The sequence below is a fragment of the Ictalurus furcatus genome, chromosome 12 (assembly GCF_023375685.1).
Source record: "Ictalurus furcatus strain D&B chromosome 12, Billie_1.0, whole genome shotgun sequence".
NCBI lineage: Eukaryota > Metazoa > Chordata > Actinopteri > Siluriformes > Ictaluridae > Ictalurus > Ictalurus furcatus.
In genome coordinates, this window is record NC_071266.1 from 18,084,774 (window position 1) to 18,145,721 (window position 60,948).

Below are 60,948 nucleotides of genomic sequence, written 5' to 3' on the forward strand. Positions count from 1 at the left end.
CAGAATCACATTAACCAGCTTACAAAGATCCAAATACAGGGTTCGTACAAGGTGCTTGAAGTGCTTGAATTTGGCTTTTTGAAAAGTACTGGAAAACCTTGAAAATAGACATTTTTTTGTCTAGTGGTGCTTAAAAAGTGCTTGAATTATAAAAAGTCAATAAATTTGAAATTGCTAAAAAAAAAAAAACTATAAAGTGTTTATTTTCAATAGAACATGAATACAATCCTTTCACTCAATATATGACACCCCGATGCAACCCCTTCCCCTCCTCCCACTATTTGCTTACACAGTTTGACAGAGACAGCACTGGTCCACTTTTCAGACACCTTTATCGACTTTTAGGGCAAACCTTATCTACTTTCCATAGAGGAGAGTTGCCAGTACTGCCCCATGAGTGTGAGGTCCTGCTTTCCTGCCACAGGTACGCCTCTCTGTGCAGCTACTCTGTTCAGTGAGTGGCAGGGTGAGAGAGAGAGAGAGAGAGAGAGAGAGAGAGAGAGAGAGAGAGAGAGAGAGAGTGAGAGTGTGAGTGCAGCACATTCAGTGTGAGGGAAAAAATAAGAAAGGCATTCTGTCATTCTCTCTGAATAAGTATTGTAAATGTAAATATACATGTAAATATAGCTGACATCCAGTGTTGGGGAGTAGCTAACTAAAAGTAGCAACGCTACTAACTTAACTACATTTTTCACTAGCGTGACAGTAGCTCAGCTTTTCCAGTAATTAGTTATTTTTTCAAATGAGTAGCTATGTAGCAACTAATCGTTCCTTTTTTTGTCCAGTTATAACGGTGCTCTTCATTGCATACTGCATCTGCGGTACCTGCTTGCTTCAAACTAATTAAGAGACCCATTTTAGCTCATGTGGACATTGTAGCTCATGATGGACATGTAAAACGGCCAACCACAGTTTGTTATGTGATGCATGGTGCGGGTAAATGATAATACCATAATAAATTAACACTGGAGTTAATTATCTGATATAGAGAATATTACTGGTAACAACAAAGGTTGTTAATAGGCAACACAACACAATGTTTACATTTACTTAAAATAAAATATTTCAATACGTTTATCAGTGCATGCCGAGGGATTTATTTTATGTTCTGAATACAACAGTCTTACTGTATTCCTCAGCATCTTGTTTAAGAGAACAGCAAGAGAAAAAGTTCCTGTCTTAACTTATTTCTTGTTTATGATTATTTCCATAATGAATTAATTAATCAATAGTAAACAAAAATGATTATGATGATAATTATAAATACTACTACTACTACTACTACTACTACTACTAATAATAATAATAATAATAATAATAATAACAATAATTATAATAATAATAATTATTATTATTATTATTATTATTATTATTATTATTATTATTACTGTTGTTGTTGCATGTATTATTATTATTGGCCTATCGGAAGTAAAGATTGTTATCCTTATTATGTATGATGGAGTGGGAGATGGCAACTGATTCTGATAATGAGAAAACCAATTACCTATGGCCTTCATATGGCCTAGTTCATGTGCCTTAAGGAATCAAATAATGAATGTTACACATTTATATTTAATCTTTGCAAACCAAAGATTAAAATACTTTGTCCAGTACTTAGATTATAATACGACGTCCAACAGTTCAAGTACAAATTTAAGGACACATATAGAAATGAAGGTGATTGTCATGTTAAATTAACATGTTAAGTAGCCTAATGTGCACATTATAAATTCATAATTCTTCTGAATTATTTTTAAATTGTGTTTAATTTCTGTATGCAGAATTATGGCATGGGAACAGTCTCAGACAAGTTCATAACTTTATTAATATAGCATGGCATCAACATCTTTGGCAGTAATGTTCAGTTCAGCCACAATGTAACATGTTTGAATTCTGGTCCCCAGTGCAGGCACTGTGTCCTGACCAATGCAGTTTGTTCACAATGCATGGTTGAAGGGTTAAGGGGTTAAGAAAACCTTCCCTTTAGTTGCATACAGCTGTCAGATCTCTTGCGATGACATGACAGCATGCTGGATTTGCTCACAGGGATTGACCCATAATTTCAGGGTTTGAGTTTTGCTGTGAAACAGTAGCCCTTGTCTCTGGAATTGCAGGTCTGGTCTGATTGGTAGTGGTCATGGAAAGACTGTCAATAACATCAATAAGAGGTTGAGTTATAGTCTGTTCTGCCAGAATGGGCAGCATCTTCCATCAGTGACAGCACAGAAAAGCATACAGTCTTAGATTTGGCTAGTCATATTGAGAATGACTATAGCTCTAAGCATATTTGATTGTACATACTATTGTATCACTGACTGACAAACAATTGCGACACATAAATTACCAGCTCTTTATAATGTAGGTGCCCAGTATAATGTAGGACTAGAGAAGAACTGCCACCCTGAAGTCCATTTTATCTAAAGAGTGCCAAGCTTACCCAAAAAAGTGCCTCAATTGTCAAAAAAGTCCATAATCAGAATCAGATTCACCTTTATTGCCAAGTACCGTGGGTTTACATGTACAAGGAATTTGTCTTGGTGTACTGGTGCTTAACAATAACAGTAGAATATTAATGAGATAAACAAGAGAGGAATTATGAAAATGAGAAGCATTAAAAAAAAAAACTATAAAGCTATGTAAACTATAAGCATAAATATAAAAAAAATAAAGATTTAAAATAAAGACATTAACTGTACATTTGTGCAAGATGTGCAAAAGTTGGCCAGTGCAAATGCTCACAGTTAAAGTAAAAAGCTGCAGTATAGCAGTCTGAGTTGTGTGCGTTTATGTAACGCATATGAAACAACAATGTGGGGTTGTTTGTTAATATAATGTGTAATGTCAATGGAGGCAGATAAGAGACCATGGTGGGTGCTGAGTATTGTTAATGAGGTCAGTTGCAGATAGAAATAAACTGTTTTTGTGGTGTGAGGGAAGTACCTTAAAAAGTTTGTGTCCCGGGTGAGAGGGGTCATCTTAACTGCCCGCTTCAGTGTCCTGGAAGTGTACAGGCCATGAAGGGGTGGCAGATTGCAGCCAATCGCCTTCTCAGCAGAACGAATGACATCCTGCAGTCTGCCCTTGTCCTTGGCATTAGCAGCAGTGTACCAGATGGTGATGGAGGAGGTTAGTAGGGACTCAATGATGGAGGTGCAGAAGTGCACTGTCATTGTCTTTGGTAGGTTGAACTTCTTCAGCTGCCGCAGGAAGTACATCCTCTGGTGCGCTTTTTTAATCAGAGAGCTAATGTTCAGCTCCCACTTGAGGTCCTGGGAGATGATGGTTCCCAGGAATTGGAAGGAGTCCAAAGTATCGAATGGGGAGTCACACAAGATGATGGGGGCAGGTGGGGCTGGGTTCTTCCTGAAGTCTACCACCATCTCCACTGTTTTCACAGCTTTGAGCTCCAGGTTGTTCTGAGTGCACTAGGTCACCAGATGGTCAATCTCCCACCTGTAGGCAGATCTATCACCCTCAGAGATGAGCCCAATGAGGGTGGTGTTGTCCGCAAACTTCAGTAGTTTGACGAACTGGTGACTGGAGATGCAGCTGTTGGTGTAGAGGGAGAAGAATTGAGAAGAAAGAACACAGCCTTGGGGGGAACCAGTACTGATGGTCTGGAGTCAGAGACATGTTTTCCCAGTCTCACATGCTGCCTCATGTCAGACAGGAAGTCTATGATCCTCATGCAGGTGGAATCAGGCACACTCAGCTGGGAGAGCTTGTCCTGTAGCAGAGTCGGGATGAGTGTGTTGAAAGCAGAGCTGAAATCCTCAAACAGGATCCTGGCGTAGGTTCCTGAGGACTCCAGGTGCTGGAGAATGAAGTGGAGGGCCATGTTAACTGCGTCATCTACAGACCTGTTGGCTCTGTAGGCAAACTGCAAAGCATCCAGGAGAGGGTCTGTGATGGATTTGAGGTGGGACAGCACAAGGTGCTCAAAGGACTTCATTACCACAGATGTCAGAACAGCAGGTCTATAGTCATTAATTCCTGTGATCCTGGGTTTTTTGGGGATAGGGATGATAGTGGAGGCTTGAAGCAGGCTGGCACATGGCATATCTCCAGTGAGGTATTTGTAAACACTGGAGACAGCTGATCAGCACAGTACTTTAGGCTGGATGGAGAGACAGAGTCTGGTTCAGCTGCTTTGCGATGGTTCTGTCTCTTGAAGACACTGTTTATGTCTCTCTCCAGGATGGAGGTGGTGAAGCTGGTGGTCTGGAGATGAAGCTGATGGCTGGTGTCATGGGGGATGGTGTCAGGACTGTCCCATTGTCTTTCAAAGTGAAAGTAAAGCTCTTTGAGGTTTTTGGCCAGATACAAGTTGTTAGTAGACTGGGGGACTTTAGGTTTGCAGTTTGTGATCTGTCTGAGCCCGTTCCAGACAGAAGCAGAGTCATTGGTTGAGAACTGCTGTTGTATTTTCTCAGCGTACAGCTGTTTAGCTTCTCTCACCGCCTTGCTAAACTTGTACTTTGACACTTTAAACCTGATTCTGCCCCCACTCTTAAACATAACTTCTTTCTCCAGCCTTAGCTGTCTGAGTCTGTCTGTGAACCAGGGTTTGCCATTGTTGTAACTCACCCTGGTAACTCACCTTGGTGTGTGATGGCACATAGCTATCCTCACAGAAGCTTATGTATGATGTCACAGCCTCTGTGCACTCATCCAGACTGTTGGTAGCAGTCCTGAATATATCCCAGTCAGTACAGTGCAAGCATGCCTGAAGATCCTCCACAGCCTCCCTGGTCCAGTGCTTTGATGTCCTCACAACAGGTTTGGAGAGCTTTAATTTCACCTGTATGCAGGAATCAGATGGGCCATGACATGGTGAGAGTGTCCCAGTGCAGCTCATGGGACTACAGTGTAACAGTGATCCAGAATGTTCTCCTTTCTGGTTGGGCAGTTAATAGATTATCTGTATTTTGGAAGTTCATGTTTGAGGTTACCTTTGTTAAAGTTGCCAAGGACAATAACAAATGAGTCTGGGTATGTGCGCTCCACACACAGTATCTGGTCGGCGAGCAAACCCTGTGCCTCCTGCACACTGGCTTACGGTGGAATGTAAACACTGACCAGTATGAATGAAGTGAACTCACGTGGGGAGTAGAAGGGTTTGCAGTTTATGAAAAATTACTCAAGATCAGGAGAACAGTACTGCTGAATCACTGTCACATGACTGCACCAGCTACTATTTGTATAAAAATAAAGTCCTCGTGCCTGAAAGTTCTGTGTTGCAATCCACTCTGGAGAGTTGGAATCCTGCCAGCTGCAGCACAGAGTCCGGTATCAGTGCGCACAGCCATGTTTCAGACGGAAGATAAAGAAAAGTCTCTGTTTTTCCCCACCAGTAGCTGAAGTTCATCCAAGTGAACAGTGAACCGATGTTGGAGAGAAATATTCGGTGTACCCCTGTGTCCACATCAGCAGAGGCGCACAAGCGCACCAACATGTTTCCCCCTCCTCCAGCGTTTCACTGCATGTGCAAAGATGAGGGCAGCTTTAACCAGAATGTCCAGTAAATTCACGGATGTGTCGATGAAGGTGGGAAATAAATCCATAACCACTGTAGCCCTGATGTTCAAGAGCTCTTCTCTAGTAAATGAACTCCTGGTATCATCACAAAAGACTGTTTTAACGAACAAAACAAATGAAAACAAAGTGCACCAACACACCGAGGCAGCCATCCACGGCACCATCTTGGATTGTGTGAAGCACGCCATGTTTTCAATTATTTGTTTAGGGCCATAAGATGACTTGCTTCTATGCCCCAAATATAAAAGTAAGGGGTCTGGATATGAGTAATTTGCATTTAGTCAGCAAATTGTTTACAGCAAGCAGAACAACTAACCCCAGAGGAAGCCTGCATCTACTTTTTATGATTAAAAAAAGAAGCTAAGGCCGGCGCTCATGTTGTCCTTTAATATTTTATACCTCAGCACTCCACAAGTGAAAAGAAGTTTAATTTAGCTATGTAGGATGTTTTTTCCTTGAATAATATTTACCATATCTTGATGTGTTTCAATCATTCTTACACAAATTCAGTATTTGAATGGTATTATTGTTCATTTGCCCTTATTATCAGCACATAACACATGCACATGACATCCAAAGAATGTTAATTTTAGTTAAATAGTGGACTATATAACATACATTTGAATATATTGAGCTATATATTCAGTATATTATAATAAAACTGTCCTGTTGTACAAGAATTGTATACGTGTTCTTATTCAACCCACGTTTCTCTAGTTATTTTCCATTTGCCAGTTCTGAATTTATACCTAGATATCTGAATTTTGTATATTGATGTAACTACTACTATTTAATTTGTCAAACGAGTTAGACATTATTTTATCAGCTTTTAGACCATGGATGCCCTTTTCCGTCTTTAAGAGCAAGTCAATGAGTTATATGTCAACTGTCTCATAGTGTGTAAATCTAATTTGCTACTTAACATGTCTTGCATTGGGAAGAAAAATAGACAACATTTTAGAAATGCTTACAGAAATTTTGATAGGGTGATCCTGATCTTTTCACTATTACAACTGATATGTCAAAGAGCTTATATATGATGTATTGCATTCTTAGTATGGTGTCGTTATAACATTTTGTACATGTCTTATAGTACTTAATTTGGATGTTACAAAAGGTAAAAAGCACATACTTCATGAAGGTAGGATAAACAAAAAAAATTCCACCAAAAAAAACTGTGTTCCACTTATCATTATGGAAAGAGTCCCAACAAATTGCCTTTGCTTTTTCACATTATATGACACATATTTTTTTCCTCCTACCAATTTGTTTCCAAGAATGACTATCTACACAACTACAAAAGAGTTATGGTTCCTAAACCAGAAGGAAGAGATCACTAGACCATTATTGTAAGTAAATCAATTCTGTAAATTATCATGCTTGTTCTATCATAATGCAGCTGGGTTGAGTCTGGTGGAGGACCTTGGACTGCTAAACAAAACACATCCAGGTTGAAAGCGTGGACAAAATATTGGCTGAGGGTAAATCAAACATACTATCTTCCGGTGATAAAGTGCAAGCTTTGAGGTAACCTTTAGATGAATCATGCTTGTCTGTTTTATTTCCAGTAAGCATGTTTCATCTTCTTATATTGTGCACACAAACACTCAGCAGGGACCAATCCTGTTTTTGAGTAACATGCATTTTGTATTGTTCAATTGATTAAAGTAAGTGCATGAATGAATACATATTACAGAATTACACCAAATAGGTGTGCACATTTGGGGAAGACAGGACAAGAACCAAACAAAGGCAAATGGCAAAACAAACAAAAATACATGGCATGAAAAGCAGTGAGTGGTAGACAGGGGGAATTTATGACATACCATTTGTGATATTCATGATATATAGCACTTGCTTAAACATAAATTGAGCATGTTGTGTTCAATATGATAAAAAATATATTCAACACATTGTGGTTGACTTTGGAGCCTAAGATGTATGTGACTTTGCCTTTGTGTGGAAGTGTTCATTGAGGGTTTGCTCCACCTGTTCCAGCCAAGCACTAGAAAGATGAAAAAAGGGTTAGTCATTATAAATTTAAGCAATTATTATATGAAGAGGGAAAATGTACAATGTATCATTGTAGCTCAGGTGATAGCTCAGTAGTTAAGTCACTGGACTTCTGCCAATCTGCCACTGATGGGCCTTTGAGCAAGTCACTTAACCCTCAACTGCTCAGTTGTATAAAGGAGATAAATGTAAGTCGCTCTAGATAAGTTTCACGTCTGTCATGGATTTCCCCTCGCGCTGAGCACCAGAGCAAACAGCTTGCTCAATTGTCCGAAGCGCAATAGCACACGCCTCCGGGTTTTTCAGTGACATTGACTTTGTTTACTTTCTGTGTTTTGTTATGGTTTATGTCTTGTCTCTGTTGCCCCTGTTATGGTATTGGATGTCTCCCTCACGTGTCGTCATTATTCACAGCTTTGTGTATCTTTGATCAATGTGAAGTATTGTGAGTGTTTCTATGTCTTCTTGCCAGACCCATACTAAGCCATTTATCCTCGTTTTTGTTTCACGGTTTTGATCGTGTCCTCATTTTCGTGTTTCGATTCTTGTCTAGCCCAGTTAATGCCCGTTTGCTGATCGCCTGACTCTTTGCTTGTTTTTGACCCTGGTTTTGCCTTTCGATTTGGGTTTGTCTGCCCGTCTCTTCAATGAAAGCTTTAACTGCATTTGCATCCGTCTCTCTAAATCAATTACATGACAATAAGGGCTTCCGCCAAAATGCAATGAATAAATGTTCTAGTGTCAGTGTGTCTCATTGTAAAAATAGTGCTTTAGAGGACATTCACAAAAACGAATCTCTTTGTTTTTTTCTTGAATTAACTTATACATGATGCTTGTTTAATTCACGATGCACATGTTAAAACCATGTTATGGTATGCAGTACAGAGTATCTTGCAGTTATGTGAAACGATTCCAAAGTTAGAAAAGACCACGTCGTGTGCCCTCTGAGATTTATTGTAAAGTTTATTGTACAAATCTCTGCTGTATTTGTAGTTTGGTGAGTGGCTCTTTCAAGCAAGTAAGTTAGCCTGGAGTATAGGCTTTGCTTTAGGACCTGATTTTGAATCTTACCCTTCAGTCATGGCAAGGAAACATAATATGTTAGCACACACATTTATCATGATAACTGTTTGCTACACAAGTGCAAAAATAAAACTCGACACTTTCATCCACCTCAAATCTCCAAAGCTCCAGTAGGCCTGGTTGGTAGTCTGTACAATGATACAATGAAATACAGTCCTCATCTATGTATTACTGATGATTACCATCATATTTTTTTGCTACTCTATTCCTTAAACCTGATATGTCTATGCCACTTCTCTTCTCTGTGCTGCAGTTTTGGCTATCATTGAGTGCTTACACAAATTGCCTCTCATGTGTTTTGCATCACAGTGCATCCAGAATAAATCAACTGTAATTACATCAGGGTCTGATTTTGTTGAGATGAGGTCCACTGGTTGTGAACATTACCATCTTCACTTATGAGAATTTGTACACCCAGTCGCTCCTCCAGCATTGTTAGCATATTAGTTTGTAGTGTTCGGTCTTTCAGCATCTACAAGGTCATCTAGATAGCTAGAGGGGGGAAAAATGCCCAAGGCTTTGTGCCCAATTGCAACTTTTTAACACCATTCGGGATGTTGACATGCTTTGGTTAACTCACATCTACACAAATCCTAATGATTCGGCATCAATAACATTTTTCTTTTCTTCCTTAGGTTTGGATGCATCGTGTCCAGTAGGTTCCAAAATATACTACAGCCTTATCTCCATTGTTTATCATTTTAAAAGAACATGAGCCTGACAGGAATTGCCTTTGGTTTTCCTGGACCTGCCTTTGCTTTGTCATTTTGCCTTGATCTTGCACATGTATAAAAATAGTAGACCTTGCAGGTTGAATTCAAGGCAGTTTCTTGCTGTAAGCAGTGTAAGAGGTCACCATGATTTTAAAAAAGTAAAAATCTGCTGTTTTGCATATCATTTGGTGAAAAGCTTTATTGCCTGGTAGTGCATTGAGCTCCCTTGTGGTGTGAGAATAATAGAAATTTCCATAAATAAACATCCGAGGTAACTATCGTAACTAATATCAGAAGATCAAGATGAATGAATATCTATCTGGGGCATAAAAATGCAAAAAGAAAAAGGCAGAAGAGGAGACACAAACCCGACACACCAGCCAGAAATGATTGCTAATTAATTTGATTTAGTTAATTTGTCTGCTTTCTTGCTTCCACCTATTGATGCCATTGAAATGGAAAACGTTATGGGTAACTAGCTAGTTAGTATGTAGAGTAAGTAAGTGTTAGGCTAACATGTGTAATTTTGCTAGCTTGTTACTACTAGCTATGACAACATAGCCTATTGACTTTAAATTTTAATCACTGTTCAGATGATGAAAATGTCAATCACGTATAGTTCTTTTCAGAACTGTAGCAACTCAGACAATCACCAATGCTTTTTCTGAGTTTTCACCAAAACTAAGTAGACTAAGGGTCTATGGTCATTCAGGTGCTATACGGAAATATTTATGGCATTAAACTGTTTTTCCCACAATGAAGTAGTAATTCTGTTCATTCTTGCATATAAAATAATTTGATTAGTGTGGGTGGGGTTTGTCGCTTAGGGCCCTCAAATGTTCAGAAATGGCACTGGTTGAATTTATTGCTAGAAAAAAATTATATAATATAATTATATTAATTAATTAATATATTACATATTTAATTAATATTCTTATGTAATTAATAATTCATCCTCATTAATGAGTTGCACACTAAGATGTTTTCAGATTTGTAGTTATTCCCTCAAGCCACAACTTCTGTGTTACCTGCAAGAATGAAAACGTCACACATTAACAACTAGACGCAACACTTTGGAATAAATTACAATAGTGTTAAATGCTACAGTAAAAATATAAATGCGTTAAACGAACACACATACACAATTACAAGAAGAGGAGGGTGTAGCTAGTGAACTGTTTAAGTAAAATATTTAAGACTAAAATAATGGTGTTCTCAAACCTAAAAGCTTAATTTACAATGTGTAAATACCACAAACTGCCCTGTGAGCAAATACTAGAAGCAGAAGATAATAGGTAAAAACTACAAGCTGGCCTGAGAATGTACTGTAATATGTAGGAAACAGTGAAATCTGTAAGATGCCCTAAGAACAGAATACAAAAATTAAAAGTACCACAAGGCAGCTTGTGGTAATTTTTTATTTTTATATTCTGTTCTTATGATCAAAAGTTAAAAGTGCCACAAAGTTGAATGGTGTGCAGAGTGCAGGGATGAAGTTGCACAAACTGTAGCTAGATAACTAGCAAATATTTACGGTCTCTTGATATCAGAGGTTCCAAATGAAGCTAGCCTCCTTCTATCTGTAGGTACGTTACCTAACTAGCACACATTATCAATGCAATAACTAGCAAATAGCTAACCAGCTAAGTACACAATCAGCTAGCTAGCTAAACTATGCTACTTAGATTGTATTTCGAGATATCACACTTCTATGAACCTAATTTACCTCAACTACAGAAACGAAATTTCTAGCATTTTATTTAAGTACATATACTAGAATTTCCAACCTTGTATTAATAAAGTGCTATCTTAGCTTATCTTACATTATTTTAGTATACCAGTTTATACCTGCTAATGGTGAGTATTTCTATCGTGTAACAAAACTAATCTGATCTTGCCGAGCTTCACCAGCAATAACCACAGGTTAGGCCACTAAATGATAGTTAAATGCCTGGACTGCCAGCAATGCTGCTTCTGCATGTTGCAGTGTTATGCTTTGCTTGTTTTTTGTTTTTTTTAACTTGATGGTGGAAGTAGTTGTTAACTGCACACAAACTAAAATCTTAGTTTATTTTGCTGCTTTCCATGAGTGCTGTGTCAGTAGAAATATGCACAAAATGTGCCAACACACCATGCAATGACTCACAAATTATCTGAAAGAAAAAGCAGTGGAAGCTCCGTTCTCTCATTCCTACACACAAGCACTTTTCAGGAGTTTACACTGTATTGTCATCATTATGCAATAATATAATTAATATTTAAATTGTAGTTATGGTTTTGTACATACAGTCCATATCTTCATGGTTGTGATTACCTTGAATCCTGTTTACCTAGTTTATGTTGTGGTTTTGTCCCGTCCAGGATTGTCCTAGTGTTTTAAATTAATGCCTTGTAGAAATGATAATTCTTGTTAATGACCTTTTCTTAATTTAACTTGTACAGTGCCCTCCACTAATATTGGCACACTTGGCAAATATGAGCAAAGAAGGCTGTGAAAAATAGCCTTTATTGTTTAACTTTTTGACCTTTTGTTAAAAAATTTTTTACAAAAATACTCTGCTCTCATGGATATCAAACAACTGCAAACAATACACGCGTTTATCAAAAATATATCTTTGTTAAAAATAGTTGTGCAACAATTATTGGCACCCTTTTGGTCAATACTTTGTGCTACATCCCTTTGCCAAGATAACAGCTCTGAGTCTTCTCCTATAATGCCTGATGAGGTTGGAGAATACATGGCAAGGGATCTGAGTCCATTCCTCCATACAGAATATCTCCACATCCTTCAAATTTCGATGTCCACGCTGGTGGACTCTCCTCTTCAGTTCACCCCACCCAAGTTTTCTATGGGTTTCAATTCAGGGGATTGAGATGGCCATGGCAGGACCTTGATTTTGTGGTCAGTAAACCATTTTTGTGTTGATTTTGATGTATATTTTGGATCTTTGTCTGCTGGAAGTCCAACCACAGCCCATTTGAAGTTTTCTGGCAGAGGCAGTCAGGTTTTCATTTAATATCTGTTGATATTTGTTAGAGTCCATGATGCCATGTATCCTAACAAAATGTCCAGGTCCTCTGACAGAAAAACAGTCCCAAAGCATTAAAGGGCCACCACCATATTTAACTGTGTGCATGAGGTACATTTATATATGGCTACCCCTCTGTGTGTGCCAAAACCAAACTAAATCTATTTTGATTTCATCTGACCATAGAACCCGATCCCATTTGAAGTTCCAGTAGTGTCTGACAAACTGAAGACGCTTGAGTTTGTTTTTGGATGAGAGTAGAGGCTTTTTTCTTGAAACCCTTCAAACAACTTGTGGTGATGTAGGTGACCTCGGATTGTAGTTTTGGAGACTTTCTGACCCCAAGACGCAACTAACTTCTGCAATTTTCCAGCTGTGATCCTTGCAGATTTTTTGGCCACTCGAACCATCCTCTTCACAGTGCGTTGAGACAGTATAGACACACGTCCAATTACAGGTTGATTCATAACATTTCCAGTTGACTGGAGCTTCTTAATGATTGCCCTGATGTTGGAAATGGGCATTTTCAATGCTTGTACTATTTTCTTATAGCCACATCCATTTTGTGAAATTCAACAACCTTTTGCCGCACATCACAGCTATATTCCTTGGTTTTACCCATTGTTATGAATGACTAAAGGAATTTGGCATGTGTTACCTCATATGTGAAACAATATGTCATGGTTGAACAATTTCCTGTTCCTAGCCATCCAGGTGTACTAAAAAAAATTTCAAACATCAATGGGAATATACTTCAAATATTTTTTTTTCGTATGAATTCATTGGGGTGCCAATAATTGTTTAACAAAGATATTTTGATAAACCTGTGTTGTGTTTGCAATTGGTTGATATCCATGAGAGCAGAGTATTTTTGTGAATTTATTTAACAAAAGATCAAAATGGTAAACAATAAAGACAAATTTTTACAGCCTTCTATGCTCATATTTATCAAGGTTGCCAATATCAGTGGAGGGCACTGTATATAATTAATAAGTTGTTTGCTTCAGCCTTTTTTGTGTTCAGTTCCATGTTAATTTTAGTTCTACATTGCCTTTTTCCTATGTTTCATTTAGCAAGGCTTTGATTGTTGCTTCTTTGAATTTTACTAATGTTCATTCCTTGAAAAAAATTTTCGTTTTTGAATCCCTGTCCCTTTTATTGAATCCCTGTCAATAGAAGCTTTAATGCAATGGACCATTTACACTGTCTTACTGTTCACATTTATTCCGACTCAAAAACTATATTTAAAAAGCCTATACAGTTAGATTAGACAATGACTGGCTCATATCACAGTCATTGAAACAAACGTGGAGAGAAAAAAAAGGGCTTGTTAATAATATAGTGCAGATGTGAAACGTGGCATGGTTGTGTATTTCTGCCAGTTGAACTGGTTCTGTTGTCTTCATTAATGATGTCTTCATGCATATTTGATGTCTTGTGAAGTATACAAAAGCACTCGATCTAGACTGCTGAAATCCATCAAAACCAGATGCTGCATCAACTGGCAGTATGACAAAAACACAAATATGCCCCCTAAGCATCTGTGGTGTTTTCTGAGGGGGGGGGGGGGGGGGGGGGTTAAGCTTTGGGGTTTGGGGTTAAGCCAGTAATCATTTTGCCTGTTCACTGACCAAAACTGAAACTGACTTGGAATGCATTTCACCTACTGAAGACAAAACTTGAGACAAAATCTCCTATAAACAAACAAGAAATTAAAAATGGCTATTATACAGACCTGGCCAAAGTTCACTAGGCACTGATAAATGGGCCATTTCCCAAGGGGTCCATAACAAAGAAACTAACATTCACTAGAGAAGATATCCTAGTAATGTGTTGCAGACTTTGGGCAGCCATTGGTCATACAAAGAATTTTCACCCAAGTGATAATCATGGCTAATTATATTCATGAGGGGTATTCAATGAAACAGGCTAATAAAAGTGGGCCTTAATTGAAATAGTATTGCTTGACTTAGCGTAACAGGCCAATCAAGTACTTTTGTCTGAAATGTTCTGTTTCACTGGAAACTTTGTGTACTAGGCTAGATGCAGGTTTGTCTAAAAGCATACATTGCCATAGTAACTGGGCAGTAAGTAAGATTAGCAATCTTTGTGGAATTTAAATTAACAGAAATTATCCAGGCTTCTTGAAATTAACCTGGCATGTCAAGTTAACTCTCTTCATGAAATGCCCGTCTGGTTCCCTGAAATGGAAGCTTATCTGATATCTGTTTGTTTTCTTCAGTATAGCTATAAATCCTGCCACATTCAAGGTGATACCATGTACTTTAACATCTCACTCTTCTATGTCAAATACAGGCATTCATCCTGTCTCTTCCTTCTGTCTCTTCCTTCCTTCTGATTTGACCCAACAATCACTACCAATTGTGACTGAATAAATCACTTTGGCTGAATCAATAGTGAAGCTCCTGCCTGTCACTGAAGCTCTTTTATTTACCCTTCACTTACTGCATAATTGTGGAGAAAGTGAAAAATTGATATTAGTGGAAGTCTGCTCTTGTCTGGTACTTTTTTTTTAAGGAAAGACAGTTCTTCACATCAGGCATGCACAAAAGAGTGTATTCAGTGACTCATCCTCCCATTTGAAGCCAAAGAAAGACATGGGCGGATAAGAAAGACATTTACCACAAAGAGATATGGAAGCCACAGCAAATGCAGTTTTGAGTAAACCCATGCTACAAAATATTAACTTCCTTTTACTCAAATCTGACAAGACAGAAGTACTTCTACTAGGACCATATGCAGCTAGAAGTAAGCTTTCTGATTACATTAGTAACTCTGGATGGCCTTTCTGTTTAGTCATGTGCAGCAGTAAAAGACCTTGGTGTGATTATTGACTCCAGTCTTTCATTTGACGCTCATGTAAATAATATTACAAGGATAGTCTTCTTTCATCTCATAAATATTGCTAAGATAAGAAATATAATGTCACTACACGATGCAGAAATATTAGTTCATGCTTTCATCACCTCTAGACTAGATTACTGTAATGCCTTACTGTCTGGATGTTCCAATAAACAAACTCCATTTAGTCCAGAATGCAGCTGCTAGAGTCCTAACTAGAACCAAAAGATACGACCATATCACCCCGATCTTATCAACACTGCATTGGCTCCCAGTAAAATTTTGCATTAATGATAAAATACTACTATTGACCTATTAAGCACAAAACGGTCTCACGCCACAGTACCTGAGCAAACTTTTGGTCTTTTATGATCCGCCACGCCTACTTCGATCAAAAGGTGCAGGCTATTTGTTAGTACCTCAAATACTGAAGGCTACAGCCTCTTACAAAGCCCCACAGTTATGGAACAGCCTTCCAATTAGTGTTTGGGACTCAGAAACAGTCTCAGTGTTTAAGTCCAGGCTGAAAACATTTTGTTTAGTCAAGCTTTTTGTGAATAGTTCATTTTTTTTAGGTAGAAGAGCAGATCTAGAGGGCTCACAGGCATAGAGTGTTGTGGTGAACTGGGATGTTTGGATGCTGTCGCCCCCCACTTTCACACATTCACCCAGGTTTGTTGATGGTGGGGTGGCTGGCCACCTTGGATGTCCCAGGGAGCTCTCATGTCTGTGTTCACTTCTGGCTCACCCTTTTAGTTATGCTGTCATAGCTAGTCTTGCCAGAGTCCCTGCTTGCACTCACGCAAAGTACATTGTCCTTAACCATTACGGGGCAATAAGCATACCTCATAATCTCTCCCTCTCTCTCCCTCTCGCTTTCTGTCAAGCTACACATGATACTCCTGACATACCAGTGATCCTGACCCCTTCTGCTCTCCGGACCTGTCTGGTCCATCCTGATGCCCTATTTATGGTTGTAGTTCTCATCTATTGGAAGTCACATGCAGTTGCTGAGGATGGCCCCACATGCTGCAGCCTAAAGATCACTGAGATTGCTAAGGTACCACTTAATAACCATAAAGATGGCTTTGGACATCAATTCATGTGACCAGTTATGCTATGATGACCAGGACTACAATTGCTATTATAGCCTTTACCACAAACAGTTTTGCACTCAAGTCTCCATCAGTGAACAGTGGAGAAGTTCAACAAAACAGAGTTCATGTAAAATTTGTAATGAATTTTCCTGGTTACACAACTGCACTATTTGAGCATGTAGTATTAGCACAATTATAGAAGGGACTTATTTATAAGTATACTATCCGGAGTCACTCAGATGAGGATGGGTTCCTTTTTGAGTCAGGTTCCTCTAAAGGTTTCCTCCTCATATCGCCTCAGGGAGAGTTACCTTGCCACTATCGCCTCTGACTTGCTCATTAGGGACAAATTCATAAATTAAAAATTTATATTCTGAATTTATATGTTTCTGTAAAGCTGCTTTGGGACAATGTCCATTGTTAAAAGCACTATACAAATAAAACTGAATTGAATTGAACTGAAAATAGTTTTACTGAAAACATATACTATATCGCTAAAAGTATGTGGACACCTGACAATCACACCCATTCCCCAAACTGCTGCCACAATGTATGCTGTAGCATTACAATTTCTGTTCACTGGAATTAAAGGGCCCGATCATGTGTTTAAAATTTAATTGAACTGAATGTGCACAAAGTGCAAATTTTAAATAAATATATCATGTCTTGAATAATGATAATGATAAAGGCACATAATAAAACACTGAGTTTAAACTTTACCTTTACTTGAACCATGAAACTTTACCTTTACTTAAACTTTACTGAACCATGAACGAAGCGCAAACAAGCTTAAGATCAAAAATCTAGATAATGTAGTGCAAAAACCTATGGAATGCATTTCATACTGAGAGTCAGCCCTTGTAAACACAGTAAACTCACCATCTCCACATTGCTAATCAAAGCACAGACATGGTAATAGGGTTATGGCTGTAGTAAATGGTAAATGGTCTGCACTTATATAGCACCTGTTAACTTTAGTGGTTCTACAAAGTGCTTTAGACTGTTTCCCATTCACCCACACACAGGCTTTACACTGGCCTGCCATTGGGAGCAACTTGGGTTGTGGTCAGTGTCTTGCACAAGGACACTTCGGTATGTGGAGTCATGTGGGCCAGGAATCGAACCAACAACCCTACGATTAGTGGAGAACCTGCTCTACCACCTGAGCCACAGCCACCTCAACAGCAGGTCATATAAAGTAAACTGACAGATAGCAGCCAGGTCAGGGTGAAAATGATGGGGGATTTGGGGGTTCAGACCCCCTAATTAACATTTTTGGGTGGTCTTAAAAATTACAAAATACGTAATTTTGTTAGTTTAAAAAAATTAGTTACTAAAATATGTCGGAAAGACACATGACACCTGCTCCACATATGCAGCATGCAAATGAAAGATGTTACGACCCAGTCTAGGTTGGGCAACACAGAGTACACCAGCTTGGGATTTAAAGGAAATTATATCTTTATTAGGGAAGCCAGAAACGACAGATACCAAAAGGTTTCAATAAACGTTGTGGTATATTGTAAAAGTATGCAAGTGTATATACAACTGTACATGGAAAAAAAAAAACAGGCATGACTTCAGCATGGGCCAAGGCAAAAATAAAAAACAAAAGAATTCTTATTTTTGGAGTTTCCTTGCCCAAAGGAAAAACAACAAAAATAAAATTCACTTCCCTAACTCCTTAACGCAAAAACAGAAACCAAAAGGACCCCACTCCCTAAAGAAATGGCAGCCACACCCTACTGCCAGTGAACTAAGGGTATGTTTACACGACAATGATTTACTAATTTACTAATTGATTTCCTTTGCGTTTTTGAAACGTTTTGCATATAGACGACAACATTGTCAAAACGATCCCCATTCACATGGATCCGCGAAAACGACTAAAAAGCTGTATTATGCGTGCCAGGCCAGTAGCTGGCGATGTCACTTTGTAAAAAAAACTACGCACCTGCGAACATAAGCATTCACGTCAACGTGTCTGCCATATTGATCCGGGCAAGACTGCCCTATAAACAAATACAAGTAAACAATTTACATTTCTCAAACCATTTCAATGGTTTATGATCTACGTGGAGTCGAAAAAAGTTTTGTCTCCGGTTACTTACAATCTCGATAGTCAGACTTGGAAAATGATTCATTGCCATAAGGAATTGTGAAAACTCACGCTTGTCAAGCATAGATTCTGCGTATTTTTCTTGGTTAATAAATTCTGAGACGTCCCTAATGTAATATCATGTAATGTACATGAAATGTACAAAAAAAAAATCATTGTGGAAATGGATTTTTCTGTCTTCAACTCCATCTTTTAGCTTTTCTTGTGCTCCAGGTGAGAATTCTGTTAACAAAGCTTGTTCATTTTTAAATACTGAAAAAAAAAAATTAATAGTGCAAACAGTGAGACACTGTCAGTCAGTCTGCTCTCTATATTTTATTAGTAATAAAAGGATAAAAGATATACTCCAAAACAGACAATTACAAGATAGTTATAAGGTTTTGAATAGATGTGGGTTAATAATTTGGCTTAGGTAACAAACGCGTCTCCACCAGTCGTAGTAGCGATGTAGTAATTCTGCACTTTGCTGGAGAAGCATCAATAAACTCAAAATCTTGAGCAGCAAAAACACACAGTCCTGTTGTTTTGAAGTACTCATGCTCATGCCTATAAACAGAATAGGTAATACACGCGCGGATGGCGTGATCGTTTTCACAGATTCTCGTTTTTGTTTGTTTACACGGAGACGATAACGGCATTGTTTTCTAAAACTTGCACCTTGAAACCCGTTTTCAAAGTTTGCAATTTCAGGCCCTGAAACAGCGTTGTCGTGTAAACGAACAGCCAAACCACATAAAAAGTTTGACGTGTAAACGACCCCAAAGTGATATGATATATACACAATAGCCAAGTTGAAGGAAACTATTATTTCAAAATTAAATAATTATTTCAATATTCAAGAAAATGAAAATGCATTTTTAAAATAAATTACACTTTGCATGGCTGCCAGGGGTGTAACCTGGCCTGGGCATTAGGGCTGTAGCCCCAAAGATTTTTTCTTTAGCCCTGAATAATTCTCCACTTGGAGCAATTTGTCACTGTGTAACTGAACGTAAAGTAAAAGAAGGAAGTTGCAGGTTGCATAAAAGAACTGCGACATATTGCTGTAAACAATCCTAGCCTGTGAGTAAAGAGTAAACCACAAGAGCAAATCTGTTAGTATGGGATGGCCTTGTGCTGTTCTTTCATCCCAGCTTCAGGAGTGTCATTAAGGGCTGATCAAATGCTTATGAAGAGTAAAGAATGTCCAATTGATGGCAAGGCCTCAGTACAGACATCAAAAACATCAACAACAAAAACAAAAAAAAACAAAGAAAAGGAAATGATGAGGTGCTGATTCTTCTCAAAGGACATATCTACTCAAAGAAATAAGGCGTTGATAATTGGGCTATTGCCCACGGTTCCATGAGAAAAAAAACTAATATCTGAGAATTTGAGGGCAGGAAATCTCATATTGTGGTGGATTACTTCTTAAGGGATACTGAAATGGCAGAGCGTCACACTTCTAATAGTGAGCAGATCAAGTGTCAACTGAATGACATATTTATAAGGTGAGCAATTTCGTAGAAGCTTATTACTAATGGTGGAGCACAGATCTCAACAGCTGAGATCAAGGGATAAATGTATGTATGGATTTATTCATACCACATTAAACTCCCAGTGCCTGCAAGTGAATGGCAACATAGGATTAAACGCAAAAAGAATGCTTAACCAGGGTGATGTGTGCACAACTTTGATGTGCAACCAACCTATTATCCTATTCAGGATAATAACTCAGTGCAATTAACATTATGCTAGTTCAACATACTGTATCTAAACCATTGTTCCAATGTTGAATGGCGAGGAGGATGGACCAGCTATGAGGGAGGTTATGTTAACTAGGCCAACCTAGTAATTTAAAGCTGAATGGAGAAAGGATGGAGAACTCAAGACATGAGGGGTGTAACATAATGGCTGTATATGTGTGTGTGTGTGTGTGTGTGTGTGTGTGTGTATATATATATATATATATATATATATATATATATATATATATATATATATATATTTATATATTTATATATATATATATATATATATATATATATATATATTTATATATATATATATATATATATATATATATATATATATATATATATATATATATATATATATATATATACAAACCTGTGGGCATGGTCTAAACCAATTCTTTTTTTTATTATTACATATAAACTCTACCAGTATGCCCTGGAAACACTGGGGGGAAACACTAGCTATGTTTCTCTCCATGTATTTTAAGCGGATTTTGCGATATTGCATCAAAAATGCTTAGTGGAAACACCAAATGTGATTAAAATCTCCAAAATGTGCATAAAAAACTTATGTGCTCAATTAATAAATATTTTTTCCATAAGAAGACATGAGCATAAACTACAATAGAAACACATTTACCAAATAAATTCCTCGATGGGCATCAAAAAAGTCATGTAACTTTGCCTTGACAAATCATGTGATTGGACTGAGGTGGGGTAGGTCGCATAACTGGAATAACCAGCAGACCAATCTTGTTGGACAGCAAAATGTTGTTTTTGTCATTCTGAAATGGCTGAGCCAAAGTCTGTCATCAAAATGATTTGGTATAATCACCTCCCAGAACCGTCTCACATGATTCCGTTCCCAAATATCAGGCATCCGCCTCCGATCACAAGATAACATGAGGTTTGTGATAGCATTTAATCTATGGGTTAGAGATTTCCACTCACAGCATGCATTTCCTGTGTTTTGACATTGTCTTTGTTTACTACTTTATTCTGGTTTTGCCTAGTATATCCTGTTCACTGTTCGCCTGACCTTTGCTTGTTTTGACTATGATTGTGATACACGTTTTGGACTTGTCTGCCTGCCTCTTAATAAAGCTCTTAACTGCATTTGCATCCTGCATTTCCTTGCATACGTGACACGCAAGTAATTTATTATATTGGAAAAAAGCGCCACAGTGCACAGCAAAATCACCAGTGTTGATTTAACACCCACAGTGTTAAATTCACACCCTACAGTGTTTATATAAGTCCACTGGACTCATATACTCTGGGTGTTAATTCAACACTAGGGATTTTACTGTGTGGCTTCACCAGATGCAACAACTTCCATTTGTATTAATACTTTGTGCCAGTTTCCCCAGAAGTGATATTTTTGTTCTCTTGGAAACAAGGCTTTATTTGCAATTGTTTTATTCAATATTCCAATTTTTTGCATAAGTTAAATCTGCAACTTGGATGGAAACATAGCTACTGTCACCATGATCTGTGAATTCTGGCTCTGACAGTCTGATAGTTCCAAAACTTCAGCTACTCAATTTCATTAATTGGTACCTCAACCTGAGATGCGCACAGGACTTGTTTTTTTTTTAATCCTGCTTGCAAGATATTTTCTAACACACGTCGTTAGTTGCATCTAGTAGCCTAGTTTTTCCAATGCAAACCCTGACCAGGCAGTTACTAAGGATGGCACCATGCATTCATGTGAATGAGCATGTTCTTTCTTTGTCCCACGAGCTTCATATCTGACCTCTTGCTCACACCTGCATGAAAGTAAAATGCGCACATGCATCTCAAATGCAAACATTTATCTCAATCTCAGATACCCTGTGGTGCCTATCTAGGGTGCCTTCTATTCCTATATGTAGTTGTATTCATTTAGAACACAGTTGTTCAATCCAAATAATGTATTTGTATTTGGTTACATCCCTATCAAACATGGTAACTGAAAAATCTTCCCCAGGAAGGGGGTATGTCATCTCAGACAGAATTGGCTCTAAAAGATACAAGTGATCTACACATGCTTTGTTTATACATTTGGCAGATGTTTTTATCCAAATTGTCTTATTGAGCAAATGAAGTCTAAGCAACTTGGTTAAGGTGGAAGGTTGGAGGTGCCAGGACTTGAATGCACGACCTTCCAGTCAATAACCACTGAGCCACCACTGCCGTCATTTTCAGAGTTACTATTGAACCCAGCTGGGGGAGAAGATATCAAATCATCAATACAGGAACAGCTTATAATACAGGAGCAGCTCTGTCAGCTTAGTTGGGTTAAAATGCTATTTTGGGTTAAAATGCTATTTTGACATATTATTGTAGTCATGCCATCAGTAGAGTCATACCATAAGGCAATTATTTATATCTAATCTCTATTTGATGCTTAATAGGACAAGCAGGCTTTTTGTACTTTCTCTAAACATTGCATCATTTTTGTTGAATCATTCTGACGAGAATTGATGTTGTGTCAATACAAAAAAATATATGAAATATGGAGAAAAAAATAACTGATCCTTTTTAACCTAGGCTAAACAAAGAATGGCCATGACTGCTTATATGTATTTTATTTGTTCCACCTATACTTGTAACACTATATTTGTAACACTTTTTGTTTTATGAGTATAAATATTGTTTGCTTCTTTGTTTGTTTTTTACATTATTACAAGAAGACATGTTCCAGCATCTAATCTTAACTCTACTTAAGATATGAACGTCAATGATTGTGCAGGCCAAGGATTGAGTGAAATCACCCTCTATACATTGGCACCCTTGATCTTCGAACAAGGTCATGATGACACTTTATGATTCCACGCTGGCTGCTTGCACCTGTGGGGTGCATCATTCTATAACAAGACAAGATGTAGACTAGACCAGAGTTAGACACTAGTGCAGAGGTTTATTTACAAGTGATAATATAATAAGACATTAAAGTAAACAAATACAGGACAAGAACTAATCACAGATACTCAAATGTGAAACCTGAAACCTAATAGAGCTAATATTGTAAGTTCTAGCTAAATGGAAGCTAGTCTCTGGAATCTAAGTCAGTTAGCTAAGTTATGTTAATCAAAACAAGGTTGGATCTCTGACATATGCTTTTAGAAATGAGACAGTCTTGTACTTCAAATGCATACCTTCTTGTGTACATATTTACAAAGACTGCGTGCTTGTCATGGCAATAAATCTACACTGAATTGAGAGAGAGAGAGAGCGAGAGAGAGAGAGAGAGAGAGAGAGAGAGAGAGAGAGAGAGAGAGAGAGAGAGAGAGAGACTGAGACTATGAAAGAACCAACAAAGGTTATAGGTTAGATTTTCTAACTCCTTCCCTGCTGACTTTAATTTCAGCTACTGTGGCATTATACGATTAAGACATAAGATCAGCATTAGTTTTAGACCCTGTGGAGTTGGAAGAAATGTCAGGCAATATATGTATTTGGCAGAAACCGGGGAGCTTGTGGAACATAAATGAACATGTACTGAGGAGTACATGGAAGAAAGAAAGAGGTTATTAAAAGGAAAATGTTTGAGCCCAGGATCCAGAAAGAATGCAGTGGTAGATAAGATGCGAAAGGTGGGGAGATGAGGGCATCAAATGAAAGAGAGTGAGAGATTAGTAAAGAGAGCAGGTGAGACTCAGAGCAGGAGAGAATTCAGTGATAGGTCAAAGTATATAAAAGGTGTAAATTCACTTTATATTATGGAACTTGTTTTTGCTGCCAGTATTGCTGCTATACTTACAGTTACAGCCCATGTTATGTGTATCTATTATCCTGTGTATTTACTGTCCTGTGTATTTATTGTTTTGCACTCATCTCACACTGGTGTGTCTTTACACTTTATGTAGTCTTGTATACTGTTACGTATTGCACCATGGTCCTGAAGAAACGTCATTTCGTTCCAAAAAAACCCACTTGACTTGACTTGACTAAATTAAGAGTGACAACTTAAAGAATGTCATAGTGATAGCAACATACTGATGGTAGAAATGCAGGGTGTGGATGTGTGAGAGCAGCTAGTTTAATTGAAAAGAAACCCTGTTTGTCAAGTTGGAGATTATTAGCACCGGAACTCACTTGATCTAACTCTCAATAGGTTCAAGGTTTAAGGTTTACTGTCATTGTCAAGGACAATGAAGTTGTAGTTGCATCTCCAAGGCATACATACTGTATTTTTGTACACTGTGAAGAGTTTTGGCATGTTCTCTCCATGTTGGTGTGGGTTTTCTGTGGGTTCTCTGGTTTTTTTTCCCCCACCTCCAAAAACACGCATGTTGTTGTTTATGCTAAATTGCCCCAGGTGTGAATGGACTGGTGTGTAATTCCAAGGTGTATTCCCGACTCGCACCCAGTGCTCTTATTACTGATAGGACTAGATGCTAGTGCCTGGTTGTCATGGTGATGACCTCGGGAACAGTATTTTAAAGAGAGATGGTGAGCTTGAGTTTCTTCGAAGGGATTTGAGGTGAGGGGAGTCCATAAGGATATGACATGCTCTGCTATTTCAGAAAGTAGATAGAGGCTCATAGGAATTTGATCTAGTCAAAATTCTTTACTTGTTACCTGATAAATGTAAATGTGGCTCGACATATAATATATGTAATATATAATTTATCTGTCAATATAATTGACAGATAAATTGTATAAACACTTATTGCACTGGATGTTTGTGTGTAGGGTAAACACATGTATACATCATTTCAAAGTATTTTTTTTTATTATTATTATTTCCATTTATACACAGAGATGACAGTTTGCCTTATAACAATGCTCTTTTTAACAGGTACACGTACAGTATGCATTAAATGGCCAAAGGTTTGTGGACACCTGACCATCACATCTATGTCCTTGTTGAACATCCGATTCCAGATTTATTCCCCCTTTATTATAATAACCTCCATTCTTCAGGGAAGGCTTTCCACTAAATTTGAAGCGTGGCTGTGGGGATTTGCTCTTTCAGCTTCAAGATCATTAGTGCGGTCAAGCACTGGTGTTGAGAGAGGAGACCTGGGGCAGAGTTGGTGTTCCAGTTCATCCCTAATCTGTTCAGTGGGTTGAAGACAGGGTTCTGTGCAGGCCACTCGAGTTCTTCCACTCCAAACTTGGCACATCATGTCTTCATAGATCTCACTTTGTTTACAGGGTCATTGTTATGCTGAAACAGGTTTGGGCCTGTTAGTTCCAGTGAGGGGAAATTGTAATGCGACATAGAAAGACATTCTGTACAATTGTGTGCTTCAAACTGTGCCACAACAGTTTGGGGAAGGACCACATATGGGTCTGATTGTCAGGTGTCCACAAACATTTGGCCATATAGTGTAGGTGCAGTTTGTACATGTATAATTAGCAACATGGCAGTAAAATGGTAGTGTATGTGATGCCGCTACAAGTGTATCCAGTGTATTGTTGCTCTGATGGTCATACCAGACACATACACAGTACCGCTCAAAATTGCAGGAAATTAACTATAGAGGAAAGATGGTGGCATGGCAAAACTCACTGGAGTATTAGCAAAAACATACTTCTCTTTTGAAATCATACTGTTTTTCTCCTTTGCCTAGTGCTCCAAACAAACCTTAAAGCAACACACGCTTTCAAACACTTTCATTTATGAGGTGCACCTGGAAATTCAACGTCACTGACAGATGCACCCTCAAACCTGACTCCACTCTCCTTTGTGTGAAGCAAGCTTACTAGTGTAGCTCCCACATCACGTCTCTGCAAATGATCCATATACTTCCTATAAATGACTTTGTTCTATTCAATAAATCACCTGCTAATTTGGCATCTTGCTAAATTATCTAGTAGCAAGAGTCTTAAAAGGAGTGTTCACTGTTAATGCAATATTCATTCATGTTTAATTATGATTCTGTTTATTCAACATTATCAAAGCACACTGTAGTAGAAAATACCAGAGGACATTTATGAAGAACATGGTTAAGTACAATACAATAAACTAATGGGTCATAAATGTGTTTTAAGCTGATTAGTATTATAGATCTTTACTTCCAACAGACCCAAAATGTTGGTCAGCTTATAACATTTTTTAAATTAATAACACAGCTGTGCGGAAATGTTTTGCCATAGGACCTCCACTGTGTGCTTTGATTTCATCCTCTGATGCAATTTCCTTTTTTATTATGGATAGGTCCCCCTTTTTTTTGCGATCCATACCAGTTCAATCTTGTATTACCTCTCTCTTCAAAATCCAAATATGATCAATGTTTCAGACCAAGCATGTCTTAAAATGCTTGCAAGCACTTTTCTACCTCTTTCATAGTGAACAATAATTTAAACTGATTGAGTGGATAGATTTAATGCCACTTTTTAATACCTTTATTTAATTTAGAGTTTGTATTAAAAGCAAGTCGCTCTTGGTAACCTTTGGTAACAAATTATGTACTGTATGTGATCAATTAATTTTGAATAGAATATTATTCACTGCTGCAATTATGTTTCTTCCTCGTTTGGTATTACAAACCTGTTTAACCTTGTAAGGTTTTGCATTTTCGTGATCAGCATGCTGACACAGAGAACACATGAAGCAATACTTGAAGTCAAGTTCTTTATTCACATGACTGGTCAGAGTCTACATCTCCAAGCTTGTGTTTTAAAGACTAACACACCATTTATAGTCATCACAAATGTACATGCAAATGATGTGTTCAGCCAGGCGTTGAAAAAGCCTCTTCAATGTCTGGGATACTGCAGGACAGTTAGATTTCCAACCTATAGTATGTATAACATACATCTTTTATTATTTCATACTATACAGAATATGAGATCCAGTGAATCCCCAGTTATATGATGTTTACATAACAGTTATTCATAGATATCTTACATCAATACCCTTCAACACCCACTCCACACTCCACTCCCTCTGAGTTCTAATTCCATGTGATTTGGACTCATTTTCTCTGCCACTTTTATATTTATCGGTTTTCATCCACCCTTCATGTTGTCTGCATCACCTCTGTCTAGTTATTGCATAAAGTATGTATTCACATATTTCTGCATTTTGGTTCCCTTGTCCTGCATGCTTATGATTCCTTTTTATTTTCTTAAGTGTAATGTAATAAGAATAAGAATATGTATATGGTACTTTTCATTTTGAGTTCAAAGTCTCAAAGTGCTTTAAATACAAAAGTTTAAATACAACATAATGTCGGTTACTGGGTGGTGCAACAGAAAAGATTAAAAGAAGTTCAAATCCTGATGATGTTACAGTGATCCATGGAGCACAAAATTGGTCATGCTCTCTGGGTGGAAGGGATGACATTACTCTTTCTCTCTCTCTGTGACACTAGCCAATCATGTGAAACTGTGAGTTTGTGTATGTGGAAGAGGGCAGATAACGCTTTCCTCCAAGTGTGTTAAGCCGCCCTGTGACGCAGCATGAGCAGCAGTTTGAAAAGATGTGGTAGTTGCTTCATGTGTCTCGGATGAAGCATATGTTAGCCTTCACCCTTCTTGGCTGGTAGTGATCGTATGACAGCGGAGAGCTGGCTGGGGGTTGGGAATTTGCAGCTGACCAAGCAAGGCAAAAAAAATTGGATTAATGACATAAAACTCTAATGAATTAAATGGTAGTTTCTGAAATTTTTTTTGAAAAAGTCTAAAAATAGGCCAAGTTAAAGAAGCATGTTTTTAATTTGGAATGAAAAACAGCTGCTGAGCTAGCTATGGAACACTATTCTAGAGTTTAGAGGTGATGTAAGTAGATCGTCTTCCACCAGTTGAGCTGTGAATGATCCTCTGGACCAGCTTGCTTATAAACAACACAAATGCTATTTGCTATATTGCCAGGCTGAGACGATGGAGTAAACTAAATACTTGAAAATTATAGAATGGCTTTTTGTGAGATTATGCAGGAGTCTATTTCCTTGAAATTACTTCCCTGAAAGAAAATTAAAACCACATGAAAACATATGCAGGTGATATTTCATTTCAGAATAATACTAGAGAGACACTGACACTAGCAAAGATTCATCATCTGCAAGCTACTGCAGTCTTCTCATTCCCCAGTTATTACCTCGTAACAGATTCTACTAAATTTGCTTCAGCTCTCTTGCCATGCTGAACAGGCACAAGGTATGGTACATTAAGACTTTAACTGATGTATAGAAAAGAAGCTGTCAAATCTAAAAAGAGGTGAGAAAATCCCGTTGTTGTTTTTAAAAAAAAAAAAAAAAAAAAATTACAATACCACCGTTCTGCATATTTCACCAATGGAAACGGGATACAGCGTGGTACATCGAGATTATTTTGGTAGTAAAAGCAATTTTACATAAAGAGATATTTAAGGAATGAATCATTTTCAGGTGAGCCCTGAGCTGCTTGAGGCTGATAGAATGAGCTGATAGCTGTTATGGTGGCTGACACCAAAGGTTTGAAGAGGTAAGGTGTTGCTGATGGAGACTCTTGTTCACAATGGTATCTACAGAATCAAGGTGGATCTCAAGTGCTCCCTGCTGGCCAAAATATGTAGCAGTGTTGCCATTTTTACAAGTTACAGAAAATAGACTGACCTTGTTAACCTATGCATCTTTATTGACTTCTCTCTGTACTTTTAAATATTCTCTATCAGCAATGACTTTTTTTTTTCAACAGACCTGTTGCTAAGCAACAAAAGAACAAAATGTTTTACAAGTAAACATTGGAACACACGGGTAAATCTGCAAATAATCTCCTCTAATAAACATCAAAGCATGTTATCCTCTCCTAGATGAAGGCTTTATCAAATTCCGTGTTTCACATAATAATTTTGAATTTAAATGGTCCACTTATGTAGTGCTTTTATCCAAAGCGCTTTACACTGTGTCTCATTCACCCATTCACACACACACACCAATGGTAGCAGAGCTGCCATGCAAGGCACTAGCTTGCCATCGGGAGCAACTTAGGGTTCAGTGTCTTGCCCAATGACACTTCGGCACGTGGAGTCACATTGGCCAGGAATCAAACCACCAACCCTACAATTAATGGATTAGTGGACAACCCGCTCAACCACCTGAGCCACAGCCGCCCAATTTAAACATCAGTATTTAAACATGGCCAAATTTCCCTCCATAGCAATTTTAAAAGTCAAGCCAGTAGTTATGAATATATCTGCTTTGTACATACAGTAAGCTTTAATTACATTTAAAATCATTACTCAAACATCTGCAACATGTGATAAATTTCATTATGCTATATCTCTTGCATAAGTATTTACCCCCCTTGAATGTTACAGCCTGGAAGTGGAATGAATTCCTGTGATTATTATTATGTCATTTACAAGGAAAAACTAACAGCAGACATTTGTGGCTTGCAGAAGTATTTATGATGTTCAGGAGACCAGAATATCAGAATTATTGGATTGCCAGAGGATGCTGAGAAATGGAGTCCTGCAGTGCTAATACCTTTTTCTTCAGAGCAAAGCATTTTGAGTCGCCAGTATTAGTGGATCAGGCCCATTGATTACTGGCACCTAAGCCAGTAACAAGTGCACAGCCACGTCCCTTCATGGTAAGGTTTCACTATTACTACACAAGGGAGTGCATCTTCAGGTTGGCAGTCTCCTCTCAGCTCCAGTGGGGTGAAAAATTCAATTTCCCCAATCTCAGAGAGACAGTGAGAACACAGCACATAGAATTCGACATGGTTTGGCAGAGATGCAGGAAGCTGGTATGGCTTTTTTTCCCAGCACATTTTCCAATCACAGTGAATGGGACAAAACCGATTTTTGAGAAATGTATTGTTTATCCCTGTTTTTTATTAAATGAAAGAGTGAACATTACCAAGTAGCAACAGTAAAAGACAGAATTACCCAAAATTCCCCTTGTTAAAGGAATTCCATCCAAACAGGGCTGAAGCCCTATACTTGGTCGAGGCTCTTTATGTACGAATTACTGCATCAGAGCGGCGTGACATGGAGGCATGCAGCCTGTGGCACTGCTGAGGTGTTATGGAAGCCCAGGTTACTTTGATAGCGGCCTTCAGCTCGTCTGTATTGTTGGGTCTGGTATCTTTCATGGATTCTCTATGGGTTCAGGTCAGGCGAGTTGGTTAGCCAATCAAGCACAGTAATACCATGCTCAGCAAAGCAGTTACTAGTAGTTTTGGCACTGTGGACAGGTGCCAAGTCCTGCTGGAAAAGAAAATCAGCATCTCCATAAAGCTTGTCAGCAGATGGAAGCATGAAGTTCTCTAAAATCTCCTGGTAGACTCTGCATTGACTCTCGACTTGAGAAAACACAGTGGACCAACACCAGCAGATGACATGGCACCCCAAATCATCACTGACTGTGGAAACTTCACACTGGACTTCAAGCAACTTGAATTCTAGAGCAAAGATTCCTTCAAAATAATGAAATTAAATGTTTCTATATTTTAAAAAAATACCATAAAGAGCAGTAAATGAACAAAATCAATATTTGCATGAGCAAGTTTGCCTCACTCCTCCCGGGTAGGAGGTTTGGATTTGTTTGCATGTTCTCCCTGTGCTTCGGGGGTTTCCTCCAGGTACTCTGGTTTCCTTCCCCAGTCCAAAGACATGGCATCTCTAAATTGTCCATAGTGTGAGCATGTGTGTGATTGTGCCCTGCAATGAGTTGAAACCCTGTCCAGGGTGTCCCCTGCCTTGTACCCCGAGTCCCCTGGGATAGGCTCCAGGCTCCCCCATGACCCTGTGTAGGATAAGCGGTAGAGAAAATTGATGTGAGAATACAGAGCTTACTGAAGTAACAACTTGTGCTTGGGTGGTTTTAATATGCACTCTAGCTGGCTAGTACCCTTTTTTTTCTTTCCCTCTCCCCCTTCCTCCTTTTTTCTATTTGGCTTACTATATCTTTCTTAAGTAGGCTCTTAAGTAGGCTAGAGTGACAGTTTATAGCACTTATCCATCATTCATGCAGTATTTTCTTTGGATGGTGGATGCAGACTGGCACTCCGGGCTGAAAAATGTGTATGAAATGGTTTCATTATGGTCCCATACTCCTTTCCATGACTTTAGATATCCCACCTGTAGCCACAGAGACTTTCTCTCCTCTATTTTCAGCTGAATAAACAGGCTGCTTGGGAGGAGGTGTAAAACTATGAAAACATTAAATTAAAAAGTGGTTGTATGAGCGCTAAGTTAACATGGAAGGTTACATATGTATGGCTATGGCAGTTTCCTTCAGAGCCAGGAACTCCTTGCTGAGTACCAGTTGAACTGTCGAAGTACCAATTGATTTGTTGTCACCTTGTGATTGTGACCATAAACCTATGTGGGTAGCTTATAAAAGGTCCCCCACTATGTATGCTTATCCTATGGTTATTCTCTTCAATACAACAGTTGAAATGTGGGAATGTATTCTTCACATCCATGATCATAACCAGGGGAACCATAACGGGGGTGAACATTGGGAAGATTCTAAGGGCCCTGGTCAGACACCCAATAATTTCCAGTATGATTTTGGTATTTAAATGGTCTCTTTGCACAATAATCTATTAAGAAGCGTACTATAATGAATGCACACAGACTGTGCCAAGTGCATGTGTGTGTCCCCTTAAGACGTTTGCGGATTATTCAGAAATGCGGCACTTCACAGTTGTGAGTCATTACATGCATCGAGCTTCAAAAAGGATGGAAAAGCACCAAGCGACAATAAAACTAGTCCAGTGTTGTATATATTCAAGCTTTCCGAAGCCTTGCAACAGCTTTCTGTGAAAAATCGATCGAAATTTAATGTAATCATATAAATCTGCTTTAATTTTCCCGAGTGAGTTTGAGAGAAGTGTTGTAATGATGTCTGATTCATTTCAGTGAATTGGAGAATCTCGTTGATAAATCCACTCTGAATGACTCATTCACGAATAGAACTGATTTGATTCTCAAGTTCAACTCACTGATTCAATGATCCTGCCACTGTTTTAGCTCATTTCTTTCTGGAGCTGCTGGTGTGTGAAACTTATTATTCACTCAATTAATAATAATAATAATAATAATAATAATAATAATAATAATAAAGTTAATTGTTTTTGGTACTTGGGGAATAAGAAATTGCATGTCGGCAGCTTATAAAGACATCCAGACAGAGTTTCTATAGTGTCTGTGTATGAGAGAGAGAGTGAGTACAATGGTGTTAATTATTTGTACTGTGTATATAGTTATTTGTATATAGTTATAAATGCATAATTTCTGTTAATTTAATAATAAACTGTTCAAATTTAGTTCTTTATAGTCTCTTATTGAATATGCAATATGTTATGCTTATTGTTTGTTTTTACACGTGGCAATATGAAAAGGTAATTGGGGGTGGGGGCTTTGGGCCCGGAGTACAAATTAGCCAGGGGGGCCAGAAATCCTAACGGTGCCCCTGGTCATAACCATGTGTGTGTGTGAAGCCATTACATTTGATATATGCAGTGGACAGAATGGCAATTTTATTAAGAAGATATTAAGGCTTCATAGATATGTGTTAGGTATCTTGATCTTCTGTGTGGTGGTGGTCAACAATGAACAGTAAGCAACTGTGTATATTAGATATAATGACTCTGCTCTGATCATGCTCTGATCAGACTCACGCAACACAATCTGCGATCAATCAATGACCGAAGCTTAGTAGTACCTACTCAGCGTGGCTCAAAGTCCCTTTCAAGAACCTTCAAACTAACTGTCCCTCAGTGGTGGAATGAACTTCCAACCTCAATCCGGACCGCAGAATCTGTCATTATCTTCAAAAAACAGCTAAAGACCCACCTCTTCCGTGAACACCTAACCAACCCCTAAAAAAAAAAGAAAAGAAAAAACCTTACTCACTTACACCTCTACTCTGTGCACTTCGCTTCTTCTGGAACTCAGTTAATGGATCTTGTATGGTAGCACTACTTGTATTGTTCTCTGCTTCATATCGCTTTGCTTGTATTTCCTCATTTGTAAGTCACTTTGGATAAAAGCATCTGCTAAATGAATAAATGTAAATGTATCAGACACAAACCATTTTTTACTATTGTTCTGAGATGCACAGCAGCACAGAACACAGTTCTCACTCTTTTCTGCATAACTTTATCCAAGTTGGCTAGATACACTATATGGGCAAAAGTATGTGGACACCTGACCATTAAACCCATATGTGGTTCTTCCCCAAACTGTTTCCACCTAAGTTGGAAGCACACAACTGTATACGATGCCTTTGTATGCTGTAGCATTACAATTTATTTTTACTGGAACTAAGATGCACAAACATGCCCCTGTGCACAAATGCTCTTGTGGCTGAATGAGCACAAATCACAGCACCATTCCAAACATTATAACAGTAAAGGGGCGGATAAAATCTGGAATGAGATGTTTAAAAAGTACATATGGGTGTTATGATCAGGTGTCCACAAACTTTCATCTGAGAATGACTCTGAAGTTTTAGAAAAAAATCACTGAACAAATCAGTATTGGCTAATCAATAAGATTGATGAGTTTCATTCAGGTTCATTTGGTGGAGATATCTAGTGTTTCAGTATGTGCATTAGGGCTGAGCTTCAAGTTTGGTTCATCATTTCACTGGACTCAATTATCTTGAATCACTGAACAGAGTAAAGAACTGGAGTAATTGCAGACAAGAGCACCTAAAGGTAGTCTGCTGCCTCAAAAACTAGTGCGACAATCTACTGCCTTCTGCTTCTGTGCATCTGAAGAGGCCATGCTTCTGTTCCAGCAAATGGTAAAAACAGAATTAAGTTAAATACTAGAATTACCCTCATCCATGGTGCTACTTTGACGATGCAAATTTAACAATAACAAAATTAAGCGCATTGTCATGAAACAATGCATTAGAGCACTATACTCAGCATCTTTGAGTCCACCTCAACAATGAGAAAAGGAAAGAGGAGTAGCGTGATGTAGCAGGGACCATTTTTAGGTGACCCACGTAGTGTCATAGTCACAAGGTGATGATTTAACTATTGATACTCTTTAAGGAATACTCTGTTACTTCAGAAGGAAACCACCGTGGCGTTCTGGAAGCAAGGAAGTGAGAGATTAGTCAGAGATCAATAGAAGGTTAAATAGAACACATACTACTTCAGACATAATGAAGTAAAAACAGAGCTTTCAATTAGTCTTTCAAAGACTATGAGAACAAGAACACAAAACATTGAGAGCACTGATCTTTCAAACTTGATTCATGCTGCTTTTCACTTATACAGGAACATCAAATAGAGTTCCGGCTTCAGAAACGCAACCGACTTTTCCTCTTCCCCTGATCTATTTTCCTTTCCCAAACATGTAATGTAAGAGTGAAAAATTGGTACATGGATGGGGTGAATGGAGTGGTGATGAGCAAAGAATAGCATTCACTAGTCCAATCTGACTCATTATGGCACCATTGTGCCAGATGCAGCACCTGCTCATCCTCTTTCAAGAGGAAAAGAGAGGCAGGGAGGAGAAGGAAGGGGAGGATATGTCAGTGAGGCTGAAAAATCTGAAAATTTCATTTAGCCCTCTGGAGTAGAGATTCATTTCTCTTTTGCGTGAACACGGTTGGTGGGTTAGGTCAGCTGTGAAAAGGTGCACCTCTGGCTTTCGTCCACCTTCCTAAATTCCTGCAAACATGGATCATTCCGAATATATTTGTCCTGAGTTTTCACTCTCAGACACTTTTGGGTATGCAGCTCCCCACATAAACACACATGCCCAAACATACTAATGAAGCCATGCTAACTTTTCATTTACAATACTTCTCTGTTTATAATGGCACACTTCATCCTTGATAATAAACAGTAAGTAAGAGTAAGTTGTTTTTATACATACACACATTAAGACTTTGTTAACACATGGGACTTTTTTCAGTAGACATAGCTTACAGCTTAAAACTAAATTAGGATTCGGATTTATTAAGATTGAAAAGTTTGCTTCTCTACAGAGCCATGTAGAGTTGGATTTGATAGAAAAATATAATGTGTTCACTTTACCCATCATAGACTGACAGATAGACAGACAGACAGATAGATAGATAGATAGATAGATAGATAGATAGATAGATAGAACTTTATTGCCATTGCACAAGTGCATGTACAAGGCAATGATATACTTTTTAGCAACTAAGTAGACCATAAGTACATTAATATATGGTCCAGGGCAATGGAGAGGGATGGGACATGAGCAGTGACTAGTGACACCATGAGACAATATTTTCAAACTTCCATTCATTCATCTTCAATTAATGATTTATTCTGGTCAGGGTCATGGTGGATCAAGAGCCTATTTAGACTAAGAAACCCAGATAGACACAGGGAAAATATGTACAGTCAACACAGAGAGTAACCCAAGATCAGGTTCAAACCCTGTGCTAATACAAAAAAAAAAAAAACAGTAAAGTCAGTACTTTTATAGTCACTACTTGTTTTCAGTAATATGAATGCACTTTTAAATACAGCTAGCACTTCAATACACATGAAGTTTATTACTGACTGACTCTGGTGGCACAGACGAGTGAAAAATCTCTGAAATAAAGCACAAAGCTTTTGTGAGTCATGCTGCTCATTATGGAAGCTAACCAGTTGGAAAACTGGAAAAGACTTTTCTTTTCCATTTCTCTTTGCACAATGCCCAAACTTCAATTCTGTCACATGGCAGGATCATGGGGAAAAAATAATATTCATGTGCTATTCAACTGCAGAGGCAGGTCAGAAATAAACCTTTATATTATACTGTATTCTTTAGTAATAATATTTTCAAACGGAATTGGCACACAGCATATTTATGGTATTCTCCTCCTGGGCCCAGCTAACACAGTGTCAGCTTTTTTAGAGGTAAGCTGAAAAATAGCAAATGCTGAAAGTAGACAAGATTTTGACCGCAGAATTGTCTTGTTTTAAATATACCCTCACCAGCCACATTAATAGAAACACCTGCTCATTTATGCAATTGTCCAAATAGCCAATGGCATGTCATGTGGCAGCAGTGCAATGCAAAAAAAAAATAGTGCAGATACAGGTCAAGGGCTTCAGTTAATGTTCACATCAAACATCAGAATGAGGAAAAAAAAATGTGATCTCTGTGACTTTGACTGTGGCATGGTTGTTGGTGCCAGACAAGGCTGGTTTCAGAAATGGCTCATCTCCTGTGATTTTCATACACAAGAGTCTCTAGGGTTTACACAATATGGTGCAAAAAAAAAAACATCCAGTGTGAGGCAGTTCTGTGGGAAGAAATGCCTTGTTGATAAGAGAGGAGAACGGTAACCAAAATAGTCAGTCTTTACAACCATGGTGAGCAGAAAAGCATCTCAGAATGCACAATATGTTGAAACTTGAGGTGGATGGACCACAACAGCAGAACACCACAACAGGTTCCACTCTTGTCAGCCAAGAAATGTAACCTGATGCTATAGTGGACACAGGCTCGCTGAAACTAGACAGTTGCATATTGGTAAAAGGTCAGGCCAAGTCTAATCCTAAATGTAATTAGGCAATATGTAATAGCCTCAGCTAATTATAATAGTTTTGTCTGTATCAGCTGTGAAATTACACATTACATTAAATAAATCTGAAAATCTAATTAGTGTCAGACTAGTTCAGAGCAGCACACTTATGGTAGATAGGATCCCTGTGTAATCACTATGGAGGAAAAAAGTAATTGCATAAAATGCAATGAGTAATTCAATTGTTTGAATTAAAAAGTTCAATTAAATTGAAAAAGTACCAGATGGGCTGGTTTGAGTTTTTCATAAACTGCTGATCTCTTGGAATTTTCATACACAACAGTCTCTAGAGTTTACACAGTGTGGTGTGAAAAACTAAAAACATCCTGTGTGCGGAGGGTCTGCAGGCTGGAACACCTTGTTGATGAAAGAGATCAGAGGAGAATGACCAGACTGGTCTGAGTTGACAGGAAGTTTATAGTAACTCTATTAAGTACCGTTTACAACCGTAGTGAGCAGAAAAGCATCTCATCATGCACAAAACATCGAACCTTGAGGTGGATGGGCTACAACAGAAGAAGGCTACATGAGGTTTCATTCCTGTCAGCCAAGAACAAGAATCTGAGGCTTGTATGTAATAATAAACTGACTGCATTTAATAAAAACATAAACTGTCCAAAGGGGACATGGTCCTGCAATGTTATGTGCAACATTTTTATTCTCTCTCAGAACCAGTCATATTACTTCTGAGGATTTTTCAGAGGAACCTAGGAGGAAGAGAAAAAGACTAGGAGCGATTAGTACCACAAAGCTCGGAGCACACTCGCACTGCACATCCTTCCTCTGGACAGCATAAAGCTCAACAGACAAAGATGGCAATCTGCCTTTCTTCTCTTTTCCTCCAGTTCTCTCTATCTCTGTAATCTAAAGCAGTCCCTTCTCTCTGTTCAGACTTTTGTTTTCTTCTTCTTCTGCCCTCATTTTCTTTATCATGGAACATCCAAGGCAAAGCAGACTCATCATTAAAACTTGAAGGAGCACACTTGACCATGGCTGCCATCACTGTGCAGAAAGTCTCAATCACAGGGTCCTACTCCACAAGGCATGTCTAAAACTGCTGTCTTCAGCATGACATACTGACTTCACAATGTCACAAATGCTGCCTACTTCAGGCAACATTCTCAAGCTATCTGTCCCTGCAATGATGTGATACAAAAATAGCTGTAGACAATATATAGTCCATGGCTTAGAAGGATGCACCCATAATCTTTGAAACTTTAGACTGATCTTGGACTAAAATAATCTTGGAAATTGTCTGGGAAAAGAACAAATATATATACATAGATAATATAAATAATTCAGACATTTTGTACCATACAATATTTCTATATTTATTTCCACTGAGAGTGGTATATTTTGTCTGTTAAAAACTTTGTTAATGTTCTCAGTCAGAAAGTGAATCAGGTCAGCCAAGGCCAGTGCAAGTCAAACACAAATGCAGTGAGAAGCACAGATCATGAGCGGTCATTAAAAATAGCTGCATCCTAAACCCTGTGATCACTCTATAGGCTCCATAATAAAGACATACAGTAGATTAACAATAATTTTCTTCCTCTAAAAAAGCTTAAAGGAAACACCAAATGCCACTATGTAGCCAGCCTATTTGACTCTGTTTACACCTGGTTGTTTCATGGGTCCTGAGTTACAGAATTATATTCGAACATGGATTATTTACATACAAATGGGGGTGTAATTGCACCCAATACACATATAAAGATAAAGAGCTTACATTCCAATAAACAGAATCACTTCGGTCAGTCTCTTTCTCCATATTTGACCAAAACACCTCCCAAAACATGCTGCACATCCCAAAACATGCTCAAAACATGCTGACAGTGGACTAGTCAAAAATTAATGTCAGGAAGATGAGGATGTCAGTAGAAGCAGAACAAGAATTAGAAGTAGAACAAGGCTGTGATGATCAGGTGTCCACATACCTTTGGTCATATAGCGTATATATGAAGAGCTGTGCTATGTGTGTTGTGAATACCATGCATGAATAAGCATTTGGAACTGGAAAATATTTAACTGGGGTCCAAACCCAAAATCCATCCCCCAGCTACACCATTCTTGGCTGAGTGGATATTATCATAAATCTGAAGCTTCTGAGCAAAGTATTTTGGTGGCACACATTTGGTAATGTGCAGCTCTGAAGCCCATTATGACTTAATGGCAAAAGTGTCGTCTATTGAATAACTGTTGGCCAGCATTGCTAAAGAAACTAAAGAGTACAAGAATTGTCACGAGAAATAGTAGGCAGTGCGTAGATTTATTTATTAATTGGGTAGATTATATTACCCAAAGTGAACTACAGTTTAGCTGAGCAAGTAGATGAGGGACAAAAGCCTTGCTCAAGGACCCAACAGTGGCAGCTTGGAGGGATTAAACAGGGATTCAAATTTATAACCTTCCAGTCATTTATGCAGAGCCCTATACACGGAGCCACCACTGGTCTCAACCTAGCTATAGCAGGTTGGGTGTAGTTTAGCACGGGTCTACAACGGGAGGGAGGTGTTTGGGCATGAGCTAGAGGAGTTATTGATTAATGTGGCATACCCAAGCCCTGTTGTCCCATGTAGAGCAGAGCAGAGCAGAAAGCAGTGAGTGAGGTGGAAAACTGCAACATTATTTCTTTTGGACAAACTTTTATGATACTTATTGAATACCATGCACTTTTACACTTAGTCTACTTTGTTCTGTGAGAAGTGTATTGCTAACACTGTTACACTAATATAATTTCATTATGTAGGTAGGCAATTATTGACAGTATCCAATCAACTGCTATGCAGTCAACCTATACCCTGTCACTTAATAGAAAGAGACCACCACAGGACCACCACAAACCCGATATTATTTGTGTGCACTGTTTGTTGGCGCTAACATGATAGTTGTCTGGCACTGGTACGAGTACATTAGACACAACAGCAGAGCATAATAAGGTGGTTTAAAGAGGATTCATTCAAGGATGAAGAATGGATATGAAAAGCCCATGCAGCTTGCATCTGCTTTTTAACAAGCCATTTAAACTACAACAGTCTCATTTCACAGTCAATAAATCCATTCTTCTACCAAGAAACTAAACTTCAGTTGTGTAATAGCATTATTTTGGTCCTGTTTTAAAACCTAATGTAGAAGCCAGTTTTTAGAGAAGGAAAAAAGGTTAGGGGGATTTTGTGACTTTTAGCCTCAGTAACATTAGTAACAAAATGATTAGCCTGTTCTTTACAGAATACATGACTGGTTCAGTTGGTAATCTTTGTGGGAGGGGATCAAAACAATGGACAGCTCCTATCTGGCCATTAGTTTATCAAGCTTTTCTTTCCATTCTGTGGTACCATTTGATTGGTTGTGTTTACACTGGAAAGATAGTTGGAAATAGAGTATATTCACCACATCTTATATTAAAAATGTATTAGATCCGTAATACCGACATGGTGTATTCCTGTCTTGTGTTCCCAGGATTGGATGTAGATCCATCATAAGCCTGACCTGGATAATGCAGTTACTGAAGATGAATACATGAAACATGTATTATACAGTGTTTTCAATAAATATTCAGACACCGTCCTCATTTTGTTACCCCTGTACCATTGGCAAAACACTGACTAAAATACTGCATGCTTTTTCTTGTATTCGATACTAGTAAGCTATAGCTAGGTGTGGCACAGGGTGCAGGACCTCTTGTGAAGACTGATGGCATCATGAATTCGGCTAAGTATGAGAATATTTTAGCTCAAAAACTCTTTGCCAAGAGGTTAACACTAAAAAATAAAGCAACAAAGAGACATTCAGGCACTGACTATATTTATGGCATCACTTTCCTGCAGGCTAACAGGATCCTACAGCAGTCATGAAAGCTGACTAAAAAAGACTGACATCAAAGAGCTCAAACACCATGAAAGCTTAAAAAGGCAGGCTGCTGTTAATGGAGAAAAGTGCAGGGACAGGAAGATTACGGTCTTTCTGCTATTTATGAGTGCCTCTTGTTTTCACAAAAACCTATGAAAAGATTCAAGGATGGGGTTCAAGCACTCCCTGCTGGCCAAAGCATGCACTTTGTTGTGCTTGTGCATGTGAGACTAAACACAAACCGAGTCATCCTTTTAACCAGTATGTCTTTATTGGCTTGTGTTCGTACTTTATATCTTTAACTGCTAACAGAGAAATTTTTTGTAAACAAGTTTCCTGTGCATCACGGAAACAATGCACTTGTAGTTAGAACAGGATCAGATGGTTAGGAGCTGGTCCATTCCTTACAGTACCTTTCCTATTAGTTGTACTGTACTTACTGAATAATATTTTTAAGACATTATGTCATCTTTATATGGGCTATCTATATGACTACCATAGTAATGTTACTACTATAGTTTTTACTCGTATGGTAAATTGCATAGGACATCTTAAATTTAAGAGTGGTAATTCATGTACAGCAAAAAATAAATAAATAAATAAGAAAGTCTAACCTATAATTCATTCATGATGCTACAAAGATTATGACTAATGCTGCCCCTGTCATTTTTATTTATTTATTTATTTTTAAATCTTTTAGATGAATCTTCAGGCATTAGTATTTGCATAACATTTGGATCTGAAGAGATAATACATTAATGCAAGGTTGACAAACAAGGACTGTTTATTCAAGAGACCAAATCTGAGCAAACAGGAAGACTCTTGAAGCCCATTCCCCTTGAAACATTAGTTGCCTATTTCTGTGCCAACAGAAGGTTAAGATTACGGATTTAATCGATGTAATCCATTTATTATCTTGGCTTTCATCCAAAACCAGGGATCCAGAGAAGAACCCCTAAACCCATTTCACACCATACAGCCTGTCATTTATCATCAGGGAAAATATACAAGACATTTGACATTCTGTCTTCAGTGAAGGACTCAAGCCATCACGTCTAAAAATATTTTTTAACACATTTCTTCATTTCTATATAGAATGCTCACATTCTCACACACACTCTTAAATAGTGCCAAATGCACACAGTCAATTAAAAGAATAGTTTTGTTTTTGTTTTTTAAAAATAATAATAATAATAATAATAATAATAATATAAAAAGAGTGTCAAACATACACAACTTTCCACATACTGAAAATATAATCGATCAGCCAAGCCATGTCTGGTGTCTGAAATGTTTTACTGTTTCAGGGCTGAAAGTAATCCATCTCACCAAAAATAAAGTACTACATGCCTCACATCTTCTGTAATATTATTCTTAAATAAAAGCATTAGTAAAATAGCAGATATTCAACTTTAATATTTTCACATTTAAGTTTAAAGTAGAATTATATTATTATTATTCATATATTTTCTAGATTTCAGGTACAACTCTCCATTCAAATTTTGGGTGGTTAGTTGTATATTATATTAATATAATATTATATTATATTATATGAAAATGATGTACAATTACAAGCGTGGCAGTTGTAAGTCTGCATCAATGTCAGCTCTTGGTCTAGTCCAAGATAGACCAGGTTATATCAAGGTACACAGAGCAAAGTCTTGTTTCTTAATTACAGTTGTCTCTCTTGGCTTGAGTAACAGAATAGAACATAGGTGATGGAAATTCCTAACACTTTGGCACCATGCTAAAGAAAGTGCTCAACAGAATCGTCTATGATCCATACAATAAAATAAAATAAAAATACTGTACTCATTTCTACAAAAGCATATCAAAATGCACGTGCGTTCTCTAAAGTTGATGAAGGAATACTGAAGTTGCTCATACAAAAAAAAACAGATACACAACTTTCAAACTTGGACATGCTGTCCTCTTTTAGGAAAGTAGTACAAAAAAATACAAGTGCAAATGTCTCAGGGTTCTGTGCGTGTATGTGTGCGTGCGCACGCGCATACGCTTTTCTACATAGATCATTCAGATTTGCCTTCAACCTGCATTTGCTCCTCATCTTCTACCACTAAAATCTGTAGGTTGTGAATCTGCCCGTTGGTTTCCAAATGCAGCTCCTCCATTTCAACTTTCATCTCTTTCTCTATTTCTCCCACCACTATTCCACTTCCATCTTCCCCTCCTCCCTCCATCCTTCTCCTCTCTTCCTCTTCCTTGGCTGCTCCACCTGTCTCTGCTGCCATCTGCAGGTTGATCTCAATTGCTTGGCTCTCGTGATCCTGCAACAACACCGTGTTTGCCATTTCCACTGCACCTGCTGCTCCCAGTTCCACCGTACCCACTGATCCTAACGCACCAAGCTCCACAGTGCCCAGCTGTGCTGGCTCTTGCGCAGCCACTGTGCCCACCAATGTTAGGGTCTCTGCCTTGCCGTCATGCTGTGGCATGTGAGTAAAGAGAGTGACCGCACCAGGTGGCTGTGCCAGGCTGGGCAAGGTAATGGGTTGGCACACAGAGGAGAGGGTGATGGGAGAGATGAGTGTGTACTGGGGTGAGTGGAGTGTCAGTGGCTGGAGCACTGTGGCAGAGGCTGGCCGTTGTAGGCGAGGCCGTTTAGGAGCGCGCCTTGGTGGAGGAGGGGAGGACGAAGACGAGACCAACCAGCTCTGAGCTTGCTGCTTCTTCTGCTCCTCCAGCTGCTGTTCCAGACCTAACACACACACACACACACACACACACACACACACACACACACACACACACACACACACACACACACAAACAAACACAGACAGCTGTAATATCATTCCTCTTCAATATTCATCTTCAGTAAACATTTTATCCTGATCAGGGTCATGGTGGATCTGGAGCCTATCGCAAGGGCATAAGGTGCCTAAACGTTTCAACCAAAATGTTATTCATGTAAACATGGTTCTACAACAAAAATGGAGAACCACCATGGCCAAGTATTAGCCAAGTACTAAAAAGCAAAGCATCACCTTGTGATCGTGACCTCACATGTGTAGCCTATAAAACCTCAATATGTCACATTTGTCCTTTGGGCATTCTTGTCCCAGTGTCCCAGATGGCCTAGCAGTCCTCAACTTCATTGTAGAACCATGGTTACATACGTAAAATACCGTTCTACTTCCTTATGTTCTGCACCGCCAGGTTGGTTTCCTTCCAGAACTAGTGGAGAACACATACAAGGGTTCGTAACACTTCCTGATGCATCCCCTGGAGTGCTGACACCGATTTCTTTTTTCCAAAATGTTGATATTGCTCCCTCTTGAGGATGATAGTCACCTAAGTGTGATGTTGAGCTTTGTTGAGAGTAAAATACTGTTACTGCTCAATACTGATCAGAATAATCACTCATACTGTTAGCACTCATGATAAGAATCACTCAGTCTGTTAATACTCAAAGTCAAAGTTTATTTATAGTGCACTTTTAAAAACAAAAAGTTTTTACCAAAGTGCTGTTCAGCCTTGCTCGAGGGACGATCAAAAGTAACTGCTCAGTGGACCTAAGTGCTCGATGGAGCATGTAGCTGTATTAAATCAGAAAGATATCTTGCTGCTAGTCCATTTAACAATTTAAATAATAAAACTAAAATCTTAAAATCAATCCTAAAATGAACAGGAAGCCAGTGAAGGGAGGACAATATTGGTGTAATATGTTCTCGCTTGTACATTCCTGTTAACAGGCGTGCAGCAGCATTCTGTACCATCTGCAAATGTGTTAGGGAGGCTTGGCTAATATCTACATAAAGGCCATTGCAGTAGTCAAAGCAGGTCAAAATAAAAACATGCATAACCCTTTAAAAATCATTAAAAGACAGAAAAGACTTGACTTTGGATAATTGCCTCAACTGAAAAAAACTAGATTTAATTACTGAATTAATCTGTTTATCCAGTTTAAAGTCACTGTCCATAACAACACCCATGGGTTTATTTTACTGTAGGCTTCACATATAGTTTTATAGCACCCAAATCCAGATAAGGGGAGCCACGGACACCCCCAGGTCCAAATACCATGACTTCCGTTTTCCCTTCATTGAACTTTAAACATTTTAAGGCCATCCAGGCTTTAATGTCCTCAAGACAGCCCAACAATGGTGCTATGGAGTTAGAATCTTTCCTTTTCAAAGGCAGATAGAGCTGTGTATCATCTGCATAACAATGAAACAAGAATCCATATTTCCTAATAATTGACCTAGGGGAAGCATGTATAAGGTGAACAAGATAGGCCCAAGAATGGAGCATTCTTGGGGAGGATGAGAATCACTTACGAAGGATAAGAATCACTCAATCTATTGATATTTTACCCTGAGACTCTATTGAGGATAATAATGGATCAGGGTCTGATCTGTTCCTGGTTGAGGGTGACACTCGCTACAAAACCCACAGCATGTGATGACAGCAGTTAGTCTGTATTGTAGAATCTGGTGAAGGTGGATGGTGAAACTCCAATGTTTGCCAATGAAAAACACACCCAAGAGGTGGCCATCAAATGGTTGAATGGTTCTCCCCAAAGCACTCAAACTCCTGGTCAGTGACACATCTCACTGGACAAAGGGCTGGCCTGGGCACATTCTCATGCACAATTGTAGATAGTTTTCGAAGTTTATTAACATAATGCAGGATTAACATTGACATGTTTCCCCAACTTGCCAACTGAGAACTTAATTCACCTACTTGTCTGGCCATTATAATATCCAATAAAAATGTCTTTAAAATGCCTGTCTTAGGTGTAAGCCATTTTATATCCATGTCTTCTATGGGTTCACACAGCAAATTTCTCAAACTGCCTAGCACTAAGTTCAGGCCCCAATGTGGAGTTCCTTTGTGTGAAGATTCACACTACTTAGACATTTCCTTACTAGTTTGGCTGAAGACAATGCTGCCACATACACCTTCAGGGTAGATCCAAACAGAGATGTTACTAGCAGCCTCTGTAAAAGCTCTCAACATCATTAATGCAAAATAAGGGGCTTAGGCCCAGTGTTCTACACCACAGTGAGAAACCTTTATACATACTTGCACATAAGTGGCACATAGATGAAGCAGGTATGTGTCTAACTCCTTGCAAACATGCTAGTATGCTGGGGTTGCTCTCAGGGACCAGACCTATAACTCCAGGGTGTGAGGTCTGATGTCTCTGGGATACCAGTTCCGGTCTGATGCATAGTAAGCATGGGCCCATCAACAGCCTCAGTAATAAACAGAACCACCGTTTGCTTGGCCAAAATGGGGCTACCAACAATACCCCTATCTTAGATTTCACGAGTCATGTGTGAATTCAGCCCAGAACCCCTGTCTTTTTGCAATGTGCTCAGTAGACAACTGTTTGATGTTGCTGTTGATAATGCTTTAATCGCAAAGGGGTAAACCAACCCATCATCAACTGCATATTTTCAAACCCTGTGCAGACATTCACCAGCACTTCTGGTCAACTACAGCCAAATAATAAGCAATTCATGCCAAATGTTTTTCTGAAATGGTTAAGTCATGCATGTCAGAGAACAGATATATTCACCCCATCGCTCCATCTATTTTGTTGCGTTCTTATACTCCAGACATTGTACATGTTAGTAAAGGGCTCCATTCCATAAAGTTCAATTCAAATCACACAGTTTACCTTTTTTTAATTTCCAATTCCAATTGTTGTAGATTACAACAGCTATTTGTGTGGTACTGATACTCATTACTTTAACGTGAGTAACCAGAACAAACACAAACATTGTTTGTTCACGATCCCAGTGCCTCCCGTTATATTTTTAAGTGGACTGTGATGTAATGCAATTTGGTTCAACTTTGACAGTCCCTGCCCCCATGCTCTCTTGAGATTGCTGCAAGTTTGGCCATTATTTTCCTTAATAAATATGAATTGCACTGTTGAGTCAGTAATGCATACAGAACGAACTGAACAAAAGGAGGCTTAGATTATGCTTATGTTATGTAGACATGTCGTTAACATGTCACATCCGTGGCATTTTAACCCCAAATATAAGGGTTAAAAACAGGGAAAGTTTCCTCTGAGAAGGTCTCAGTCATTACTCACTGGTTAACGTTTTGAGGACCTGTTTCTGTCCCAGGTCAGTCATTTGCCGCCGAACAGCCAGGATTCGTTTGATGGAGTCCAGCAGGCCAAACACTTGAGTGAGGTTACTCAGAACTGCTACTTCTGTAAAACAGAAAAAAATCACACCACCCTTATACACAGTATCAAATATTCAATGACAAAGCTTGACCCAGGCTGCCGAGACAACCTTGATATAGTGCTGAGAATGATTACTCCAACTGGCTCACCAACATCTTGTAGGTTAGCCTGGTCAGAGCGAAGCTGTACCCCTCTCAGCATCTCCAGCAGCTCTGTGCGGATGTTACTGACCACTTCTCCCATGAGGCCAACGTCCGCTATGCCTTTCCAGAAGCTTAGTGTCTCCTCTGGTAGATACAGAATGCATCCAGGCAATCATAATACTTTATCATAAGATCTTTAAGAAATATTTTGTAAAAAAGCAAAACATTGTAGCCTGGATCTCACCTGATATCTCTACCCCTTCCTTTTTCTTTGAAGCCTCTACATTAGCATTACACCAGTCCAAAGAGCTTGTCGCGTCCTCTGGCTTCTCTTCTATCACAACAACTTCTGCGCCATTACCCACAGCAACCTGCCCTGGAAAACAAGGAGACAGACAAAGAAAATATATATATATTTTTTTAGATTAAAGAATTAGTTATTTGCAACTTTCTATAAAGTATGGAACGTTTAACAGTCTGAACTAGAGATTGTGATGTGCAATTGCATGTAAATGTCTCACCCTGGGAGGATGAAGGAGTATTGAGTACACTGCTGTCAGGAGGGAAGCGTGTGTTGTTGATCAGGAGGTCGAATTTGGTACTGCGGCAGGTGTTGGTACATAGCGTGCTATGCTGATAGAAATCTAACTGACCCGAGTCCATCATTTTCCTAGACAGCAAGAGAGAGAGAGAGAGAGAGAGAGAGAGAGAGAGAGAGAGAACAACTCATGTCATTCAATATGCACAAAATTATAAAACTGTTTAGGATATGAATTTTCTATTGGTTTACAGAACTGAGTTGTGCAAATCAACAAATCAAAGTTCTCCAAGATAAAGATAAAGCACCTATAGTTACCAGGAGCAAATGTGCGTCCGTTCCCCTTCAGTGAATGCTGCTTTATTTGACAAAGCAAAAAAAGAATCCTTTTCTGGTTTGATTCTTTACCAAAATATCTTCCTAACTACATGCTCCAGAATATGTCTTATATTAGATTTTGATTTGATTAATGTTCAAGTGCAATGTGTGATGTTTGACTGAACCGGTCAGCCAGATTGTATAGCAAAACATTTGTAAATGTTTATATTGAAAATAGTTTTGGGGCATTTTTTTTAGCAACATACACCAATATAATATTTACATACTGTAAACACTTTACTCAAACAGAGCACAAGTGTTAATGTGCTAAAGGTATAATTAGCACCGGAGTTCCAGGAGTGAAACCCGATTCGGTCTTCTGCTGCTCAAGCCCATCAGACTTCAGCTTTGATGTGTTGTGCATACTGAGATGCTTTTCTGCTCAACATGGTTGTAAAGAGTGGTTATTTGAGTTACCATAGGCTATCTGTCTGCTCGGAGCAGTCTATTCTCATCTGAGTTCTTTCATCAACAAGGCATTTCCGCCCACGGATCTGCCACTCACTTGATGTTTTTTTTTGTTTTTTTCCACCATGCTGTGTAAATTCTAAACACTCTTGCGCATTTAAATCCCAGGAGATGTGACACCAACAACCATGCCACAGTCAAGATCATTGAGATCACATTTTTTTTGATGTGAACATTAACTGAAGCTCTTGACCTGTATCTGCATGATTTTATGCACTGTATTGCTGCCACATGACTGGCTGATTGGATAACTGCATGAATGAGAAGGTGCTCCTATTAAAGTATAAGGGTGCATTTTAATTAAAGTTAAATATATGAAAGGTAATTTATGGACATCGATAAATTATCCAGATATAGCTCATTAGGTCAGAATAATTTATTTTAAAAACCTCGTTCTCTATACCTGAGCATGACACCCCCCATTCTGATGGCCCGTTTCCAGTCCTTAAGAGTAGCTTTGCCAGACATATGGACAAACTGCTTAGGGCTGATTAACTCGTCCTCATACTGGAGAGAGAGAGAGAGAGAGAGAGAGAGAGAGAATTGTAAAGCCATAGCGCAATACAGTTTCCAAGCACTGTCGCTTAAAGAGATTACATTTTAAAATTGCATGGTTTTTTTCACATAACAGAGCTGACAGGAGCTTGAGTCAGTGTGACAAAGTGTTGTTTAAGGAAAAGGGATTTGGTTTCTGAATGCAGCTGGGAAAGTAACAGCTTGTTTAATAAGACTCTCAAGCAAGGACATTTCTTATTAGTTGCTAATGAAGCATTCCACATATATACATGTACAGTGCCCTCCACTAATATTGGCACCCTTGGTAAATATGAGCAAATAAGGCTGTGAAAAAGTGTCTTTATTGTTTAACATTTTGATATTTTGCTCAAAAGAATTCACAAAAATACTCTGCTCTCATGGATATCAAACAATTGCAAGCACAACAGGTTTATCAAAGTATATATATTTGTTAAATGTAGGTGTGCAACTATTATTGGCACCCCTATGAATTCATGAGAAAAATATATCTGAAGTATATTCCCATTGATATTTTACATTTTTTAGCACACCTGGGTGACTAGGAGCAGGAAATTGTTCAACCATGACTTCTTGTTTCACAGCAGTATATATATGAGGAAACACATGGGCCAAATTCCCTTAGTCATTCATAACAATAGGTAAGACCAAGGAATATAGCTGTGATATGCGGCAAAAGGTTGTTGAGCTTCACAAAATGGGAAGTGGCTACAAGAAAATAGCACAAGCATTGAAAATGTCCATTTCCACCATCAGGGCAATAATTAATACATTCCAGTCAACTGGAAATGTTATAAATCAATGTGGAATTTTACGTGTGTCTATACTGTCTCAACACACTGTGAAGAGGATGGTTCGAATGGCCAAAAATCTCCAAGGATCACAGCTGGAGAATTGCAGAAGTGAGTTGCGTCTTTGGGTCAGAAAGTCTCCAAAACTACACTCCAAAGTCACCTACATCACCACAAGTTGTTAGGAAGGGTTTCAAGAAAAAAGCCTCTACTCACATCCAAAAACAAACTCAAGCATCTTCAGTTTGTCAGACACTACTGGAACTTCAAATGGGATCGGGTTCTATGGTCAGATGAAACCAAAATAGAGCTTTTTGGCAATAAACACCAGAGGTGGTTTTGGCACACACAGAGAGGTAGCCATATGGAAAAGAACCTCATCCCCCACGGTTAAATATGGTGGTGGCCCTTTAATGTTTTGGGGCTGTTTTGCTGCTAGAGGATCTGGACATTTTGTTAGGATACATGGCATCATAGGCTCTATGAAATATCAACAGATATTAAATGAAAACCTGACTGCCTCTGCCAGAAAGCTTAAAATGGGCCGTGGTTGGATCTTCCAGCAGGACAATGTTCCAAAACGTACATCAAATTCAACACAAAAATGGTTTACTGACCACAAAATCAAGGTCCTGCCATGGCCATACCAGTCCCCTGACTTGAAACCCACAGAAAACCTGTAGGGTGAACTGAAGAGGAGAGTCCACCAGCTTGGACCTTGAAATTTGGAGGATCTGGAGAGATTCTGTATGGAGGAATGGTCTCAGATCCCTTTCCATGTATTCTCCAACCTCATCAGGCATTATAGGAGAAGTCTCAGAGCTGTTATCTTGGCAATGATAAGCACAAAGTATTGACTAAAAGGATGCCAATAATTGTTGCACACCTATACTTAAAGATTTTTTTTTATATAAACCTGTGATTTGTTTGCAATTGTTTGAAATCCATGAGAGCAGAGCATTTTTGTGATTTTTTAACAAAAGATCAAAAGGTTAAACAATAAAGACAATTTTTCACAGACTCCCATGCTCAGATTTACCATGGGTGTCAATATTAGTGGAGGGCACTGTATAAATGACTGATAACTGACATATAAAAAAGTTGATTAAGGCCACTCACCTTGACACATTTGACATTAATTCCTGGGCAAACAAATTTCTTGAACAGAAGAACAGCTTTGCTCTCGCCACATGTAATGGGGTATCCCAGCTCAACATCCTCTCCTGCTGTCAAAATTTCATCTCAAAAAGCAAAAGCAAGCATAACCACTATTACTGATCTGTGCATGACATCCATGTTGAAAAATCTTGGGTGAAACCAAAATGAAAACACTTTTTTGTAGAGGTCGACCGATTGATCGGTTTTGCTGATTAATTGGCACCGATAACAGTTTGCTGGAACTATCGTTCACCCACAAAAATACACTCCGATAGGTTGCATCTGTTGCAGGAGCGGCTGAAAAGGGTCTGCTGTCGTTATGGAGTATGAGAGCGACCTCTAGAGGCGAAATAAAAACTATCAATTTTGACCAATTTTGTTGCGCTATTTGAAGTGTTTTTTGATTCATTTTAGATATCTCTATTTTTATTTGTTATTTGGAGTGTTACTTTTCAGTTCAGTTTGGATGTATATCTTTTATTTACTTTAACATTTATTAGTTAATATAAGTTTTATTTTTGTATTGCTGCATAAATTGTAAAAATTGTAAAGATAGTATGGTGTTCAATGCAAATCTGAATCGAAAAACTAAGTAAATGAACATTTGGTGTGCACATTGTAATTATCTTTTTATATCACATATTAAACACAACGCAGTACAGAAGACCAGAGTCTAGGTATAGTAGGGTTGTCAAACGTACTGGTACTTTGGTACCAAGTTGGTACTAAAAAGAAAAAAGTTGACGATTTCACAAGTACCGGTAGTACTGGGTCAACCCGGTACTGACGTGCTGTTTGACAGGTAGTTCGTTGGGAACTTTTCATAGGTGCACCGTGCAACAAGAAGAGCCAAAGCAGCAGCAGCTCCCACGGTTACCATGGCTGCATCCAAAACCGCATACTTACCTACTATATAGTAGGCGAAATACATGTATTTATCTTGGACGCTCGTTTTCCGCTTTTGGTGCTATTACCGCTAAGTGTGTAAAAGCCACGCCCCTAAAAATTTATGTGCCACTACATTAACCGTGATTTCAGTAAGAGCGGCTGTTTACCTGCAGTATTTATTCAAGCAGTTCAAGCAGGTGAGTTCAAAATTATGGTAGCGGCTGCATTATGAATGTTGTAGCATAGTTTAATTCCAGTGTATTATTGCAAGAATTACATCCTCATTTTTGCTTACTTCAGGTTAGCATACACGCGTTTAAAGCTAATACGGTCAGGAGTCCTTATTAACCATTTAATGCTTTAACTTTTATTGGGGTAAAAGAAATGGGAGGACATGATGGGGTTTACTAATTTTACACACTAGAGGCTTTTTGATGACCTATATGAAATTTACGTATTAGAAAATAATAGAGGTGTTGCTAGCACTGTTTATGTCTTTAATATCAGTCAGTCAGAAAAACATTTCTACTCTTGTCTGGATAACTCCTAGTAGCTTTAATAATGATATACTTGTATACAAGTATACAGAATGGCATTTTTTTTTAAAAATACATTTTATGTTGATATTCAACTTTGTTAATAAAACAGTATGTTGTTTAATTAGCATGTTTTTGTTTTTTGCTATGGTACCAAAATTGGTACCAACTACCGTGGAATATTTACTGGTATTGGTACCGACTACTCAAATTCTGGTACCGTGACAACCCTAATGTATAGTGTATGTTTATGGCTTTCAAGCTTTTAGCTACCATATAGTGTGAAAGATAAGAATTGTTTTAGCTATGACTAGTAATTTCTTTTATGACAAAAATTATTTGGAAATTGTGGACCTTTGATATTTCATGTATTTCCCTTTTCAGACATATTTACGCTTTAGGCTGAAAGAAGAAGGTGCCCATTTTTGGACATTTTCAGCTGAAAATTTTTAGCATCCGAAACCTGAAAGGCGGAATGTGAATTTTGAAATCATACGAAAGCTAGTTAATAGGTTACTATATCATTTAGTTGTAATTTACTATGTGGGATAGCATAGTACATATGAACTACCTGCTGTAACTGTCTCTCCTCCATTATCTTCAGTCCTGTAGACACACACAGACACCCACATACACTTAAATCAAGGCCTTTGTTGAATTACTTAGCTACATTAGCCTTGTAACAAAACTAAAGAAGCAAATGTCACACAGCATCCATGCGTTTGATAATTCCTCTATATAATACATACAAAATCTTACTGATGTATACTTCTGCGAACATGTGCAGATGTGTGGACTAGGGAGCAGTCTCCAAGAAAATAAAAAAACAAACCACTAGCCATTCCTCTAGCCGTGGGTCAATGTCAAGGCTGCATTTATCAGCCATTACATCACGTACACCTGAAGGATTTTCTAAATGCAGCTCGCGTTTTGGAGAACTCCAAGCAATGAACTGGTGTATTCCTCCAGAACGTACAATCCTTGATGCGCCGTTTGGCTTTTGAAAAACATTTTGAAACTGGTGGAAACACTGGCATAGGTACATGGCCTTTTACCTGCTGTATTAGCATTAACATGTACAGTGGTGCTTGAAAGTTTGTGAACCCTTTAGAATTTTCTATATTTCTGCATAAATATGACCTAAAACATCATCAGATTTTCACACAACTCCTAAAATATTGCGATCCAATATTGCATAACTGTGAGTGGCAAAAGTGTGTGAACCGTTGCTTTCAGTATCTGATGTGACCCCCTAGTACAGTAATAACTGCAACTAAGCATTTCCAGTAATTGTTGATCATTCCTGCACATCGGCTTGGAGGAATTTTAGCCCATTCCTCAGTACAGAACAGCTTCAACTCTACGATGAGTTGGGTTTCCTCAAATGAGTTTTGATTCTGATTTTTTTTTTCTGATTCTGAACTGCTTGCTTCCGGTCCTTCCACAACATTTCTATTGGATTGAGGTCAGGACTTTGACTTGGCCATTCCAAAATATCAACTTTACTCTTCTTTAACCATTCTTTGGTAGAATGACTTGTGTGCTTAGGGTCATTGTCTTGCTGCAGGACCCACTTCCTCTTGAGATTCAGTTCATGAACAGATGTCCTGATGTTTTCCTTTAGAGTTTGCTGGTATAATTCAGAATTCATTGTTCTATCAATGATGGTAAGCTGTCCAGGCACAGATGCAGCAAAACAAGCCAAAACCTTAAGACTACCACCACCATGTTTCAAAGATGGGATAAGGTTCATATGCTAGAATTCAGTGTTTTCATTTCTCCACACATGACACTTCTCATTTAACCCAAAAGGTTCTATCTTGGTCTCATCAATCCACAAAACATTTTCCATTAGCCTTCTGGCTTGTCCATGTGATATTTAACAAATGGAGAAAAGCAGAAATGTTCTTTTTGGAGGGTAGTGGCTTTCTCCTTGCAACCCTGCCATGCACACCATTGGTCTTTAGTGTTCTCTTGATGATGGACTCGTGAATATTAACATTAGCCAATGTGAGAGAGGCCTTTAGAAGTTATCCTGGGTTCCTTTGTGACCTCATGGACTGTTACACATATTGCTTTTGGAGTGATCTTTGTTGGTCAACCACTCTTGGGGAGGGTAACAATGGTCTTGAATTTCCTCGATTTGTATACATCTGTCTGACTGTGGATTGGTGGAGTCCAAACTCTTTAGAGATGGTTTTTTAACCTTTCCAGCCTGCTAAGCATCAACAGCTCTATTTCTGAGGTCCTCAATGTGTTTTCAATCAATGGGATAACAATAAATAAATGACCAAGTATAATATTTTTGTCTCATTTGTTTAATTGGGTTCTCGCTGTCTATGTTTAGGACTTACGTGAAAATCAGATGATGTTTTAGGTCAAATTTATGCAGATATATAAAAACATTTTAAAGGGCTCACAAACTTTCAAGCACCACTGCAAGTAGTGCACATTATTATCATAAAACTGAATATATTTATATTACATTACACTTAAATCTGCATCACTGGAACCCACTGGGAGCAGGCAGGACTGGTCAAATTTTCTGTGGGAGCGGACGGGTTTAGTCAGAATTCCTTTTGGACTGAGTGGGAGGGGGGAGTTAAAAAACCAGTCCCGTTCACAAGTCTAGTGTACACTAATAAAATATTTACAACTTCCCCGTAAAAAAAAAATAATAATACAGTAGAAAACGGAACAACGTCATAATATCTGATTTTTTAGTGCCAAAAAATTTCCATTAGCTAACATATTCCTAGTGACTCAAAAGTGCTGCACATGTTACACTGCCTAAACCAGTAAACCTCAAAGTGCTGCTAGTCTACCTAGGCCTCCATGATTGTTTTATGGAGTCTTTGTACACTAGTACTCTCCTACTTCAGCTGCATCCTTAACATTGATAGACCTACTTGAGATGAGAGAATGGATAAGAGAAGCAAAGTAATAGATGTGATTAAAAAATGACTTATATACATTGTATTTAAGGTATAAACTACAGTAATATTATGCTGGAGAGCTTTGTTTTGCCTTCTGTTTTTAAATGAACACCTCAACTAACACCAATTGGCCAATCTCCAAAAGAGAAGACACTTAGTGTGTACCAAAAGAGATATTGTCGGATATTGTTTCCTCCTTGTACCATCTTAGGCAGCTTTTCCTTGCCACTCTTAACTTTAACTAGCTCATTTGGGCCATATTTTTGTCCCAGTTTGACTGAATTGAACACTAGTGCATTTGGAATATATTTATGTGAGGTTGCTCTTCACATATCTATCCACACAGGTAATTTGAATAGATGTTCTTGAGCAGGTGACCCACCCAGATGTGACGGGCTGCAGCTGAAGAATGACTTGTGTCTTGTTTGAATCACCTGCTGCAACCTCCTCTTCGTCAGTGGCCTTCATCACCACTACGTCTCCCATGGACACGGTCACCTCTGTCTCCGCCATGTCCTTCCTCTGGGCCACACTGGTGAAGAAGACAAGAGAGCCATTGGAAATCTTTCAAACATTACAAAAAAGCTTTCGGTTTTAGGGTCCATTACTTTTAATTTGCGAGAGTAAAACAACACTGAGCACATGTCTGTTACAAAGTGAACTGTAGTACATCTCCTTCGTTGCTGCGGACTGCCAAAACTGACTTCGAAATAACCAAATATTTTTGGAGCGTGAGACTACAGATGCCCGCATGGTGGTGTCCCACGGTTTGATCCTGAGCTTGGGTGTGGAGTTTTGCATGTTCTCCACATGTTTGAAAGGGGTTTCCTCTGGGTTCTCCGGTTTCTTCCCACCTCCCAAGAACATTCTGGTAAGTGGATTGTCTTTAATAAAAATTTCCCGTAACTGTGAATGAGCATGCCCTGCTGAAAAAGAAACCATCCCAGAAGTTCTAATGGTTTCTACTACAAATACTATTTCACCATTTTAATCAGCTAACCATTAAAACCATTACCCATCCTTAATGGTATCCACTTGACATAACATGCCCCCAAGGCAACAAATGACCAGTAGAGACTCACAGGCACCATTACAGTTTCCATTAAAACCAATACAATTGCTATTATACCCATTAAAAGCATTACAAATTCCATGAGGGGTTCTATTGTTTGTTTGTTTTTGAGCAGGGTGTGAAGGTGTCCGGAGATGGACTGGAGTCTAAACCTGGGTGTATTATAATACTTGCAACAACAAAAAGTACTAGCTACTATATGACCTTTAAAAAAATAACAATTATATAAAATAATGACTGGATTACTGTTTATCAACGTCACTTTAATTCAAATGTCAAAAGACTGTTAACCCCTATTTGTGCACGTTTTTTTTTTTTATTTGCTGTATCTACAACTCTTGGATTTGTGTTTAATACAAGTATACTGAAATTTCTGTGCGTTGGTGATGTGATTGAGATCTTTTTTTCACCGTGCTTGGGCCGTCACTTAGCTACCAATGCTAGCTAGTTGTTCAGTTCGTTAGCAAGATTAAGCTTGTTAGTTAGCCAACTGTCGTGTTAATGTGCCTTTACGACTGCCTTGCTATTCTATGTTAGCATGCTAAGCTAAAATGCGTCTTTCGGAGCTTGAACGAGGGTTTAAAAACAACAGAAGAAGAAGCCTGCGTTGGCCGACTGTGGGAATGAACCCGACTTAACGTCAGAACACGCATTTACGTTGCGTGTCGCCGCTTGTTTCTGAACGCGTACGTTACGTTCGGCTTTTTTTTGTACGCCTCGAAATGACGTGTCCCCGTGCGGCGGCACGCACACTCCGCAAGCACGGCCACGCAGCTCCGCCATGCCGGGGGGCTGCAGAGCCGAGGCCGGGGCGACCATAAACTCCACACAACACCCCGTTTCACAACCACTGTAACGTTATGTGGTTTTAATATAATGAAGCCTGTCCTTTTGTCCGCCTTACCGTTCACATCGACGTCGGACGCATCCTTTTTTTTTTTGCCCCCCCAGAAAGCCTTGTGAGCATGCGCAGTTATGTCAGGTTCAGACTTCCTGGTAGAAGCTGAGGCTCTGTCTACGATCTACAAACCTTTGACAGGTTTTCAGGGACATTATAAAGTGTCCTAACTCGAAGCAAACGGTTTATGTGTGTGTGTGTGTGGGTGTGTGTGTATTTTATATATATATATATATATATATATATATATATATATATATATATATATATATATATATATATATATATATATATATATAGACTACAACAAATAGAAAATGAGAATATACAGTATAATATATAAAATAATAATACAAGTAAAAGAAAAAAAGAAAAAACACTATGAGATCATCATACAAATATCGTAAAAGCTTCACATAGAGACTTAGTACGTTTTGCCTTACTATTTTTCAATCCAAGTAGTAACTCGATATAATTTTTCATATCTATCTGAAATAACAAAAAGATGGGTTTTCCTTTAGCCCATTTCTGTTTATGTATATGGTATTTCCACATTTAAAAAAACAACAAAGATTAACAATAAAGGCCACATTTGGTGGTAATCTTTGTCTATTATTTAATACAAAAAAATACTTTTTTCCAGAAAAGTAAACTTTCATGCCTAAGCACTTACAAATAAATTTTCCAAATCTATACAAAACATTTTACTCTAAATGCATTAAAAAAAAAAATAAGTGAACAACATTTTCTTTCTCGGTCCCACAGAAATCACATTTAACATCTACAGCAGTATAAAGCCTAAGGAAAAAGTGTTTTAACGGGGTACACCAGATGAAATATTTTAAAATGTACTTCTCTCAATGTTGGACATTATTATTATTTTTATTAATAATTAATAAATGAAGATGAAAAACTGTCACATAAGAATTGCAAAGAAATGACAACAACAACAACAACAATATGTAAACAGAAAACACACCTTACAACAGATTATGTTGGACACTTCATGCACTCAACGGTCACAGTTTTGCTTAAGTAGCAGAAGAGGGGCGTGGCTACCAGCGCTGACGCTGACTCAGATTCGCTCAGAATCATAAAGGATCATGTTGGCCATAAAAGGTAACAGTGACATACATAATAAAATGAAAAATTCATTTTCATTGTCTCTGGATATTCTGCTAAAGCTAGCGGCGTCGCATTACATGTTTGAGGACATTTGCCATCGACTGGAAAATGGCTTATAATTTCGGTTAGTAAAAAACTGTTTGTGTCCCATTTGAGACAATATTACCCTACTGAAATTCATACACTAGGTGGTAAAGTACATAGTGTAAGTGCATAGTGTATAGTACATCATTTGGGAGACTGCTATGATTTGCCACGGTTGGAGTGTAAGAACTTGAGTGTCCTGAACAGAGCCCTGACCTCAACCCCACTGAACACCTTTAGGATGAACTGAAACCCCAACTGCACCCCAGATCTCATCATCTAACATCAGTGTCTGATCTCACAAATCCCCACAGCCATGATCCAAAATCTAGTGGAAAGCCTTCCCAGAAGAGTGGAGCTTATTATAACAGCAAAGGGGGAATATATCTTGAATGGGATGTTCAGCAAGGACATATGGATGTGATGGGCTGGTGTCCACAAACTTTTGGTTAATAAGTGTGTGTGTGTGTGTGTGTGTATACACACATGCTTTCTACCCTTTATTTAACATTTGGGTTACATCATATTTACCTAATAGTGAATAGTGATGTGTCCTTCATGAATGAGTCTTTAATATGACTCGAGGAACAACGAGAGAGAGAGAGAGAGAGAGAGTTTAATTATATTCTGTTGAAATGAACGAAATGACTTTAAAAAAAGATTCGTTCATTTTGCTTAAACACTTGTTTAAGTCTACCGTTACTCAGGCCCTGTTTACATTAGTGTGTTTTCATTTTAAAACGGCGTTGTAAAATGAAAACGACCCTCTACCACACTGGTGTTTCCGCGGTGTTTCAGAAATGATCTCCGTCCACACTACATGACCGAATACGAATGTCACGTGACCATTCATGCACACTGGGCATGCGCATAGAAGAGTTGGTTGCTAGTCCAAACCAGCGTTCCATGTAGGGCTTACGCCGCTTGAAATGAGATTTGTTGCCGATTTCCTCTAATCATAGCTTGCCTTTTGCTCATGCAGGCAGCTGCAGTATTATAAAATACAGAATATAACTGCACAATGGCTACTAAGAATGACAACAAAGCCAGTATTGCCAGCTTGCAGTTCAGTCTCCGTGTTGTTGTGTATACGATCACGGTAGCGTAACGGTCATATGGTAGGGGCTTGACGAATCAGGGAAGGATACGCAATAATCCAGAAGACCCAATCAGGGCACGAATGTGGGCAAAGCCACGCCTTCGTTTTCAAAAGTCCTCGTTTTAGAAGATCGAAAACGACGTGGTGCACCCATTCAAAAAAATAATAATAATTAAATAATTAAAATAAAATTATATATAATATATATAATATATAAAATTATATATAATAAATAAATAAATAAAATTTGTGCCACCCTTCACAAACACTAATGCTAGACAGCGTTGGCTACATAAGGGTAAAGTTGATGGTCCAGAAGCATCTTCTGTCCATATTCTTTTGCATTACACAAGCATCGTCACACGTTATTCATTAGGATCAAACACACGCATACGTTACGCAGACTAATGTTGACGTGCTGCTGACTATAATTTTTCTTATTATTATTATGCGTGTGTGTGTGTGTCTTATTATTTCTGTCTGTGCTATTATTTCAGACATCAGATATTTATGATATATATTAAATGTCTTATACACATTTTAGCATTTTAGAAATGTTTGAAGGATTTTTACACGGCACCACGGCTGGGAAACACTGGTGTAGATGACAGGCAAAAACGTAGCAAAAGTTACGCGTTGCGCTGGTGTAAATTGAGTCTCACAATACTCAACGTAAGTATGTTTATATAACAAAGCTGATAGAGCTATCTGTTGTACAGTAAAAATTGGGGCGCCGAAACAAACGGTTATCAACAACCCCGGTTTTCAAAAATTATGCATCCGAAATCTCTTGATAGCGATTCCGCAATAAGGACAGAAATACCCTGCCCTTACTGTGTCAATCACGACAGATGCCCTTTTTAACTCGCTAGTTTCTGCACATCAGAGGACTCCAAACACACCCAGTGTCTCGGGGACGGTAGACCTATTTAACACGTACCGTTTATTGCACACGAATTCAATAATGTGTTAAATCTATGACTAATAAAGTGTGTATACACCCAACACTTTTTCTGTGAAACCAGTTTGTCGATAAATAGAATGATATCGGAATTATGTACACGAGAAGAGTATTTCTCTAAACGAAGCAAAGCACTATGGGATATTTGGTTCAACCAATAGGAGAGAGAGAGCCAATAGGAGAGCGTCATTCTCTCATTCTATGCTTTCAACGTGACCAAGTAGAAAACTGCTTTATAACACAGATTTAGAGAGCTTTGCTATTTTTGTAGTCATGTCAAAAAACATTGTGCACTTATTCATTTATTCTGTGTACCAGAATATGTCCAAACATCGAATTATAGCGGGTATTATTACACCAAAAGCAGTTTAACATTTATAGGGAATGGAGAAAGGCACCATAATAGTTCTTGGGTGAAACCGTGCCACCACAAGGGGTCAGTATTGGCATTTAAAACAGCTTTATTATTTATTTATTTTTACCACTAGAGGGCTCTAGTGCCAAAAAGTATGCCAAAAGAATTTGGACATCTGACCCAAAATGTTGCCACAAATCTTCACATACACACACACAATTTGCTATACTGTCTTTGTATGCTGTAGCATTACAATTTCTCTTCACTGGAACTAAGAGGTCCAAACCTGTTCCAGCATGACATTGCCCAAAGCGAGCTCCATGAAGACATG

At 38.4% G+C, this 60,948-nt stretch overlaps 1 protein-coding gene and 1 non-coding gene across 2 annotated transcripts; both read right to left on the reverse strand.

Annotated features, from left to right (window-relative positions):
* Positions 1-41,174: 41,174 nt before the first annotated feature.
* Positions 41,175-57,128, reverse strand: gmeb1 (glucocorticoid modulatory element binding protein 1). The gene is made up of 10 exons (XM_053638550.1): positions 57,000-57,128; positions 55,406-55,555; positions 52,659-52,693; positions 50,625-50,746; positions 48,584-48,687; positions 47,318-47,466; positions 47,041-47,172; positions 46,803-46,940; positions 46,555-46,677; positions 41,175-43,200 (listed from the first exon to the last, which is right to left on the reverse strand). Exons 2-10 carry the CDS (start codon positions 55,534-55,536, stop codon positions 42,512-42,514), a joined length of 1,623 nt encoding a protein of 540 aa, XP_053494525.1. The 5' UTR covers positions 55,537-55,555; positions 57,000-57,128; the 3' UTR covers positions 41,175-42,511.
* Positions 57,129-60,027: 2,899 nt separating this feature from the next.
* LOC128616390 (U11 spliceosomal RNA) lies at positions 60,028-60,163 on the reverse strand. Its single transcript, XR_008387439.1, has one exon. It is a non-coding gene; the product is annotated as a U11 spliceosomal RNA (small nuclear RNA).
* Between the last annotated feature and the right edge of the window lie 785 nt (positions 60,164-60,948).

Coding starts and splice junctions, on each gene's coding strand:
- gmeb1 (XM_053638550.1), bottom strand. CDS start 55,536: ATGGCGGAGACAGAGGTGACCGTGTCCATGGGAGACGTAGTGGTGATG. Junction 48,688..50,624: donor TTAATGTCAAATGTGTCAAG/GTGAGTGGCCTT, acceptor CTCTCTCTCCAG/TATGAGGACGAGTTAATCAG. Junction 47,173..47,317: donor TACTCCTTCATCCTCCCAGG/GTGAGACATTTA, acceptor CTTGTTTTCCAG/GGCAGGTTGCTGTGGGTAAT.